The 72,089-nt window shown below is 35.0% G+C and overlaps 1 protein-coding gene across 1 annotated transcript; it reads left to right on the top strand.

The window, feature by feature from the left end:
• Nucleotides 1-28,627: 28,627 nt before the first annotated feature.
• Nucleotides 28,628-66,737, top strand: Cfap300 (cilia and flagella associated protein 300). Its single transcript, XM_046466796.2, has 7 exons — nt 28,628-28,786; nt 29,029-29,110; nt 38,518-38,593; nt 46,813-46,979; nt 51,711-51,883; nt 58,176-58,242; nt 59,083-66,737. The coding sequence occupies exons 1-7, from the start codon at nt 28,677-28,679 to the stop codon at nt 59,209-59,211; spliced, it is 804 nt and encodes a 267-aa protein (XP_046322752.1). The 5' UTR covers nt 28,628-28,676; the 3' UTR covers nt 59,212-66,737.
• The last annotated feature ends 5,352 nt before the right edge of the window (nt 66,738-72,089 follow it).

Raw genomic sequence — 72,089 nt, 5'->3', positions numbered from 1 at the left:
AATGACATCCTAAAAAAAAATGGAAACATTCCAAAAGAACACAAGAGCCAATCAGAACAATTTGGAACAATCTGATCAACAAAATAAATAATGATAATATTAGATTATAACCCAAAGAATAAAACAAACATGAGTTTATACTGACACAAATAGTGATTGAACAAATAGAGAAGAAACAACTAGAAGAATTTCTAGAAGAATTCCAATTAATGAATGTGAAAGAAGGGAAATATGTTAAAATTACCATTAGAAAACCACAGAACTGTTGCAAGCAAGATCCATGATTATAAAGGAGAAAGTAATTTTATAGTACAGAAACCAGGCAGCTATCACCTAAACCAAGTGACAAAGTTTAAAATGATCAATAAGAAGATACATCATATCATTTTGTACACCCTAATACAATGCACTGAGATGACATCATTTCTGCGACATTCTCAAAACTCTATAACCTCAACTTAATGAAGACAAAAGCATCACACATGAATTGAAGGATATTCTAAAAGCATCAGGGTTATGAAAATAAAGACCAACACAGATTAGAAGACACTAAAGTACATGAAAATAAAACACAGCCTTTTGAATTGAACCTCAAAACAGAATAAGAATAGCATGGATGGTGAAAGGAGACCCTCATCATTATACAAAATACATGTATGAAGATGTGAATTTGGTGTCAACATACCTTATATATAATCAGAGACATGATAAATTATGGTATAATGGTGTATTAAGAATTGACAGAAGAATAAAATAGACACTATTATTGCTGTATGTATATACGTGACTGTATGACCAATGTGATTCTGCAACCTATACACTCAAAAAAATGAGAAATTATACCCTATCTGATTCAAATGTATGATATGTCAAGATCATTGTACTGTCATGTGTAACTAATTAAAACAAATAAAAATAAAAAATAAAAAAAGAATTGTAATGCAAAAATAAATAAATAATTTAAAAATAAATAAATGAACAGAATAAGAATATTGGTAGGGGAGGGGTGAGCCATGTGCGGTGGCACATACCTGTAGGCTCAAAAACTTGAAAGACTAATGCAAGGGGATCACTTGATCCCAGCAGTTTTAGATCAGTCTGGGCAATATGGCAAGACCCTGTCTCTTTAAAAAGAAAACTGGTGAAATCCTAATAAAGTCCATAGTTTTTAATATTATACAAATGTTTCTTAGTTTTGTTAAGTGTACCATGGTTTATAAGATATTAACATTAGGGAAAGATGGGTAATGGATGTACAGAACTCTGTATCATATGGCAACACCTCTGTGGGTCTGTGTTAGCTTTTTATTACTGTGACCAAAATACCTGATAGAAACAACTTGGAGGAGAAAAGGTTTATTTGGGCTCATGGGTCCAGAGGTTTCAGTCCATAGTCAGCCTATTTCATTGCTCTGGGTTTGAGGTGAAGCAGAACATCATGGCAGAAAATAAAAGAGGAGAATTGCTCCACTAATGGCAGCCAGGAAGCAGAGAGAGAGAGAGAGAGAGAGAGAGAGAGAGAGAGAGAGAGAGAGAGAGAGAGAGGAAACAGTCAGGAACAAGATAGAGTCCCTAAGGACAAGCCCTCAGTGACTTAATTTCCTCCAACCATGCCCCACCTACCTAGAGTTTCCACCTCCTCCCAGTAGTCCATTCAAATTATTAAACCATCAAATGGATTTGAATCCACTGATGAGGGAGATCAAAGCTCTCATGACCCAATTCCTTTCCCAAAGCCCTCCCTTTAGACAATGCTGCACTGGGGACCAAGTCTTTAACATATAACTTTTGGGGGACATTCCAGATTCAAACCATACCAGGGTCTAAAATTATTTTCAAGTAAAAAGTTACAATTTTTTAAAATTATCAAAATGTTTGAAATCTTTCCTTATATCATATGTCCCAATTTTGGGTTCAGAACAAATGTCCCTACAATCATATAAAATATAAAATCATAACATTTAATAGTTTGTTTAAAGTGTATTAAGCACTTATGCATATCTTGCATTTGATATAGATTGAACAAAGTAATGTTCTTGCCCACAGAAGTTATCATTTAGATAACCTCGTTTAAAACCTCATTCCAAGCTAAATATCACAGACACCAAAGTCTCTCACCAAAATAGTGAAAGAGTGTCAAGGTGCTTCATAACACAGCAGCGTTTCCTACTGCATGTGCAGCAGCATCAAAAGTAAGAACATGCAGACAGGAAAACCACACTTTGAGAGTCTTCTGGGGGTACCCAGAGTCCTCCCTGGACTACAGCATCCCACAAGAAAGGCCTACTGCCAAGGTTTTCATGGTTGCAAGCCTTTATTTGCTTAGGACTTGTTTTATGAAATGATTTTTTTAAAAAAAGACTCTACTGTCAGAGAGAATAAAATACATTAAGTCCTGGATATTTGAAAGAAAAAAAATAGCCTACATGCTAAGAAAAAAGAAATGCTTTTATCTTTCAGTAAAGACGTTTATCTTATAATAATAGCTAACATTTTTTGAAAGCTTATAGTATACCACATCTTGTGCAAAGCTCCTTATATGTAGAATGTGGTCTAATCCCCCATAGCAACCCAATGAGCTACATATTATTGTTGTATCCATATTTAAAAAGAAGGAACTAGATTAAGTAATGTCTCCAAGATCACTAAGGTAGGAAAAGACATATCCAAGAATCAAACCTGGATAGAGCTGAATAAACCCCTACATGTAAAACCAAATTCTCTCTACAGAGCAGAATTTTGTAGATGATTGTGAGTATTGGTATATGTATAAGTTTACAATTAGATAAAAAATATTTTTTAACTTAGGTGAACATATAACAAAAAATATAAACAAATGCAAATGCCACTTGGCTGGAGAATTGTTTAATTAGCCTTATGAGTACTTAGAACATGTTGAAACTTGACTCTAAATCCTTTAAGCTTTTATGATCACAGGTGGAATGTACTAGACATCCTGTCTTCTTAATATCAAAGGTATCAGGGTCATTACCTGCTGGTCAAATGGCAAACAAAATCTCTTCACCTAAGTAAATATTGTTAGTGTGAGGAAGGGATACAACAAATGTCATTTAGTCTGAGCTGCTATATTTAAAAAATGAATGGCATCCTCCAAGGTATCATGGGGAAAATATTAGGGAAACCTAAATTATCATCCCAGATTGCCTCTCCCTTTCACATTTAGTAAAGCCTGACTCTTCCTTACCATCATCAAACCAGTCTGTCTTGGTTTGCTTGGAAGATTGAATGGTACTTTTAAGTGATATATACAAAATGAGAGGACAGAAAGATCAGTGACGAGACCACATAGGAAATGCCCTCATTACAGCATCTCTGTAACATTTTCATTTGCTTGTCTACTAAATATATATATTTTAAGCTGTGTGCCAGGCACCAATCCACAGCTAGAGAAATAGAAAAGAAGAACATATCCCTGCCCTCCAGTAGTTCAGTTTCCTAGGGAAAAGACATAAGTAACCAACTGTAGTAGGGTTGAGTTTTACCCCAAAGGAGTGCAGCAGAGAAAGCCGATTCTTGCACTTTACTCTGTCAGGATATAGGGGCTTGAGATTTAAGTTGGGGTTCACCAGGCAGAGGGAGACAATATTCCAGAAGAGAGAACATTGCATGCAAATTAACTAAAAGTAGCTCAGCAGGACTTCAGTTCAGGTTGCAAGCTGGGGAGGGGCAGGATGCCAGGTTGGAAAGGCAAACAAGCTGAAGGGAAAAAAGTGACTGCCCTAGTCCCTTCTAAACTATAGAACACATCTCATTCACCAATGAATCCCTAACTCCATGTGCATTATGTAGCAAGTACTCAAGTAACAATAAGTTATGGAAACCACAACAACAAGTTGTGATGTTATGTCTATCATAAACAGCTATAAAACTAAGTCGACTTGCATTGAGATTTTTTTTAACTCATAATTTACTGCCCTCTAGTGGTTCTAACACAATAAACTCTTCTATGGGCCAACTGGTAGCTTCCAAACTTTTTAATAACAAAATTTATCCAAGGAAAAGGGAGACTATTAGAAAAGAGAAAAGGAATCAGGTGAGAAAAGATAAATCCCCTTCTTCTTCTCTAATAATGAGGTGTGTATGATCAAAATATGTAGTATATATGTTACAAACATGCCACAATAAAGCTCATTATTCTGTATAATTAATATACACTAATAAAAAACTTACCTAATTACCAAATATAGTATCTTTCCTAAATTCACATATATTATTGCAAATGAGTCTCTACAAAAACTTGTTTGTGTTTTTCTTCAAAGTTAAAGACCCAGTTTCCTCAAGCATAACAAAAAAGATATAGATATGTAATAAAGCTTATCATTATAATAGGAAAATATTTAATAAAATACTACATGACAAAAGAGAAATTGCTAAATTACAGAACCACTATGCAACCATTAAAATCATGTTTTTGAAAAATATTTAATGAAAGAGAAGCAATGATTCATATTAAGTGGAAAAGAGGCAACTATAGCCTCTCAACTGTTGGAAAAAACAAATGTCAAAAAAAGGAAGGAAATTAATTTAAAAGACTATTAGCAATGGTGGTTCCTCAATAGTAGGATTTCAGGTGATTTAAATTTTTTCTTAATGAATTTTTCTATACTTTCCACATTGTATATGTACAATATTTTTAAATAGAGAAGTCCAAAATACATTATTAAGAGCAAATAAGGCCACATACAGAGGCACATGCCTGTAATCCCAGTGTCTCTGGAGGCTCAGGTAGGAGGATCACAAATTCAAAGCCAGCCTCAGCAAAAGCAAGGTGCTAAGCAACTCAGTGAGACCCTGTCTCTAAATAAAATACAAAAAATAGGGTTGGGGATGTGGCTCAGTGGTAGAGTGCTCTAAGTTCTATCCCCAGTACCCCAAAAAAAGAGCAAATGAGATTATCTCTTTTGATAAAAGTGTGTATATGAGAAAAGGAAGAATATCCCTCTAAGTTTGCCTTCCAAGATGTCCTATGAACCTGAATTTCAGATGCTATAACAGATTTTCCACATTGGAGGACAAGTTTGCTTGTCACAACAGCATCTCCCAGGGTATTTCTGATCCACAGTTATTCCTGAAAGGGCCTCCTTGACCACCAGAATCAGAATATGAGTAACTGAGCATAAATTTGCTTTATTTTTTCTTACACACGACTGTCAGTATAAACCAACTCTTCAAGAGCTCTCCCATAGTGCATTGGTCAGACTTTCCTTCCACTGGCTAGTACTTTTGAAAACAAGGTTATGAAAGCACTGTTAGAGTAGTGTTCTAATAGATACTACATATATATATATATATATATATATATATATATATATATATATATAAATTACAATACTAAATAGCTAAGTTGATTATTATTGTTGCTTATAGTTTCAAAATTTGGATCATGGCCTACATGATATCTGTAAAACACCTAAAAAATTCTTAAAACATCTTCCATTTTTAATATTTTATTGTTCACATAGTAACTATAGTAATGCCTTTCTTCTAGAGATTTTTATAATGCCTAAATATTTTTAAAAGTTTAAATAATAAACTTTTTAAGAGTTTTTTTGTTGTTTTTTGTTTGTTTGTTTTTTGTACTGGGGATTGAACCTAGTATTGCTTAACTACTGAGCCATATCCTCAGCTATTTATTTATATATATATATAATATATATATTCATTCCAAAGATGGAAAAGGAAGGGGTAATTTCTGGCATTAAAGAAAGCCTATGTCGGGGCTGGGGATGTGGCTCAAGCGGTAGTGCACTTGCCTGGCATGCGTGCGGCCCGGGTTCAATCCTCAGCACCACACACAAACAAAGATGTTGTATCCGCCGAAAAACTAATAAATAAATAAATAAATTCTCTATAAAAAAATCATAAAAAAAAAGAAAGCCTATGTCAAACTCAGCTTGCTTTACCCTTCATAAATCTCTGAAGAGTACTGAGGATAGCTTCTAGGCAAACAGAACAATTGAAAATACGCTTTACCTCTGCTACTTCCTAAAGCCCCTTAAGTGATAATTAAGGATTAAAAATGAAACAGTGCAAAGCCAAAAGAAGGGGAGGGAAGATGGCACCAAAACTTTGAAAGTTAGAAAGCAGATGGTCAAGAGGCAACTAATTTAGATAACCAAAGAAAGCTAACACTTAGGCTGGCAGTGGGAGAAGCCTAAGGCAAGCCAGTCTGTGATGCAGAACCACAAACAGAGTCACTGAAACCTGGGGATAAAGATAAGGCTGGAACAGAATTAGTTAAAAGTCTGGTTTAAGAAACAGACCTCAGATCCAAACCCCATACATTATAATGCTGGATAGGTAGAAGCTGTCAGGCAACATCCTCTTTGGTGCAGGTTATCTCTTTAAAAAAAAAAATTTTTTTTTTTTTTTGGTTTTTAATTAGTACATGCCCATAGTTGCCACATCTATTGTTTGCCCTCCAACTATAAAAACAAATGGACTAAAGTCTCAGCTGATGTGCTCTGAAATCCTGTCATCCCAGAGAATAGCTTCTTTGAAGACCCAGAACCAACAGGAAAAGACAACAACAAACAAAAGTCAGTGTGATGATAAAGGAAAACTTCAATTGTGCAGAAAACCTAGAACATAACCAGTCAAGACACAGAGGATATGGCCCCAAAAGATAAATTGATAGAAAATGTACTGTTTGACTGTTCTTAAAAGGATCTTTGCACTCTGGAAGAGAAATAATGATAAACCACATAGAAAAACTAAACAGAGACAGGCACGGTGGTACAGGCCTGTAATCCCTGTGGCTCTGGAGCCTGAGGCAGAAGGATCACAAGTCCAAAAACCAGCCTCAGCAATTTAACAAGGCCCTAAGCAACTTAGCAAGACCCTGTCTCAAAAATTTAAAAAAAAAAAAGAAGACCGGGGATGTGACTCAGTGATTAAGTGCCCCTGGATCAATCCCTGGTACCCAAAATAAACAAATATTCATGGTACACTAGATAACAACAGCAAAAATCACTATTTACATAGTCATAATAATACAACTTCTAATATCTAACAAAAATTATAACACTGGTAAGTATTTTAGTGTTCTAGGAGAAAAGGAAGGATGGAGAATGGTATAAGAAATATTTCATAGTAGAAGGCTATAGGACATTTACAAAATTCAAAAATCAAGACTGATAATATAGTCATGCTGTTTAAAAAATATGAAAGTAATCAAAAGACTAGGAATGGATCCACCATATGACCCAGTGATCCCACTCCTTGTTATTTATCCCAGAACTAAAATCAGCACACCATAGTGATACATGTATACCAATGCTTATAGCAACACAGTTCATAATAGCCAAGTTATGGAACCAGCCCAAGTATCCCTTAACAAATAAATGAATGAATGAAATGTGAAATACGTACACAATGAAGTTTTACTCAGTCATAAAAAAGAATGAAATTGTCATTTGCTGGTAAATGGATGGAACTGAAGAATATCATGCTAAGTGAAATAAGCCTGTTAAGAGTCAAATATTTTCTCTCCTCTGTGGAAACTAGAGAGAATAAATAATTTTATTTATTTATTTATTTACTTAACTTACTTACTTATTAGTTCTAATCAGTTATACATGACAGTAGAAAGCTCTTCAATTCATTGTATACAAATGGAGAAGAATTTTTCACCTGTCTGGTTGTGCATGAAGTGAAGTTATACCATTCCTGCAATCATACGTGTACCTAGGGTAATAATGTCCATCTCATTCCACTCTCTTTCCTACCACTTTGCCCCCTCCCACTCCTCTTTGCTCCATTCAAAGTTTCTCCACTTATCCTATGCCAATAATTTTTTAAAGAGAGAAATCCCATGAAAATAGAAGGAAAAACAGTGGGATAGAAAAAAGAAATTGAAGAGGGTGGAGAAGAGATGGAAAATAACAGGAACTATAGGATGAAATTGACCAAATTATGCTCTATGCATGTGTAAATGTATCATAATGGATTTCATTTTCATGCATATTATTAATATGCATAAAGGTGAATTAAAAATTCACCAATTAAAAAATAAATACAGAGCTGGGTTTTAGCTCAGTGGCAGAGCACTTGCCTTGAACGTGGGAGGCACTGGATTCCATCCTCAGTACAACATAAAAATAAACAAATAAAATAAAGGAATGCTGTCCATCTACAAATACATAATAATAATAATAATAATTAATTAATTAAGTGGAGTAGGATGGAAAAGTGCTGGGGAGGTATATTGGCCAAATTATACTGTTTCTTGTGTGCATGCATGAATATGCAACAACAAATCCCATCATTATGTACAATGCACCAATAAAATATATAAAAGGTATAATGTGCCATTAAAAAACATTTAAAAACTGGACTAAATAAATAAATACTTTAGGAAACAAATTTTTAAAAATTAATTAATTAATAAAAGGAAGACCAAGAGAGTAGAGGAAGGGAATGAGGGATAGAACTAGGAAAGGAGGGAAGGGGTCAGTACTAGGGAATGAAATGGAACAAATTACATTATATACATTTACAAATATTTTAAAATGAACACCACAACTATGTATAACTATAATTTACTAATAAAAAATATGAAGGTAAATATCAAAAGTACAAGGTAAAAGAATTAAAAATTGTCTCTGGACAGAAAAAATAAGGAGAAAACTAATTATTTTATAATAAAACTTATAGATGTATTTTGTTTTTAAAATATGTATAACTTTGGTAAAGTTTAAATTTAAAATAAAATTATAGAGATCCTCCTTTGTGGGGTCTCATGTTAAAGTTCATGTCTCAAACTTGAACACAGCAAGCATAAGGGTTATTTTTCTTCTTTTTTTTTAAATGCTTTTTTTAGTTGTGGACAGACCTTTATTTATTTATATGCAGTGCTGAGAATTGAACCCAGTGCCTCACACATGCTAGGCAAGCGTTCAACCACTGAGCTACAACTCCATCCCCATCATTTTTCTTTTGATGAGTCATTTCTGTATATAAAATATGCTATTTTGCATACCAATATCACCAAAAAATGTTCAAATAATCAAGATAGGGTTTTCGAAATATATATGTTTTTTAAATGATTAGTGATTTGTATAAAAGCTATCACAGGGCTAAGGCTGTGGCTCAGTGGTAGAGTTCTTGCCTAGCATGCGTGAGGCACTGGGTTCGATCCTCAGCACCACATAAAAATAAAATATTGTGTCCACCTAAAACTAAAATAAATAAATAAATATTTTAAAAATAAAAAGCTATCACAAAATCTGATCAGCAGAAAAGTAGGACTATTTTCTTCCTGGCTTGAGATAAAACAAAGAATAAATGGGATATGAAAAGAAAAAGAAAAACAAAAAAGAAAAGACCTGCTAAATACCCAGGCTTAGAAAGCAGATACCATATTTCAAGGAGAATCTACTTGATCTATCCTAATGCAAAATATTCCATTGCTATTTGCTTAGACTGCTTTCCAAAACATGCATAATACCTGAAGTAAGTCTTTTAAATAGCTTTTTGCCAAACGAATTCAGAAAGCAAAAACATCATCAAAGACCCACAGATGCTATCAGAGCATTACAAGAAAAGTCTTGAAAGGTGTTCATGGATAGGAAGCCAAGAGAACCTTTAATCCAAATAAATCACAAGCCAAAAGTTTCATTTTAAATGGGAGAGAATAAAATCAGCCTCTTCCAACTCATTGCTTTCCAGTTTATTTCCATGGCAAACCAGATAGAAATTATAAGATTTAATTGATGATGTTAGTTTTTTTTTTTAATATTTGAGTCAGTTTTATAAGTCAGATACAAACAAAAGCTACACCACTTCCTCTCTCTTTCACATCCCAGCCATGGATGGTTTTGCTGTGCTTCACTCCAGCTGTGATGTGCTTCTTCTCTTCCCTGCCAGAGACCTAAAAGCAATGCTTCTGTCCAATTGTAGATAAAACCATCTAAAACTGTGAACAAAAATAAACCTTTTCTTTTCATAAGCTGATTATCTCAGTTTGTTATAGTAATGGAAAGCTGACTAACACAGAGTTTAAAATCATCACCAAACATTATCAAAGAAAGAACAAAGTGCAAGAAGTTCAGGAATGTACTTCTTTAAATGCTGAATAGTTTTCACAGTAGTCCTTTCTGGCGAGATTTTTATAGGACTAAACAAACCCTTGACGGACTTGAGGGCATTCAAGACGTCATCTTAACTTTGGAAACTCACAAGTTAACTCATATGCAACTAACTTTCCAGGTATTAAGTCTCCATCTATTCACCCACCACCATCAGACTGCAGTAATAGATTGTTCACAAGACCACAGGGAATGACAAATTGAAAAAACAGAAACTGGTTGGGCATGGTGGCACACACCTGTAATCCCAGCAACTCAGGAGGCTGAGGGGAGAGGATCTCAAATTCAAGACCAGCCCCACAAATTTAGCAACACTAACAGAGATTTAGAGAGCCCCTGGGTTCAATCCCAAGTACCACAAAAATAAAGAGGAAAAGAAAGGACTGAAATTAAGAAGCCAAAGTGAACTCCATATTAAATGATGTAGAAACAGATATTGAAATCAGTGTAAGGAAGCAAGACTAATGCAAAAACCAGAGCGACAAGGAATAACCAAGCCATTAATTGCAAGGAGTCATCCAAGTTGGATCTTATTCTTTTGTTTTGTTCATATAAACTGGGTGTGGTGTGGAACATTGGACTGACCAGGCAACTTTGAAAGTTCAGAGTTAAATAGATACAATTCTTTCCAAGACAGACGGTATAATCAGTACTTTCCTGGTTAACCTAGTGGGAAGTTGTAACAAGTTCCAGGCTATTCTTGAAGTCACTGCATACTCACATGACTTCTCTTTCAACATCCAGCTCTCTTCCAAAGACATTAAGTACTCAAATTGAGGACAGTGTCAGAAAGAGTCTAATGCTTTTTCCACTCTGTATCCAGATCTTTATCTCACATTAACAAAGCCAGATATGAATATGGGATACAGGGCATAGTTTTAGGTAGGCAGGTGAAGCAAGCGAGTGGTGTAAGATGAGGGCAATAACCATGAGAGAGAGAGAGAGTAATTACAATGGTAATATCACGGGATTAGTGAATTATGCAACCATGAAAATCCCAATATCTAATTGTTGCTGTCTTTATTGTTGTTGGAATTGTTGTTTTATTGGAAGGCACAACGTATTTGTTGGGGGAAAAATGAATAGCATCCCCTTCATTGCCCAGTAATAATAGCTCTGTGCTTTGTTTATACTCTCCCCCAACCCAGTCCCCCAGTACTAGGCTTCTACCCAGGGCCTCATACATGCTAAGCAGCCTTTTCTAGTTTCTTTTTTTTTTTTTTGAGACTGGGTCTCTCTAAGCTGTGAAGGCTGGCCTCAAACTTTCCATCCTCCTGCCTCAGCGTCCTGAGACTCTGGGATTATAGGCATGTACCACCATACCAGGCTCATGCTTTGTACTATTAATAATACCTTTATGAAATAGTATTTTTTAGAGAATTAATTGAAAAATCCAAGGAAAATTTTAAACAATGCTTAAAACAGTATATGCTTGAAAATATTAGCTACTATTATCACCATCATCATCATCATCCTGGCACCCATCAATCCTCTTGAGCTGCCTCTCTTCCAGGTCAGCTCCAGGTCAGCTACTGGGGTAGTTGTATAGAGAAATCATGATATATGAAATAGGAATGTTTTAGCCCAGATCCATGAAAAGACAAAGCTAGTCTGGAGCATACATAAACATCATCTTAAAAACTGGTTTAGCCAAATAACCTAATCAATAAATGAGTTAAGGAACTGAACAGACACTTCACAGAAGATATACAATCGATCAACAAATACAGGAAAAGTGTTCAATGTCTCTCGAAATTAGAGAAATGCAAATCAAAACCACTCTAAGATTTCATTTCATGCCAGTCAGAATGGCAAATACCAAGAATACAAGCAATAATAAGTGTTGGTGAGAATGTGGGGGAAAGGTACACTCATACATTGCTGTTGGGACTTCAAATTTGTGCAACCATTCTGGAAAAAGTTATGGATATTCCTTAGAAAACTTGGAATGGAACCACCATTTGACCCAGCTACCCCACTTCTGTGTCTATACCCAAAGGACCTAAAATCAGCATATTACAATGATACAGCCATGTCAGTATCTCTCAATAAGGTCCCCAAACTTTAAGTCAACAATTTGATTACTTTTAATATATGTACACTGCTACATAATCAACACCACAAACATGATGTAAAATATTTTCAGTACCCCAAAAGGTTTCTTCCTGCCCCATGGCAGTCGTCTCTCTCCCATCACAACCTCTGATTTGCTGTCACTAGAATTTTTACTTTTCTAGAATATCATATCCACTGAATCGTGTACTACATAATTTTCAGGCCTGGTACAAACTATGAAACCCATTGTTCAAAAAGTATTGAAAACTTTTTTTTTTTTTAGAGAGAGAGAGAGAATTTTTTTTAATATTTATTTTTTAGTTCTCCGCAGACACAACATCTTTGTTTGTATGTGGTGCTGAGGATCGAACCCGGGCCGCACGCATGCCAGGCGAGCGCGCTACCGCTTGAGCCACATCCCCAGCCCACAATGTGGAGCTGTTATAAATAAAATTCCTAATGAACATTCCAATACAAATCTTTGTATAATGTCTTTTGAGAAGACTTTCTAGTTTTGATTAAGTCCAATTTATCAACTTTTTTCTTTTATGGTTCACACTTTTTGTGTCTTTTCTAAGAAATGTTTACTAACCCAAAGTAACAAAGATTTCGTCTCATATTGTCTTTCAAAAATTTACAATTTTAGCTTTTCCTTTTAAGCCTATGGTCCATTTTGTGTTAGTTTGGTATATAATACAAAGTATGATTCAAACTTATTTACTCATTTACATATGGATATTTAATTGCTCCATTTGTTGAACAGGCCATTCTTTCTCCATTGAGTTGCCTATCACATTTAGGTCTATGATTCATTAAAGAACTTTAAGCAGAGGAGTGACAAGATCCTTTAACGAGATCATGCAGCTGCTACGAAGAGAGCCGGACTATAATGAAGCAAAAGCAGAAAAGATATCAATTAGAAGACTATTTATAGTTCAGGTGAAATGATTGAAGCTTAAACTAGTGTTAAGCAGAAGCATGATGAAATCTCATCCTAGTTTTAATTGGCATTTCTCTAATGACTAATTATGTTTAGTATTTTTATGTGCTTTGTTTGCCATCCATTTATCATCTCCAGTGAAGTGTCTATTCAAACCATTCGTCCCCACCTTTTTTTTTTTTACATTTAGATCTAATGTCCAATGGAGAATTTTAAGCAATAGGAATGACAAGATCTCATTGTGGTTTTGTGGTTTTAATTGGCATTTCTCAAATGTCTAATGATGTTGATCTCTTTAAAGTGCTCATTTTCCATCCATTTTACATCTCTGGTGAAGTGTCTGTTCAAATCAGGTGTCTTTAAAACACACACACACATACATTTACTTCTATGATCCATTTGGAGAGTTTTAAGCAGAGGAATGACAAGGTCATTCAATAAGATTATATAGCCGCTCTGAGGAAAATGGATTATAATGAGGCAAAAGTAGAATAAGATTAATTAGGAGATTATTTATACTCCAAGTGAGAAATAATAATGGAGACTTGTACTGGAGTGGGATTGCGAGAGAAAAGAAAATGGCAGGTTTGGATTAGGTTCTAGAAGTACAGTAGATAGAAGCTGCAGGGAGATTAGAAGAGAAAACAGTAACTAGAGTTCAAACTATATTTGAGCTCAAACCATAAAGAAGATGGAGGGCTAAAATGGAAAAGATGGGAAAGTAGTGGAAGCAGTAAGACTACGAGGTAGCTAGATTTGTCCATGTTAAAATGGTTGCTGTCTAGACACCCAGGCAAAACGTTAGGGAGGCATTGGAAGATAAAAGTCTTGGGTTTGAGACAAGGTCAAAGCCAGAGATTTTAAAAATTGGTCTAAGGATGTTATTTATATTTTTCTACTAATTTATGGCTCTATAATTTATATGTATGTCTTTAAACCACCTGGAAATTGTTATACAAGGTATGGTAAAATTTGATTTTTCCCATCTGGGTAGCCATTTGCTTCTGTGCAGTTCTGGTCATGTTATTACCTTAATTAAACACTAGCATTCTCTCCCTACCTTCTTGCCCCTCGGCTCCAGAATAATGTGCAGATATTCTGTCTTGGCATTCAAAGCACTCAATGGCTTGTTCCATTTTCTTCTCTGTCCTATTTCATTGACTATGGTTTTCTTCCTGATTTTTAAACTGTATTCTGATAAACCGTAGTGGATTTACAAAAGCCCTCTCAGAGCCATCTTGACATGAGATACAGGAGCATACAAAGACTGTAGCACTCACCCCCATTTCAATCTCTAGAAATTCTCATTTCATCTGATTTACATTTGGATGCTTCCAAACAAAAATTTTACTGAAGAGTTTCAATTGTTTTTATTTGTTTATTTTTGAATCACACTTCTCTAGACCAATTGCTCCTTTTATACAAATTTCATAATGTCTGCTTCTCATGGATTGGATTCCTCAGGAAACAGACTTGGAAACAGAGATCCGTACACAAGACATTTATCAAGGCACACTCCCCATAAGAAATGAAGAAATAGGATTAAGTAGAGAAAAATGTTGGAATCTGAAGCAGTTTCAACAGGGATTCCAGTCAATCCTAAATGTCCCAAATTGAGATGAGGGCATCGTTGTCCAGTCATTGTATTCTGGCTGTCATGGGACTGTTCCTGGAGATGGACTCAGCCATAAGCCATCCACAGACTATAATTCTGCCTCAGTTCTGACAGGCGTTACTGGTGGCACACTATAACACCTACACCACTTCTTTGTAGTTGCTCAGGCTCTTATATTGTTAAAAAAAAAAAAAATTCTCACCACCTCCCAATCCTACCTATCCTTTAAGCCGAGCTCAAATGATATAGTCTCCATTTATTTATTTATTTTTGTGCCAGGGATTACATTCAGGGGCACTCAACCACTGAGCCACATCCCCAGCTTTATTTTGTATTTTATTTAGAGACAGGGTCTCACTGAGTTTCTTAGCGCCTCGCTGTTGCTGAGGCTGACTTTGAACTCGAGATCCTCCTGCCTAGCCTCCCAAACTGCTGGGATTACAGGCATGTAACACGGAGCCCAGCTATGGTCTCCATTTAACATTCCAATTCTTGTCATTGTAAAAATAGTTTTCTCCTCTAAGTTTCAAGCAGTTTGTCTCTATTTCTCCTGTGACACTATGGTATTTATCTTTTTCCACCTTCTACTACAGCTAGTTTTCACATCAATGATTCACACACTAAACTAGAACCTGAAGTTATATAGCGAACAAAACAGATATGATCCTCTCCATGCTTTAAACAAATAATAGAAAGTTAAAGGTTTCTAATGGTAAAAGAGCATAAAAGAGTGCAATTTCATTCAAACAAGGTGTTCAGGGAATAGTTCTCTAACAAAGTGATAAATTCAGACCAAAAGATTAAGTAGGGAGTAGCTGAGTAAAGGGAAACTGTGAGGATAAAGAGGTCTATTCAAGTAAGGGAGAACAGGAAATATTGAAGTTGACATTTATTCAACAAGTATACATACTGATTCCTTCTTGTATGTCAGACATCATCTTAAGTGCTAGAATCCATCACTAAAAAAATACAGAAGAAGAGTCCTTTCTCCATGGAGCTTTAATTCTAAGAAATTAAAAAATTCAATAGAATGAGAGAGTACAAAAAGGAGAGTGGTGCAAGATGGGGTTGAAGAGGTAGAGGCCTAATTACTAATTAGCTGGTAAGGATTCGAGGATTTTCATACCATAGGACATGATCAGATTGTATTTCTGTTGTTGCTTATTTGTTGGTTGGTTTTGAATTTTTGTGTACGTATAAGTGTGGTGCCAAGATTGAACCCAGGGTCTTGAGCATGCTAAGCACACATTCCACCACTGAACTACACCCCTAACCCCCAGATTATGTTTTTAAACATTCATTCTGTCTATAGTGTACATTTCCTGTCTATTTTGTAAATTTTTAGAAGTCTGCTTTGTAACTAATTTACTTTCCAATACATAAGTCCCCTTTGCAAATAATGTGTACCCAATAAATAATGATACGGGTAACATTTGAAGGCTTTTGTGTTCTATGTATCAATTCATGAATCCTCAAAACTCATCTCAATTGGCTGGCTGAATGAGAGGAGTTATGGTTTTTTGGAGCATAGGAACCTGGACACACCTAAGAGAGATAGACATTTATGTGTACAGTAGAGAAAGGGAGGGAACTGTGGATAAGAAAAAATTAAAATACAAATGACACAAGTAGAACTTCATATGCTTTGCATTTTATTCAAACCAAATTATTTTAAAACATTTCACAGTGAGCTGCATGAAACATGGACATGGACATGAAAACTGTGTAATCCTATAAGTCAAAAAAGATATAAACATTTGCACATTTCTAGGACCATCATTCTGTCCTCCAAGTGTATGTCTACAGAACATGAAGAGTTGGTTAGTAAAATCATTGCACTTTCTGAGGAGCTGTTTGTTACAAATCATAACAATCTCTTTAAAAATCAGCAAAAGCCCATCATTCCTCTCTGGAAAAAAAAATCTCAAGAATTTGTTATCTGGGATCTTCAAAGACATCTGTCTGATGGAGAGAGCTGCCCCCACCCTCCTCCCTGCAGCTCTCTGATGTTGCAACACCCAAAGGAAAAAGACTCACCTATGGCCTGAATGTGGCTGTGCCTCCTCAACTGAGAAGCTAGATAAATATTACACCCAGAAGAGGCACCAGGGGACAGTCATGGCCACACACACCTGTAATCCCAGCCACTTGGAAGGTAATGGCAAGTTTGAAACCAGCCTGAGAAACTTAGCAAGACTCTGTCTCAAAATAAAATTTAAAAGGGGCTGGGCATGTTAGAAACTATGCAACTTCTAGAAGAAAATGTAGGGTCAGCCCTCCAATATATAGGAACAGGCAATGACTTTCTCAATAGGACCCCAAAAGCTCAGGAAATAATGACTAGAGTTAATAAATGGGATGGCATCAAATTTAAAAACTTCTGTACAGCAAAGGAAACAAGAATGTGAAGAGAGAACCCACAGAATTTATCCTAAAGAATTAAAAGTCAGCATACTATCATGATAGAAGCATACTCATGTTAAGTGCAGCACAATTCCTAACAGTCAAACTATGGAACCAGACTAGGTGTCCATCAACAGAAGAATGGATAAAGAAAATATGTTATATATACACATGGATTTTTATTCAGGCATAAAGAAAAATGAAATTATGTCATTTATGGGAAAATGGATGGAACTTGAGATCCTTATGTTAAGTAAAATATGCCACACTCAGAAAATCAAGGGGCATATGTTTTCTCTCATATGTTGAAGCTAGAGTGGAAAAGGAAGGTGGGGCGGGGGGCAGGGATCTCATAAAAAGCAAATGCAAATCAGTAGAGGAAAGGGACTGAGAGGTAGAAGAAGGAGAGTGAGGGGGGAAGTGCCAGGGAGTGATATTGGCCAAATTATATTGTTATATTTTTTGCATATATAAACATGTAACAACAAATGCCATCATTACATAAAACTATAATGCATCAATAAAAAAAATGTGGAAAGAGCAAAAAAGGAGGAGTTAGGCATGTAACTCAAGTGGAAGTGCTTGCCTAGCATGCATGAGGTTCAATCTTAGTTCCACAAAAAAATAAAAGGCACTAAGAAACATTCCCCAGCTGATCATTACAAGTATGGTCATGGTTCCAAATGAGAAAGAAAATATGGCTTCTTAGAAGATGAGGAAATGCAGACAAAGATGTGAGAACACAGCTGTGTGGCAAAGTGCTAGTCGCTGTTAACTTGACGGGTCTTTAACCAAATTCAATTTTAATACACAACAGTATGAAACAGCTCAACCATCCTTGATGTAGTTTGGATAAATATCCCTCCAAGGTTCATTTGTTAAAGTCTGGGTCTCAGGGTGGCACTAATGGGAGATGGTAGAACCTTTAGGAGGCCAGGCCTAGGGGGAAGTCCATAGGTCATTGGAGAACTGTCCTTTCAAAGGGTATTATGGGATGCCAGTCTTTTTCTCTTCCTGATTCTTCTCTTTGCCTTCTGGCTGATGAGATGAGTGGTTTTGCTCCCCGACATGCTCCCATTATAATGTGTTTCCTCATCAGAGGCCCACAGCAGTGGGGCTACTTGAATGGAACCTCCAAAACCTAAGCCAAAATAAACCTTTTCTCTATTAGTTAATTATCTCAGTTCTTTCTTTATAGTAAGGAAGAGCTGACTAATACAGTTCTTTTCTTCAAGCACTCCCAATCAATTAATTCTTGGATTAAGTACAGATTTACCCATAATGAAAAACATAAAAATAATATTCAAGAGCTATCTTCTCCCCCATTAGAGGCTTAGTTCTGCATACTAATTTCCCTAACACTAGGGCCTCTGCTTTGTTTCCTTAGCATTTCCCTCTATCTTAGGTGATAGTTCCTTGCTGTGCCTTAGCCACAAACCCCACCCCACCCCTACTCTGAAGTGTTTGGAGGCATGGCAGATTGAGTTGAGTAGGAAATTGGGGTACCTTGCTTTATAACATTCCATAAACTTTGTTTAAACAAATGTAAACCAAAAACAGAATTCTGCAATAAAAAGTATTCTTAGAGAAACTAAACAAAGACTAACATGAATTGTACTCAGCCATTAGGTAGGCAAAGAAACCGCTTTTCCTGACAGCCCTAAAAAGCTTTAAATTAACGTCAAAGACAAGATTCCTGTCACAGAACAGAGAGACAGGTTCCAGCCCCTACTTGTTTACATCTTCCTGGGGCCATAACTCCACCCACACCCATTCCCCCTTGCCTCACTCCCATACTATTTGTCTTCCAGAAACAAAACTGGTTAGGTTTAACCCTTTCCTTTATCAACAGACATATTCCACCATGAACCAGAGGCTGCTGCTATACTAAACAGAATCAAAGTTCATAAGCAAAGACTAATGATGCTCATTTAGCAGCACATACCAGGCACTGTAATAAGCACATACGTATGTTTCCACTATTAATTTTTACAACAATCCAGATGAGGAAACAGAATCAAAGAAGGTAACTGATAAGTTACCTTCACACAATTAGTAAATGGTACAGTAAAAGGCAGATCTGGCTGACCATAAGATCTACACTTTCACTATAGTTAAAGCCTACAAAGTAAATTCATACATAATAAATTACCTATAAATTTAATTTATTAAAATTAATTTATAAATTTATTTGCTAATAGATTACCTATAGGTTATATTTATAAAATGTTTTCTATTTAAAAATAACCTCCTGGGCTGCGGATGTGGCTCAAGCAGTAGCGCGCTCGCCTGGCATGCGAGAGGCCAGGGTTTGATCCTCAGTACCACATACAAACAAAGATGTTGTGTCCACTGAAAACTAAAAAATAAATATTAAAAATTCTCTCTCTCTCTCTCTCTCTCTCTCAAAAATAAATAAATAAATACATTAAAAAAATAAAAAATAAAAATAACCCCTAAGAGTTCAATTTGTTTTATTTTTTTTTCAATTTGTTTTAAATTAAATATATCCAGGGAGCAAGCGTGCTATGGCTAACTTCAATGCTTACAACAAAAATATAACTGTCAAATTCATCAAATCATTTCTATTTTTCACACATATAGTGTAATATAGGTCAGCAATATTGGAATTTTGATTCATTTACTAAAGAAATTTTTAGAATCCCCTTCCAGGTGTTAGCCACAAAGAATGGTAAGCGAATGTTCAGTCTTTGACCTTTTATATTCCTGGCTAGTAAGGGAGAGACATTAAATATAGAAGCAACAAATATTTAAATAATTGGGTTTTGTTGTTGTTGTTGTTTTTGGTGTGTGTGTGTGTGTGTGTGTGTGTGTGTTGGTTTTGATACTGGGGATTAAACCCAGGGACATTGTACCACTGAACTACCTCCCCAGACCTTTTTATTACTAGGGTGCTAAAGCTGGCTTCAAACTTGTGATCCTCCTGCCTCAACCTATGTAGTTACAGGGATTACAGGCATGTGCCACCATGCCCAGCTTGCAATTTGTTATAAGCACTATAAAGTACAATACATGTTATGAGAGAAAAAATAGAAAAGCTAATGCTGATTGCTAGTCAGAAAAGACCTCCAGAGAGTAAGTTGTAACCTGAAACTTGAAGGATGCACACATAGACACTAGACGAACAGTGGAGAGGAAGGAAGGTATCTTGGGCAGAGAAAATACCCTTTGCCAGGGCCCTGAGCAAGAAGGACTCATTCTTTGCAGACTAGTGATCCTTGAGAAGCAAACCTGGGAAGGAGACAGGAAATGAAGTTGGGAAGGATAACAGTACAGGCCATAAGCATTTTGTCTTTCATGTGTAATGGAAACCAATTGAGTAATTTACAATAGTCTAATTTTATAGTCAAATTTATCATATTATAAAAGAGTCTGGGTCTTGTGTTCACAATAGATGATGAAAGAACAAGAACACAACAAAGAGACCAGATTCACTTACAGTCAGCCAAGCAAAAAGATGTCGTTGGCTTGGACTGTCATAGCAACATGGAACCGAGAGAGACTTGAACAGATTGTATTTACTTTTAGGAGATTATAAAATATAATGATGGCTTTGGTTTTTATATAGTTTAGGTGTCTTCCAAAGTTTCACATGTTGGAAGCTGGGTATCAGTGCAGCAATAGGAGATAGTACAGAATCTTCAAGAGGTGAGTTCTAGTGGTAGGTTCTTGGATCATTGTGGGTGCTTCCCTTGTCTCCTAGGGTGAGTTCTAGTGAGATTAAGTTGTTACAAAAGTCTGAATCTGACTCCCAAATGTCTCTCTGGCTACCTGTTTGAGAAATGATCTCCTGCAAGCACTCTGCATCAGTCATGGAGCCTTTGCCAGAGTCTGCACCAGGTGTTTGGACTTTCAGTCTCCAAAACTGTGAGCTAAATCAATCTCTTTTTCTTCATAAGTAGCCTGCCAGTAGTGAAGAAGAGCTAACTAATGCAGTGATGGGTTTAATATGGAAACGGAGAGAGAGGAAAAATGTGACAAGGTATAGTCAAAGAAAAGCTCCAGCTTTCTAAATTGAGCATCTAGGTAGATGGAGAGGTAGAACAGCTTGAAATAAGAGTAAAAGGGGCTGATATGTTTAGTGGATGTATATTGTCAAGTGCTTCTCATTTAAAGAGTCTTGATAAACTCTTAATTCTGATTTATGAGGTCAGTGGGGTATGTTCCAACCTGATTTCCATCTTAGTTACTTGAAAATCTGAGGCAGAAGGAGAGGATAGCTTGAGTCCAGAAGTTCAAGACCAGCCTGAACAATAAAACAAAACCATGTCTTTAAAAAAAAAAAATCATGATTCATAAGGACTAAGACTAGAGATTCTTCAGTTTTACAAGTTCCCAAATAATGTCATTGTTGCTGTTCCTCATTCTTCAGTTTTACAAGTTCCCAAATAATGTCAATGTTGCTGTTCCTCATTCTGAAGTTTTACACGTTCCCAAATGATGTCAATGTTGCTGGCCTAAAAATGACCACATTTTTAGTAGCAAGTTTCTACTATAGCAACCCTACACGGTGTGACAAAACTTTTTGCCAAATAAGAATAATGTTTTAAATGTTTTAATTTAATTATGATTTCATAAAAGAATGCTATTTTAATTAGAGAGAGAGAGAGAGAGAGAGAGAGAGAGAGAGAGAGCGCACAGGGCTGGGTACAGCTCAGTGGTAGAGAACCTGCCTAGGATGTGTCAGTCCCTGGTTCAATCACTACCACTGCAAAAAAGAAAAGAAAAAAAAATTATGCCACTAAATATCCCACAAGCCATAAAAAGTTTTTTAAAAAGTAGAAAATGCTTAGGAATACTTTTATGCTAATGAGATTAAAACTAGGTGAGGTGTCCAATTTCTTTAAAAAATATAGTGTATCAAATATGATACAAGAACAAAACTTCCCTGTGTTAATCAATTTTCCATTACAATAACAAAACATCTGAGATCATCAACTTATAAAGAGAAAACGTTTATTTTAGATCCCAGTTTGGAGCTTCCTATCCATAATTGGTTGGCCCCATTGCTTTGGACCTGTGGTGAGGCAGCACATCATGGTGGGGATGCATGGGAAATCAAAATCACTAAAAAGAGGAGGAAAGGACCATGGTCTCATTATTCCCATAATGACATAACCCCAAAGACCTAATGTCCTCCCATTAGGCCATTACCTCCCAAGAGGGCCATTCTTGAAAACAATCACTTACCACATGGACTTTTGGGAAACATTCAAAATTCAAACCCTCTATCTATGAGGGGAAACTGACTCTATTTTAAATTGTCCCATAAAGAAAGCTCCAGCTACACTGGAACTTTCTTTCAAACATTTAGGAAATACATTGTTATGGTTTAGACATAAGGTGTCCCTCAAAAGCTTATGTGTGAGAAAAATGCAAGATTTTTCACAGGTATAGTGATTAGATTTTGAGAGGTATAACCTAACCAGTGGATTAACAACTGATATGGATTAATTGGGCAGTCATTATAAGGCAGGTAAGATGTGGCTGGAGGAGGTAGGTCTCTGGAGACTTGTCTTTGATGTTTGTATTTTGTCCCTGGTGAGTGGAAATCTCTCTCTGCTTCCTGTCCGCTGGGTTCTGAGCTGCTTTCATGCCCTTTCTGTCGTGATGTTCTACTTCACCTTGGGCCCAGAGCAATGGAGTTGGTAATCTATGGACTGAGATCTCAGAAACTGAGCTAAAAGAAACTCTTCCTCTTCCACATTGTTCTTGTCAGGTCTTTTGGTCACAGAGACAAAAAAAGGTGACCAAAACATACATATTATTAATATCATACAGAATCTAGCAATAGAAAAACATAAAAACTTTCCAACTCATTTAGAAGGCCAACAAAATAGTAATATCAAAATCTAACAAGGATATAATAGCAAGAAAAATCACAAACCAAACTCTCATGAACATAGTTGCAAACTTTTTTTTTCCCACCATACTGGTGATTGAACTCAGGGCCTTGTATATTCCAGGCAGGTGCTCTACCATTGAGTTAAATCCTCAGCCTTTTTTCTTATTTTATTTTGAGACATGGTTTTCCTAAGTTGTCCAGGAGGGCCTCAAACTTACCATTCTCCTGCCCCAGACTCCCAAGTAGCTTGGATTACAGGTATATGCCACCATACCCAACAGATTTGAACATCTTAAATTTGATAATACTATGCTTTATAAGAAGGAGAGTATAGGGTCTGGATTGTAGCTCAGTGGTAGAGCACTTGCTTGCACATCTGAGTCACTGGGTTCAATCCTTAGCATCCATACATACACATCCATACATACACACATAAATAAATAAATGTATTGTGTCCATCTACAACTAAATTTTTTAAAAAAGGAGACTATATCATATCAAAGTGGAGCATATCCCACAATTGTAAAATTGGTTTAATAGTCAAAAAACCAATCAAAGTAATTTCCCACCTCAAGAGAATAATGAAGAAAAATCATATAACCAATTTGGTAGATGCAGAAATAAACTTCAATGCCTATTCATAATTTCTTAAATCTCAAAAAAAATGAAGGCAATTTTCTCAATATTGGTATCAATTAAAATACCTACAGTTTATGCCCTATTTGATGGCTAAAATATGCACACACACATAGAAAGACAATTGTTGTTGTTGTTGTTGTTATGAAGTTATAAATAAGGCAAGAAAGTCCCCTACTACCACTTCTATTTAACACCCTGGAAGTCATAGCCTGTACTCAAAAACAAAGGAGGTGGGGGTAGAGGAGGCACAAATATTGAAAAGAAAGAAGTAAAACGTGTTCTTTTGATCAGATACCATAATTATGTATATAGAAATTCTAAAAGTATCTATCAATAACCCATAAGAAATAAGATGACTTAGTAAGCTCTATAGATAAAGATCAGCATATAAAATAAATTTTATAAATTTCTAAATTTTATATATAAATATGTACATATATAAATATGTATATATATATATATTAGAATGAAGAAGTAGAAAATAAAAAGTGTAAAAGTATCATTTACAATAGCACCCCCAAAACTCAACAAATACATAGGAATATATCTTTACCTTGTTACTATTAACATTCTAAACCAGATTTATTTTCTTTTCTATTTTGAAATAAGTCCTTGTTATGTTGCCCAGGCTGCCTCAAACTGCTGAGGGTCACCCTCCAAAATAGCTGGGACTATAGACATAACCCAAGATGTGGGCCAAATCTTGTCATGGAAGCCTGTCCCATGCATTGTAGAATGTTTATTTAACAGGATCTCTGGTCTCTACCCCCTAGATGCCCATAGCACTTCCCCACACCATTTTGGAGAGTTAAACATATTGCCAGACATTGCTTCACGTCCTCTAGGAAAGCAAACTCAAACATGGTTGAGAACCATTGATCTAATGGAAGTTGTTGTAATGGTTTGCATATGGTTTGTCCCCCAGTGATTCATGTGCTGAAAGCTAGATCCACAGTGTGGTGGTGCTGAAGTGGTAGGACCTTTAAGACACAGTGTCTAGTGAAAAGTAATTATATAATAGGGGCTCCACCTACATGAATGAATTGATGCTGGGAGAGTAGCTTGGGTCTCATATGAGTTAATTATTTCTCACAAGAGTGGGCTTTATAAAACAAGTTCACCCCGCATGGTCTTCTGCATTTGGTCACTTCCCATTCTGCTTCTCCACTATGTTATGATGCAGTCAAAGGAGGTAGCCATCTGATGTCATATAGGACTCCGGTGTCATATGGTTTGAATCTTCCAGCACCAGAATCATGAGCCAAATAGGCCTCTTTACTTATAACATACCCAGTTTCAGCTATTTTGTTAAAGTAACACAAAATAAAATCAGAAAGATGCCGAGACTCTTCTACTGAATACTCCTAAGTTATGGTTGAGAGAAATTAAAGAGCTGAATGAAGATATATCTTATTTATAATAGATTGGAAGATTCAATATTGTTACAATGTTGAGTACTCCCCAAAATTTACTTATATAATATGTCAATGCAATTCCTATCAAAATTCTGTCCAATTTCTTTCATGGAAAATGATAAAATCTGTTTAAGACTTATATGAAAATGCAAAGGTAATAACATATGGTTGTGAGTGTGCTATGTCATTAACATACACTAAACATGTTTCTGTCTCTCCACAATATCAGAATTTATTGAATAACAATAAAGTCACAGGCTATCCTCTTTTTATCAGTGGTAGTCCACTGAATACTTGTTGGTCACTTGGTAGTCATAAGCAAAGCAATCATGGCAATCATATTCCAATCTTTTTTTTAAAAAAAAATATTTATTTAGTTGTAAATTAACACAAAGTATCTTTATTTGTTTTTATGTAGTGCTGAAGATTGAACCCAGTGCCTCATACACGTGAGGCAAGCACTTACCACTGAGCTACAGCCTCAGCCCCTCCAATCTTAATTTCTAATATCTGTAACACTCAAATCACACATCCACAAATCACACTTTATACACAATTATATATAGGTTTCAGAAAGACTAAGAAAGGGTTAAGGTGGCCAGGTCACAGGAGTTCAGGAGATTGAACTAAGAGCAAAGGCAGAGAGCAGATATGAATGCAAAGAATCACTGTAGGTGGTCAGATAAGATTATGAACCAGTAAAACAACTTTTTCAGGGCACAGAGATGTCAAAGCACAAGAACTCATTCTAGACCAAGATCCAAACAGATGGCAGTTTCACAGTCAGCTTGAAATGTCAGCTTGGATTGGGATTTGAATGGTCATCATGAGCAGAAGAAACTGCACTCTGCTAAAACCCAAGGACAGAGATTTGAAGGTTCATTGCTATGGTGATTTTCCTGGGCAAGGCTCATGACAAGTGACCAGGTGACAGGGTCAAGGTACTGCCATGTCCATCTCAGGGTGCCCCTCCTTTTATGGGTCTCAAGTGAGAGGGTTCCATCATTTGATGGTCTGGTATGTTCAATAAGCTTGTGGGCCTGGTTTTTACAATTTGACTTTGATACACCCACTCATCCATGTCCTTCTGATTAATTTGATAAATTCACAGAAGGGCATTCTTATTAGCACAGTTCATTTATCAGTTTGTGCCTGCTCTCCACAATATGCAATTTTTAAAATTTTTTTTTAGTTGTTGATTAACCTTTATTTTATTTATTTATATGTGGTGCTGAGAATCAAACCCAGTGCCTCACACGTGCTAGGCAAGTGTTCTACCACTGAGCTACAATCCCAGCCCCTCCAAAATATGCAATTTTGAAGAAAAAATAACAAAGCTAAATGCTTCACATCCTCAGATATTAGGTCTTTTTATAAAGCTACAGTACTTAAAACAATGCAATATTGATGCAAGGACAGTCCAATGGACAAACTGTCCAGAAAAAGTCACTTGATTTATTTAAAAATAATAAATCTGGGCCTAGTGTCTTATACCTAAAATCCTAGCTACTTGGGAGGCTAAGGCAAAAAGATCACAAGTTTGAGGCCAGCCTCAGCAATTTAATGATACCCTATTTCAAAATAAAAATAAAAAGGGCTGGGTATGTAGCTCAGAGGTAGAGTGCCCCTGGGTTCAACCTCCAGTACCAGAAAAAATAAACTAAAATATAAATGGAAAACCCATGCAATTCATTGGGTTATAAATGGTTTTATCAATATATAGGGTGGGCCAACTGGAAACCAATATGGAAAATAACCTTGAGTTTAAAGAAAATTATTTTTAGATGGATTGTGGACATAAATATGAAACTATACTCATGACTTTGTTTAAGCAGAAATTAAACTTGACACATAAAAGAAAAAGGTAATAAATTATACTTCATTAAAATTAAGAATTTCTGAGCACCAAAGCTATACACAAATTACAGGCAGAGAAAATATCTGCAATATATATATATCTGGCAATGAACTCACACCCAGACTATTAAAAACTTCATAAAAATTAATAAGAGAAAGACTGACAGCCTGGACAAAACACTTGAAGAAGTACTTCACCAGAGAAGATATCCAAACAGCCAATAAGTCTATAAAAAGTTGCTCAAAACATTAGCTATCAAGGAAAAGCAAATTACAAATCACAATGGGAAATTAATACAACCTCTCCAGAATAGATTAAATTTTAAGACTGACTTTGGCAAGAATGTTGAACCACTGGAAATCTCATGTACTGCTATTTGGAGTGTAAACTGATTATTTGGCCGGGGGGGGGGGGGGGGGGGGGGAATTGTCAGTGTCTAGTAAAACATGTTTTTATTGTATAACTGAGCAATTCCAATCCTGGATATATTTGTAAAAGAAGTAAGTATGCAAGTCATTAAAGGACATACTGAGGAGTGGGGAGGGGACACACAAAAAAAGAGAGATATACATACGAAAGTTCATAGCAGCTTTCCTAATAATCTCGAATTGGAAATAAACCAAAAGGCTAAACTGTGGTATGGAAATGGGTTGGAATGCTAAAGAACAAAACAGAATGATTCTCTGTGTTTCTTTACCCTCCCCCAACCCCTGTCTCCTGTTGCTGCTGCTGCTGCTGCTGCTAAGAAATAATCAAGATAAGGTTGTTTTCCTCTAGGTGCTTGGGATCAAATCCAGGGCCTTGTGCATGCTAGTTCTAACACTGAGCTATGGCTCCAGCCCCTCAAGATCAGTTCTAAATGAACAGGGAGGAAAGGAGAGGAAGTAAAGAGGTAAAAAAAAAGAGCTCCCCAATGAACCACTACTAGACCAAAACAAACAAGCAAAAAAAAAAAAAAAAAAAAAAAACCTCACAAAACTATACAAAAGGCAATTTTCAGTAGAAAACAAATACTGTGACTCTTATTAATCAGGATGTTGTAGTGCAGCGTATATACGGAAACATATTTTAGCCTTTCAGATATAACAAAAAGAGAGAGAGGCAGATAGTATCAGTAGTACTAGACACAGTAGTCACATAGACATTTATCTTACAAAATAGTAAATCTAATGAATACGGAATTTTTTCATTAACTTTTGAGTCATCAAACTTAGATAATTGTAAATCTGAGTTTGTAGTGTTTGAGAGTAGGACATTAACCTGTGCTGAGTAATTATTAAGAGGTAATGTCATCCAGGCCGGGTAGCACATGCCTGTAATCCCAGCAGTTTGGGAAGCTAAGACAGAAGGATCGCAAGTTCAAAGCCAGCCTCAGCAAAAGCGAGGCGCTAAGCAACTCAGTGAGACCCTATTTCTAAATAAAATACACAATAGGGCTGGAGATGTGGCTCAGGGTCTAGCGACCCTCTTGAGTTTGATCCCCATTATAAAAAAAAAAAAATGAAGTAATGTCAACAAGCATCTATCGAGAGTGTTGCTCTATCCTCGACCCCCAGTTCCCATAACCGATAAGCCTGGGGTTCAAGAAGGGTGCGGGTCGTAATCCTGGAGCAAACTCCTTGGAAAACCAAACTGCTTTTCCTCCTCTTTTGGCCCCGCCCGGCGGACCTGCCTGCGCTCTCGGTAGACGCGTAGCCCCGCCCCTGCGCCGTGGCCCCGCCCCGACGGCCGCCGCGTCTCTATGGAAACGGCTCCTTTCATGCAGTCATTAGCACGATGGCGGCTGGGGAACCCGGGGACTTGGGCGGCTACTACTTCAGGTTTCTGCCTCAGAAGACCTTCCCATCTCTGAGCGCCTCAGACACCACCAGCCGGCTCCGCCAGTGGTGAGGGACCGAGGAACGGGGAGACAAGAGCTCCTCGGCCTTCGCTGCTGTGGAGGAAGCGCGGGACAGACGCTGGCCTGGCGTCGAGGGCGTCTAAGCCGAGTCGGCCTCATACTGAGTGAAAGAAACTCTGAAGCAGCTGTAACACTAGGGCAGGGTGGATACTGTGGGTAGGACCCGTGTATTTTGCGCCTTGAGAGTTTGCCAGTCCCAAGCTGACTCTTTTATCCTCTCTGCTCCAGGTCCATGCTGGGCAGAATCAAGGCCCAGGCGTTCGGGTTTGACCAGACCTTTCAAGCCTATCGGAAGGATGATTTCGTTATGGTTGGTATGGGGTTCGGAGAGTTCTTGGGTCACTGCTGATTTTTAACTTTCCGACACGTCAGCATGGATTCTTACGAACACCGCCATTCCTTAGTGACGTCATTTTCTTGGAGATGGGGAGTAATAAAAGGTGTCAATGACATTTTTTAGAGGAATTTTTACATTTCCCACTACCATAAATTTATTCTTACTTTAACTTATTCTTTTTCTGCCTTCATGATCCTGCCTTAAAGAACCTTTCCAATTTGGGGAATTTTGTTTTTTTAGTAGGTACACCTCGTTTCTTAATGTTACTACTCAGCTTTATCATTGACTTTATTTACTAGGCTTAGCTCCTAATTATTTTTGCTCGTTTCTCAAAATCGTAGCCACCCTGAGAACTGGGTTTCAGGCCCTAACACCAGTTCCAAATAAGGAATTTACCAAAAAAGTTTTGAGCAGTGACACGGTGACTCGAATAAGACTTTACCTAGGGGTGACTACTTTGATTATACATCTGTTTTTACCTTATTTTTCATTTTTTGTGATGCTGCAGATCCAACCCAGGGCATGACATGCCAGGCAAATGCTGTACCACAGAGCCATATCCCCAGCCCTTTAACATAATAGGTGGGGTTGGCTATGAAGCCTAGGCTGGCCTCCCACCTCAGCCTCTCAATTAGCTGGGATTACAGACACAAGCCACAATAAGGGCTGGGAATGGGGTTTAATAGTAAAGCACTCCTGGGGTCAATCCTCAGTATCAAACAAAAAGAACAAACAATAAGTTTTGATGTGCTTATTAAAATTAGTCCCATTATTTTCCATCTTTTTTTCCACTCCTCAATCAATTGGAAAATATTGGTAGGGTTTGTGAAATTACCCTTATTCTTTGCTGTTCATGTCCTTTGAACAGCTATAAACTAAAGTCTTTTATAGTTGGCATAATTCATTTACTTGCTCTTACACTTTCTGAGGACCTGGAGTGTACTAGGAATTTCCTCAAGTGCAAGGGATACAAGGAGGACCAAGGCAAGAGCCCAGCTTTTGAGGATCTTATGAACCCTTGGAAAGACTGCCAATAAACAAAATTAGATCATTTCCTACAGTGATAAGTACAGTGAACAAGAGGAAACACTAGGTCAGATGGTCTCAGAGTTCTGGAGGCTAGAAGTCGGAGATCAAGGTAGAATTATGGTTCTTCTGAAACCTATACAGGAGTACTTCCTTGCCTCTTTCTACTTTCTGATAGTTACCAGTAATCCTTGGCATTCTCTGGTTTACAACATGGCACTTTAAACTCCACTTCTATCAAAGTCACATGTCTCTCTCCCCTCTTGTGTCTGTGTCTCCTCTCTTCTAAGGACACCATTCATACTGAGTTAAGAACCCACCTACTCTAATATAATCTTATCTTCACTAATAACATCTACAGCAACCCTATTTTCAACTAAGGTCACTTTCTGAAGTTTCAAGAAGGACAAAAATTTTGAGGGGATATTGTTGAACCCCTAACAGGGTAAACTGGTTGTCTATTTCCCTTTCTCTAAAATAGTGTTATAATGATGTTATAATACAATGCTACTATTAATGACATTTATGAATAGTTATGATTAGGTTTTTATAACTTTTTATAGTTTTTAATTAAACCACTATTGTCATTCAACTTTTTTTTAGAAAAAAGTAAAAAATTTTAATCTGCTGAATTTTAGAGTGCTATAAAAAATTTTATTTAACTCATTTATTCAAGGAATATTTGTTGAAATTCCACCACTATATACAGCTACAGTGCACCAATAAAAAATATGGAAAAAAATATTTGTTGAGCCTGGGGTAGCGGTACCCATCTGTGATTTGGTAGGCTGAGGCAGGAAGATCACAGGTTTAAGGCTGGGCTCAACAATTTAGCAAGACCTTATCTCAAAAATAACAAAAATTTTAAAAGTTTGGGGATGTAACTCAGTGGTAAAGCTACCCTGGAGTTAATCCCGAGTACAAATATATATATACACATACACACACACACATACATACATATTTGTTTAATACTTACTGTGTGATAAAAAGGTAAAGAGACCTGACCCCAGATTAGAAGGTATATACAGTTTGGGAAACTAGAAATTAACAACAACACAAAAAATCTCTATACAATCAAATAATTATATTGATGGAGGACATAGAAGATGTCCTAGACACAGAGAAAAAGATCACCCCAACAAAAGGGCTTTGACTTGGGGGAAGATTTTATTGAGGAGGTTATAGAATTTTTTTTTTTTTTTGGTTGTTTAATAGATTGAGATTTTCAACAGATTATCCATAAAATACAACATATTTCCATAATTCCAAACAATTTTTTTCTAATTTTGAAATTCTTCATGTTTGTTTATCCTTATTTTTATTCCCATGAGGCAGAACAGTGTTATGCCTAGATTTTAGTTCAAACAAATATACACTCATTTGTATTCAAATAACTAATTTGGATGTAAATAAAACATGTGGCTAAGAGATGACCCAGAGGGGATTTACCCCTAAGCTAATACATCTTCCCCCCCACCCCCCAGACAGGGTCTTAGTATTTTCCCCAGGCTAGTCTCAAATTCCAGGGCTCTCTTGCTTCTCCTGTCTCAGCTTCTCTTGTACCTAGGACTGTAGGCTTGCACAATCTTGTGTGGCTTGAAACAAATGAGTACTTCTCATTGACCAACTTCTTCACTTGCAAAATACTGAGAGACTCAAGCAGTATGCTGATGGTCATATGTTTTTTAAAATATTTCAAAAATAAGATGTTTTTGTATTCTTAGAGCTCATAAAACTGTTTAAAGCCCCAAGCTCTATAAAACTTGGATTCTCCCTTGATTTGGTCTTTTAATTAGCTGTGGGTTCAAATTCCAACTCTGCCACTCATAAGCTATGTGACATTGGGCAAGTTACTTAATAACCTTCCTTGAAAAACCTCCATTTACCTTTCTGCAAAATAATCACAGTGCTTCATGTATAATACGTGTTTAATAAGTATTTTGAATATAGAAATTATATTGACTGTTCTGAAGATTAAATGAGGCAGCATATGACATGTTTAGCAAAAACGCTTGGCATATAGTGTTATTATTGTTACTAACATTTGTCCATCATACATTATAAGGAATTCTTCTAGAGCAGTAGTGATTCCTGTGTGCTAGATTTAGCTTCCAGCATTTTTAACGCATTTATCACTAATCTTTACAACAATGTGGTAAGATTGGTGGGTTTTTTAATAATTTTTTCTATATCTTTATTTTACTTTATGTGGAGCTGAGAGTTGAACCCAGTGCCTCACATGTGTGAGGCAACCACTCTGCCACTGAGCCACCACCCAGCCCTGGTTTTTTTTTCCTTTAATGTGATGCTGAGGTTTGAACCCGGGGCCTCCCATATGCTAGGCAAGCACTCTACCATTGAGCTACAACTTCAACCCCAAGATTGCTGTTTTGACCCCCGTTTTATAGCTGAGAAAACTACCAATTCAGAAAAGTTAAGTAATTTGTCTGAGAATGCCCAGCAAAGAGATTTTTATTTTAAATGCCATACTCTTTGTACTGCACAGACTTGTTAAATGAACAAAAGTTATTGCTTAAACAAGAATTCCAGATTTTGAATGTCCCCTTTCAACTTAAAAACAAGTTATGTTTTAAAAGTTCATTTGTAAGGTAGTAAATGAATTCAAGGAAGGAAATATATATCTAGCAAACTTCTTTAGTTCCTACATCTGTACAAAAGAATAGACAAAGAGGGAAACAAAATGAACCATTGTCCTCTAAACAATATATGGTAATGTCCTGAATTAAGACTAACATTTGAATGGTGAGGAGAGCTGTTCAGGAGAAATGTTGAAGGACTAATAAATTCTTGAGAATAAGGGAAAGAGGGACATACAGGATGAATTAATCCCATGTTTCTGTCTTGGTTGGCTGGAGAAGCTGATTGATGCTATTAAATCATAGGAAATATAGATTAAATAAGGAAACTTAAGTTTAGTGTTAGGCATGCTTAACAAGAGGTGCACCCAAGTGGCAGTATTCTAGGTAGTTGAGTACAATGTCTAATTTGGCGTTAAGCGAGCTATAGCCTCAATATATAGTATTGGCATCCTCACTATTGTACTAGATATTATGAGGGGAATTTTGCACAGCAACTGGCAAAGAAGGCTTTTAATTTGCAGAGCTTTCCAAAATGGCTGCACAACCCTTGTGCTTTCATCTCATGACCAGAACTTAAGTATATTACCAAATCCCAGGGAGGCAAAGAAATAGATTTAACTGAATACATAGCTATCCCCAATAAAATCAGAATTATTTAAGGAAGAGAGGATTGATATTGAATTAGAAACCAGCCAGGTAGGTAATATAGTCAATATCTTACATTACATTATGAAACAAATTTATTTAAAATGCACATTTGACATTGATAGCTTTGTTATTAATTTCTTTATTCCTTTATTAAATATCTTTATTTTTACTCATTTATGAATCATCTAATATTTTTCCAGATCTCATCAGTTCTCTGAAAGCTGTGACACAGAAAATCCTTTCTAATGCCTCACTGGAAATTCTGTAACAAATCAAAAATTTACACATATAAGAACAATATTTTTTAAAAACCATTTTAGATGTATAATTATAATTTCAGTAATACAACTTACACTGCTTTATTTAAGGGGACTTTATAAAAATTTATTTACATTAGCTGTAGGTTAACTTGTTGCAGAGCAGTTGGTCTAATTCAATTTATGACATCTAAAATGTGATCTGAAGTTAATAACTCCCAGGAATAATGACTGAATCTGAATTAGATTTCTCTCTTTTAAAATAGTTCTTTCAGAAGGCCTATAAGGTATTCAAAAACCAATGTTAAGGGCCGGGGATATAGCTCAGTAGTAGAGTTCTTGCCTAGCATGTGTGAGGCCCTGAGTTCAAATCCCAGAACTATAAAAAAAATTTTTTTTAAATGCTCCTCCAAAACCAGTGTTAATTGAAGTTAATTTCAGCCATGTGTCCTCTAAAATGTACTATTATGTAAATGTATTATTATGTAAATTAAAATAGTTGCACAAATACTTTCAATTTGAAAGTCTTCAAAAAGCAATAAGGATAGAATTTTTTTTTTTTTTTTAATATTTATTTACTTTTTAGTTCTCGGTGGACACAACATCTTTGTTGGTATGTGGTGCTGAGGATCGAACCCGGGCCGCATGCATGCCAGGCGAGCGTGCTACCGCTTGAGCCACGTCCCCAGCCCAAGGATAGAATTTTTAAGGAATAATTTTAAGGATTTTTAAAATAATAAATCAGGCAAATATAATACCTTCTTTTTTTTTAATTAAAAAAAAAGGTACTGAGGATTGAACCCAGGGGTGCTTTACCACTGAGCTATATCCCCAGACCTTTTTATTTTTATTTTTTTTATTTTGAGTAGGATCTTACTAAGTTGCTGGCCTTGAACTTGCGGTCCTCCTGCCTCAACCTCTTGGGTTGCTGGGATTATAGGTGTGCAGGCCTCTTTTTTTTTTTTTTTTTAAATGTGTTTACTCTTTACTTCCCACCAATAGAATGTAAATTCCATGAGAATAGAAACTTCCTCTTGCTTAGCTTCATGTAGACATAAATAATTCACACCTCTCACACCTGATTCTCTTTATTTTCTCCTTTTCCCTTTCCCTTTCCCTCTCCCCCCTCTCCTTCTCTATCCTCCAACCCCTGCCCCCACTTTCTCCCTAATGGTACTGGAGATTAAACCCAGGTCCCCACACATGCTACACCAGCACTCTACCCCTGAACTATACCCACACCCTTTTTATTATTTTTAGATGGGTTCTCCCTAAATTCCCCAGGCTGGCCTCAAACTTGTGATCTTTCTGCCTCAGCCTCCCAAGTAAGAAATTACAGGTCTGCAACACAGTGCCTGGCTTCTCATCATTGTCTTTCTGATGGCATAACATTCATTCTAATTATTTCACAAAATAATCTCAAGAATCACCTTTGATTTCTCTCCCCCCAACTCCTTCCCCCTAAATAACAAATCCATCCATTTCCCACTAGCTAGCACCTTGACTGCTGTGAACATCAATGCTTCTGCCAACAGAATCTCACTCCTGAATAGTCTCTTTATAGCCCTTCAATTCACTGTCCAAACTGAAACTAGAATGAACTTTTAAAAATATGATTTAATCACTCTGTCCTCTGATAACAAATTTTTTTGTGTCTTCCCACTGCCTTTAGATCAAAATTCTGACCAAGATTTAGATAGTTTTTAGGTCAAGATTAAGATTCTTCACTTGACTACAAGGTCCAGTTTAACTCCTACCCTCATCTGACCATTGCAGCTCCTATTATGGTTACGCTAAACCTCTTTGTTTTCCTCCATTGGAATGTCCCATCCTTTCTTATTTTAGAGCCTTTAAACTTGACGTTTTCCCCACCTAGTCTTTCTAGTAGCATGCTGGAACCAGTTCAGGAGAGCTAGATTGCTAAATTTTCAGTAATCTTTGTTTGCTGATTGTTAAACTGCTGGCAGCTTGAAATACACAATGAAAACTGGTAAATGTTACAAATCAGGGCTTTAGGGAGAGGAAGGGAGGTCAGTTGTTAAACATTTACCAGAATACCTCTTGCCCAGCTAACTCCTACTCACCTTTTAGTTCTAAACCTAATTAATTTTTTCACCAACCTTTCTTTCCAACACCATTAGATTAGGACTACCTATTATGTACATCGATAGCACTCCTTTGCAAGCATGGATAGCTTGCATTCCTTTGTAATAATACAGCATATTACTATCTTCCTTTTTTGTCTATAAACTCCATGAGGGCAGGCATATTATGTCTATTGAATTTTAGAATTAGGAAGTAAAGAATATTTTAGTTAAATAAAGGAAATGAGGAGCAAGATAAGAGGAATGAGTGGTTGATAAAGAAGTAAGACAGATTGCTTCTTCAATAAGCTATTTAGGAAAAATGGTTGCTTGAAGGGGATATTAAAAACAGGAAAATAAAAAAAGTAAAAAAAAAAACAAAAAAAAACAGGAAAATATTTATTGTAACAGTTTTTATTGTAACAATTTAAACAATAAAGAACAATTCATAGGAAAAAATGATATTTCTCTATCCCAATCTAAAATTACCTTCCATCCCCTTAACCATCTTCTTCCACAAATCTATAACCACCTCATCTAAAAGGTTTGTATATATTCTTCCATATTTTTCTTTATGTGCATATAGATGTTAGAGTATCATACACATTACTCTTAACTACCTTTTATTATCGGGGAGATTTTAAATATTTATGATTTTTTCCCTCAAAGTCATAATACCCATTTAGGAAAAATTTATTGAGTAACTACTTTATGTCAGGCCATTCTAAGCACTACAGATATAGCAATGAGTAAGAAAAGCAAGTTCCACTACTTAGGAAGCTTACAATTTGTTTTCGTGCTTTTTTCTAGTAGCTGAATTCTGTCTGGTATATTTTATTCAACCATGCTTCTATTGATGGACATTGAAGTGGTTTCCAGATTTTGACCCCACAAACAATTCTACAAAAAAGAAGATTTATACATAAATATGCCTGCTAGTGGTTTCAAAACCCAAAAGTAGAGTTTGCAGGATCATAATTAACTCACGTTTTTATTATTCAAGATAATAACATTACTTTCCCAAAAGGTTGTAAAGATTTACACTTACAGCAGCTTGTAAGAATGCATATTTTCTACTACTCTTGCCAAAAGTTACCAGTCTCAGGATTTAGGGATATGACTCAGAGGGTGAGAACTTGCCTAGCATGCACAAGGCCCAGGGTTCAATGCCCAGAACTGAAAAAACAAAACAAAGGAAAAAAAAAAAAAAAAAAACCTTACCACTCTTTTTTTTTGGGGGGGGGGGGGGCGCAATGTAGTGGGGTTAACATGTTATCATGTGATTTCTGATTTCATTTCTTTCACTGCTCTTGAAGTTGAGCATCTTTTCATAATTATTGGCTATTTGCATTTTTTACACACCTGTTTTTATTCTTTGAACAGCTTTAAATCAGGTTGTCAGTTTTTCTTACAAATTTTGAGCTTTTTAAAAAAAATATTGAGAATTAGCTCCCCCTCTTTGTTATCATATTTGTTGGAAATATTTTCTCTCAGTCTATTGTTTTTCTTTGATTAAATTGCTCATCACTGATATATTTTCTGGCTGCCCAGCACTTTTGAACACCCTTGTGATTTGGGGGTAATTTCGACCCTTTGCTTTTTGGAAGTCCAAGTGGAACTCTCCCCTCCCCTCCTCTCCCCCAAAATTGCAAGGATCTTCTCCCTTACATTTAGAACACAAGACCTAGGGCTAGTTACATAAGCGATAGAATGAGTAATTGGCATGTGTGAAACCTTGCGTTCAATCTCCAACACAGGGAAGGAGGGTAGGGGAGATGAACATTAAGCAAGTTACCTAGGTTACCAACCAGAGTGATAATTTCAAGACTGTGATTTTGAAATGAACAACTTAAGATGCACACAGAATCCATTTCACTGACAAAAGTGGTGGCAGAAGCATCACAGTAGTGGCTTGGTTAGAAACAAGTAGTAATAGTGTCTATGGCTGATATAAATACACTTGATTTATAAACACACCAAGCAGACTTAGGAAATAGAAGTGGTAATAGCTTTATCTAGTGCTTTATGGGGCTGCTGCAACAAAGGTGACAGTTTCCTCATCAGAGCAATTCTTCATGTGATTTTATATCATTCCAAATGTGTAAACTGAAGCCTGAAGTTTTGTAGATTGCCTGAGATGCTTTTCATTTGTCTTCTACCTTTCAGCCAGAGTCAGCTGCTAGTACTTGATAATAAAATTCTTGATTGACTACTATGTTACCTTTTACATTTTATTTATTTATTTATTTATTTATTTATTTATGTGGTTCTGGGGATTGAACTCAGGGCCTTACACATGCTAGGCATGTGCTCTACTACTGAGCTAAATCTCCAGCCCATTACGTTGCCTTTTGTCAGATAGAAAATTTGTTTATAGCAAGTCAAACCTGTCACTTTGCTATGTGCTCCCTTGGATAGACTTAGATTGGTGGGTGGTTAGTTTTAGATTTAGATCCAGTGTATTAATGGTTATTAAGGAGATTAATTCAGAAAATAAGATAGGAGGAAAATAAAGTTTTCAGATAATATATACTCTCCTAATTTTTACTATAAACCATTTTCCATTTATTAATTCCCCAAATTTATCTGTACTTAGAGACACATTGCTGTTTACGCTGTTCCAATTTGAATGTAATAAAACTTCTTTACCAATATGAAAGGGTCCTTCCTAGTTTAGATTTTACTAAAGTAATTTTAGAAGTTGATTTTATTATTATTTATAATAAAATATCTAACATGTTCTTCTCCAACTTGTATTTTAGGCTTTTTTCAAAGACCCAAATGTTATTCCAAATTTGCAGTTACTTTCAGATTCTTCTGGACAGTGGATTACATTAGGTAAATAAAATTTCATCTTTCCAGGTGACTATTTTGCTATTATAACAAAATTTTGCCCCCAAAATTTTCATTATTAAAATACAAATTTTGAGCCAGGTGTGGTGATGCACCCCTGTAATCCTAGCTACTTGGGAGGCTGAGACAGGAGGATTAAAAGTAGTGGATTCAGTCGTGCATTTCTGTAATCCCAGCAATTTGTGAGACTGAGGCAGGAGGATCTCAGGTTCAAAGCCAGCCTCAGCAACTTAGTGAGGTTCTAAGCAACTTAGCAAGACCTTGTCGCAAAGTAAAAAATAAATAGTGTTGGGATATAGCTCAGTAGTAAAGCACCCGTGGTGGGTTCAATCCCTGGTACAGGAAAAAAAAAAAAAATTAAGTTTGACCAGTCGTACCAGGCCTGCTCTGCATCTCTCCCAGTAGTCTACTGATATTGTCCTGGTTCAGAACCTAAGAGTAATTTTCCTTTTTATTGATTTTAAAAAGTATGTATTTTTAAAAAGTATTTATTGTGCACCTCCTATGTACTCTGCTAGATTCAGGGAGCATAAAGTGGATAAAAGAAAACCTGTATTCAAGGAACTTGTTGAAGTGTGTGTGTGTGTGTGTGTGTGTGTGTGTGTGTGTGAGAGAGAGAGAGAGAGAGAGAGAGAGAGAGTGTGTGGTGTGTGTAATAATGTATTATATGTTCTACCATAAAAATGGGAGCATGAGGTGAGGAGTGGTCAGTTCTACCCAGAGGGAAAGGATCAGGAAAGATAGACTAATATGAGGATGCTTAGGCAAAAATTTCCATTCTGATGGGGGCATGGATTTCTGAAGAGGAATCAGCTACCATAGAATGTTTTTTTAAAATAATATATTAAGTTGTGGAGAAGTGTCTTAAAATCTCAAAATAAATTTATATAAATAATATTGTCATAATACATTGAAATACAGTTAGGTATTTTTTAAAATATATGTATATATTTTATATATATATATATATATATATATTTAGTTATATATATATATATATATATATATTTAGTTTACCTTTATTTTTATGTGGTGCTGAGAATTGAACCCAGTGCCTCACGCATGCTAGGCAAGCACTCTACCTCTAAGCCACATCCCAGCCCCCAGGTAGGAATTTTTAAAGAAAGTTACCTAAATGTTTAATTACTTAACAACACTCATTTAAATCTCTTAAATAGGTCAAGAAAGAAATCAGTGTTAATAAGACTGTTTTGGAAGCAAAACATGAACACTATATTTTCTTGATTTTTATGTTTTTAGAAGACTTTTATTTTTTTTATTTTTAAATACTGTTTTTAGTTGTAAGTAGACACAATACCTTTATTTTATTTATATGTGGTGCTGAGGAGTGAACCTAGTGCCTCATGTGTGATAACCATTGTTCTACTACTGAGCTGCAAACCCAGCACACGTTTTTTTATTTTTAATTGACACAATTATACATATTTATAGGATAAATCATGATGTTTCAATATATGTGTACATTATATGATGATCAAATCAAGGTAATTAGCATATCCATCACCTCAAATACTTATCATTTCTTTGTGACAAAGACATTTAAAATCTGTTCTATTTCGTTTTTTTAATCATTTAAATTTATTTTTTTCATATTTTATTGGTGCATTATAATTGCACATAATGGTAGGATTTATTATTACATATTTGTACATGCACACAATATAAGAGTATAATTTTGCCAGTGTTATTCCCCAATATTTCCCTTTTCCCTTCCCTCCTCTCTTGCCCCGTTCCCTTTCTTCTACTCCATCAATCTCCCTTCAGTTTTCATGAGATCCCCATCCCCACCTTTCTTTCCCCTTTTCCTCTCTAGCATCCAATATGAGAGAAAACATCCAATCCTTGACTTTCTAAATTTGGCTTACTTTGAATACTATATTTTAAATTTAAGTTTGAGGTTTCAACACTAGAACAAGTAAAAGCATCATTACATTTAGGAGAATCTGGCAATGTGATTGTACTCAATATGCAAACTGATTTTAAATTAGTTATTTTGTTTGGGCATGGGGGACTTTTGATAAACTATCCTACAACTGTATTTTCATGGAATTCTAGTAGTGGTCACACAAAAGTAATTTTTCTTAAAGTATTATTTTAAGAAGAAGATTACAAATTGTTCATGATATTAGACTAAGCAGGTCAAACTTTATTGCTTTGGCTAAAGACTACTGCAAAATTTATAGAGCAGAAAACTGGTACGAATGATCTTTAGACTACTTACAAAATTGAACTGAATATCTGAGCAAATATATGTAATGCTTCAAATTTTTCAAAAAGGAATAATCAGAGCCATGTATTACAGTAGTTTCAGTCAATCCATTTGAAAAAAATAAGGTTTACTGAAGTTAAGTGTTCAACCTTCCCTATATTGGTACACACTTCACAAAACGGCACCAACTTTTTCTGATTTTTTAATAAGGCATTGCAAAAAGATAAGTTCTAAAATTCCACATATGCCTAACAGGATCAATTAGAAGTACTCTGGAAAATAGGACACAAAAGTAGTATTCCATTTTAGAAGCAATTCTGGTAGATTGCTAGTCCTCTTCCATCAGCTTTTTTTTTTTTTTCTTTAACTTTTCTTGTTCTTTTCCTTGTGTATTGGACATCTTCCCTTGAATGTTCCTCTGGAGGCCTTTATATGCAAAAAAAATTTTTTGTTTTGAAATAAGAGGTATTATTCTAGCAGGTGAACCAATTCCAGAGAAAATGATGATGGACCCTCCTTTACTACCAGCTGTACTGCCCACGTTGCCTATTATTTGTGCTCCATCATCTCAGCAGCATAGTCCCATGGTTTAGACATTCTTTGCTTTTTTTAGATAACATATAATGGATGCTAAAGGCATACACATTACTTCTTTTAACACAGAGATCATTATACATCTGTAATTTATGAATGAGTGAGAGCCAAAGCTAAATTATCTGTGCAGTTTTATATGCTGGCTGGATATAGTTGAGATTCAAATCCAGGCTCCTGAATTTAAGACCTTGACTCCCTACACTCTTTCACATCTGTCACTTCCATGTTTATATGGCTGCCATAAAAGTATTAACTTAAGACATCAAATAAAAAGGAAGCATCTAGGGCCAGGGATGTGGCTCAAGGGGTAGCACGCTCGCCTGGCATGCGTGCGGCCCGGGTTCGATCCTCAGCACCACATACAAACAAAGATGTTGTGTCATCTGCTGAAAACTAAAAAATAAATATATATATATATATATATATATAAAGGAAGCATCTAGCATCTTATAATGCTACTATTAGTGGGAAAAATGCATTTTAATTTTATGCGGTCATAGTGATACATATCTTATAAATGTTGAAGATAAAATTTTATAAAATTACTACATAACAAGTTAGCATGTGCTATAGACTGAGTTATGCCCCCACTCCAAATTCATATGTGTAAACTCTAAACCCTCATTTTGATGGTATTTAGAAATGGGACCTTTAGGAGGAATTTAGGTTTAGATGAAGGCATGAGTATGGGACCTTTTTTATGGAATTAGTTCCCTTATAATAAGAAAAAACACTAGAATGCTCTCTATGCTGTGTGAAATCAACCATCTGCAAGTCAGGAACCAAATCATTTGCACCTTGATCTTGGATTTCCCAGATTCTAGAATAGATTAATATATTAATCTATAATATAATTAATATATCATTAAGAAATATGGCGCTACCATAACAAATAGCTAAAAGTATAGAGTGGCTTGGGAAGCCTCTTGGTAGAGGCTCGAAGAATTTTTAAGTACATGCTAGAAATGTGAATGTTAAAGTCAATTCTAGTGACAGCTCTGAAGGAAATGAGGAACATTATATTGGAAACTGGAAGAAAGGTTCTCTTTGTTATAATGTGACAAATAGTTTGGCTGAACTGTGTTCAAGTGCTTTATGGACGGTAGAACTTGCAAGTGATAAAATCAGAAATTTACCTGAGGAGATTTCAGAAACCAGGAATAGAGATGGAATTGTACCAGTGAAGACACTGCTAGTTTGAGCTAAAGGGGTCAAAAAAAAGCAAGCTGAAATGAATGAAGGGTGTTGGACCTCTTAGATCCTATAGGACTCCACTATTTGACTGCAAATATGAACTAGTCTTCAAGAAAAGGGAAGACTCCAAAGGCAATTCAGAGATCATTAGGGCCACCACCTCCATTTCAACAGACCAGACAGCCTCCAACCAAAGCCTCAAATTCAGTGCCACCCTGCAGAGCCAAGCTGACCCAGTAAAACCTTAGGGATTGGGCCACCTGGTGCCTGAGGGCTTTGCCTCCACCCAGGCAGAGTTGAGACCATCACATCTGTGGGTTCAGAAGGCAGAGTATAGAGCAAAAAAAGGATTATTTTTGAGCCTTAAGATCTAAAGGAATTTGCCTTGCTAAATTATGGGCTTGCTTGGCACCTATCACCCATTCTTTAATTTCCCATTTCTCTCTCTCCCACTGCCAAAATAAAGTGACTATCCCGTGTCCATCCAATCATTGTATTTTAGAAGCATATAATGTGTTTGATTTCACAAGTTTATAGCTAGAGAGAAATTTTGCCTCAGGGTGAATGATACCTCAATCTCACCCATATCCAATTTAGATGACACTTTGAACTTTAGACTTCAGAATTGATGATTGAGTAAATTAAATTCTGGGGAGCTGTTGGAATGGAATGAATATACTTTGCATGTGAGAAGAGTAATTAATGGCTTTGGGTAACTAAGAGTGAAATGCTATTGACTGAATTGTGTTGCATAAATTCATATTTAGAAGCCCCTTGACCTCCCATGGCATCATCTGTCCTTAATTACTTCCCAAATGCCCCAACTCCAAATGTTATCACATTGGGAATTAGGGTTTCAACATGCAAATTCATTATTTTTATTTTTTAATGTCTTCTTTTTATTGGTTCTTGTTATACATAACATTTGAAGTCATTTTGACAGAATTATAAAAGCATAGAATATAATTGATTCTAATTTAGTACCCCTTACTTCACTTTCTCCCCTCCTCTCACTCCCTGTTCCCTTCCCTCTACTGATCTTTTTGCTCTTTAGTTATATATATATATATATATTAAATTAGTGTCTTGTGGATATACACAATAGTGAGATTCACTGTGGTATATTCATATATGTACATAGGAAAATTGGGTCAGATTAATTCCACTGTTTTTTCCTTATCCTTCTTCCTCCCTCCCCTTCAATCCCCTTCATCTACTCCATTGATCTTTTTTCTGTTTCTTTATCCCCCCTTCCCCTTATTTTGGATTAGTATCCACATATCAGAGTAAACATTCAACCTTTGACTTTTGAGGGCTGGCTTATTTCACTTAGCATAATCTCTAGTTCTGTCTATTTACCAGCAAATGCCATAATGTCATCCTTCTTTATGGCTGAGTAATACTCCATTGTGTGTAGGGAGTGTAGGGAGTCCATATGTATGCATATGTATGTATATATATATGTGTGTGTGTGTGTATAGAATATATATCTTTATTATATATATATATATATATATATCCATTTTATGTGTGTGTGTGTGTTTTCACATTTCCTATGTCTGTTCAAAGGGCACTTAAGTTTGTCCCATAATTTGACTATTGTGAATTGTGCTGCTATAAACATTGATTTGGCTGTGTCACCATATAATGCTGATTTTAGATCTTTTGGTTATATACTGAGAAGTGGGATATGGGGGTTCCATTCTTAGTTTTTTAAGGAATCATCATACTGCTTTCCAGAGTACTTGCAACTAATTTGCAGTCCTACTGACATTGTATGAGTGCACCTTTTTCCTCACACAGCCTCACCAACATTTATTATCATTTGTCATTCTGACTAGAGATGAAATCTCAATGTCATTTTAATTTGCATTTCCCTAATTGCTAGAGATGTTAAACATTTTTTCATATATTTTTTGACCATTATATTTCTTCTTTTGAGAAGTGTCTTTTTTAGTTTTTTTGCCCATTTATTGTTTAGGTTATTTGATTTTGGTGTTAAATTTTTTGAGTTCTTTGTATGTTCTGAATAACAATGTATCTGAGGAGCAACATGTAAATTTTTAAGGCATATAATCCAGTCAATAGCAAATTCTATTTTCATGCCTCAGTTTAAGTGATTTGAATTTAATTACCATTTCTTACTAACCAAACCTTCCTGCCACTCCCCAAATCAGAGCTGAGGTAGATTTATTAAAATGGCATGTGTCCCAGTGTCATAGGTCCCTCATCCTGTGGCCACCAACCACTGACCTGCTATATACTGCTCTTGTCTTTAATCTTTCAACAATACTCAGAACTAATTTATCATTCTCTATGTTCTTTTAAATTTATCTATCCCCAAGAGGATTTTGCCTCTGAAACAAAAGGAGCTTCTCTTGGCATCATAGCTTTTGCAATTACTGAGGCATACATATTTCCTGGCTCCAGGCATCCTTCTTGTCTCCACACTAGCCTAGTTAAGGTTCATAACCTACAGCAACAGGTCCTAGCATGACTTTAGGTGGACAGCCAAAATAGGAAGTGCAAACAATTGCCAGTTTTAATTACTCTTCTTAAGCACAAGCTACTTTTCAGGTCAGAGGTTTAGCAAAAGTATCCAGGAAGAGGATACGCCAAGGGCCACCACACCTAGGTCTATAAGCTCCTTAAAACTTTGAACAAATGAATACCATCCTCTTATATCTGAGTAAATGTGTGTGTATGTGTGTACATAAAAGAGAGGGGGAATAATTATTTGATATAATCAACAAATGAATACCATCCTCTTATATCTGAGTAAATGTGTGTGTATGTGTGTACATAAAAGAGAGGGGGAATAATTATTTGATATAATCATAAAAACATTCATTTTAATCTGTGCCTTTCTGTAGCTTAATGGAAACTTTAGTAATTGAAAATCCATTCCTGAAAGTACCTTCAGGAAATACGTGTGGGATTGGGGAAGAGGTAGAAAGGAGAAAAACTAAAGCTATATAAAAGAAAAATAGACAAAATGCCATTTTTTCAAATTTCTATAATTCTGAACTTGTGATAATTTAACTAAGCCTGCTTTGAAATTTACTTTGGCTTGGAAACTTTTTTGTAATAAACACTATAAATGAGATCACAAAGGAGAAAATTTTAAATGAGAAAATGTTTTCAAGATCCATTAACTAAAATTTTGTGGTACAGATTATAAAACATTGAGCATGATGCAAATCCAAAGATCACATAAAGAAGTTTCTTTGTTTTTTGTTTTGTTTTTTTTGTGAGACTAGCCTTGAACTTGTGATCCTCCTGTCTCAGAATCCCAAGCCTCTAGGATTACAGGTGTGCGCCACCATGCTCAGCAGTTCCTCCTCTTTTATAGGCAATTCTGATATTAAAAGTAATGTAAGAACCCTGTGTCACATAAAAAAAGTGTGCTTACTTTTCAAGTATTCTCCAATTTAGCTCCTCTAGTCCTGAAATGGTAAGATTTTGTTATAATGTTTGAATTATTAATTAAAAACAAATAAGCTGCAAAATAAGAATTTAATAAAATCCCCAAACTAATATGTCTTTTAAGTACAGCTATATGTTGTTAGACAATGGAATATACTCTGAGAAATTCATCTTTAGTAATATGAACATTATAAAAGTGTATTTACACAAATCTAGATGGTATGGGTCAATTTTTTCAATGTGACCTCTTGCTATAATCAAGAGATGCAATAAACATGAGATGTATAAAGCTACTTCTAGCTTAAAACAGCACATTTTATGTTCACCTTTTTTTAATAAATAGAAGGCATACACTCTAAAATAATGATAGAAAGTATAATACAGTAAATATGTAAACCAGAACGTAGTCATGTATTGACATTATCAAGTATTATGTATTGTACATAATTGTATGTTATTCTATTATATGACTGGCAGTGTAGTAGGTTTGCTTGAACCAGCATCACCACAAATGTGAGTTATGCGTTGCACTATGATGTTAAAGACATCTACAACATCAAAATGCAGTAGGAATTTTTTAGCTCCATTAAATCTTATGAACCACCATATTGTATATAGCCATCATTGACCAAAACATTTTCATGCAACGTATATCAAAATGTCATATTTGGTTATTTCTTAGGTCTCTGCATTGTGATTTATTTTAGAACTGAAAATATTAAATTAACTTATCTATCTCTTTTTAAAATATTTTTTCCAGGAACTGAAGTGAAAAAAATTGAAGCTATAAATGTTCCTTGCACACAGCTTTCAATGTCATTTTTTAATCGGTTATATGATGAAGATATTGTAAGAGACAATGGTCATATTGTTAAGTGTTTAGATTCTTTTTGTGATCCATTTCTCATTTCTGATGAGTTACGAAAAGTAAGTATAGAATTTTTAAATTTCACATTGAAATCTTATTTCAAGAAATGCAAAATGTCAAAAACTATTGCCTGCTTAAAGCCCATAAAGTACTTCTTGTTAATAAAAATGATCAGTAATAATCATTAGATTGATACATTTATTCTTGGATAGCACTTTTACTGTCAATGTACTTATTTTTATATTTTTCAGTAGCTCTCTACAGGATGCTACTGATATCTGATGAGTAGGGATGCTGCTAAATATAACTCACAGCACAGTTCCTCAAAATTCCACACAAAAAAAAGTTATCTGGCCCAACATGTCAACAATGAAGAGATAGAGAAAGTTGCCTATTTAATTAATAGCTATTTTTCTGATATTAAAGTAATGTAAGAACCCTGTGTCACATAAAAAAAGTGTGCTTAGTTTGAGGCTCTTGGCCTATCAAACAAATATCAAATATGTGCCTGTAGTGCTGGATGCAGTGGTACACACCTGTAATCCCAGAGACTCAGAAGGCTAGGGCAGGAGAATTGTAGGTTTGAAGCCAACACTGACAATTTATCAAGACCCTGTCTCAAAAAAAAAAAAAAAAAAAAAAAATAGAAAAGGGTAGGGCTATAGCTAAGAGAAAGAATTCCCCCTGAGTTCTACCCTCAATACTGCCAAAAAATAAAATAAAAAATAAAAATAAATCCTTGAGTAAAAACTTCTCTCTCTCTTATTGCTAAGATCAACTCAATGTGGTTGGGTTGAGTATCAAAATGAGTATCAAATTCATTTGATAAACTAAATTAAATTTTGTTTTAGTGAGAGGTACACTGAACTTGGAATCAAATAAATGTATTATTTATCTAATTCCTGATTTATTATTTACAATATAATAACCTCAGGCAAATCATTCAATCTATAACACAGAGATACTTTCTTCTTAAAAGCATTGAAAAATGAATTGAGGAAATACTTAAATGTACTTTTTTAGAAAGTATGAAATGCTGTTAAAGTGAAATGTATTAACATTATAAAATATATATAATATGTGTAATTATTGAACCTAGACATCAGTGCATACCAGGCTCTGCCACTTAATTATCATGATATTTAGTCTAAGATTTCTTTTCCTCTGTAAAATAAGCATAATGTCAGAATTATGTGAGATAATACACATAAAGTGCTTAGCACTATGCCTGGCACTTAGTAAACTTGTTATATTAACAACAACTACTGCTATTCTCCATTAAGAGGAAAGGGAGGGGGCTGCGGTTGTAGCTCAGTGGTAGAACACTTGCCTAGCATGTGTGAGGCTGGGTTCAATTCTCAGCACTACATATAAATAAACAAAAAATAAAGTTCCATTGACAACTAAAAAAAAAATTTAAAAAACAGAGAAAAGGGAGATTATACAAATCTAATATATTACAAATCCAAATTGGAATGAACTAGGGCAGCTGCTAATTTACAATTCTGAACACAGAAATCTTCGCTGTTGGGGAAAGAGAGGTATCCAGCCCAGCTATACATTAATCTACACTAGAATGCACCTAAAAGAACCTTTTAACTTAGCTTAAGAAGGAAATGAAATTAACTTATTGAAATGAAGTATGCTTATATCTAATATGAAATAAATACAATGGGGATTGACATTAATTTCTACTTTCCTAAGAACTGGAAATTACCATTTAGGAAATGTTTGGTTTGGGTTTCCCTCCTTTTGAATACTGATAATCTCAGCTCTCTTTCTCCCTTCTTCCCTCTTCCATTATTCCATTCTGGCATAAAATCCTTACCTCTAATTTCAGAGAATTTACCATCACTTCTATAGAAAGGACCTCATCAATGAATGAACTTTTAAAGGAGGATTTGTTTTTCCAATGTAATACTCTGCAAAACTGCCTGCTGTCATATTTATTGCCAGGAATGTTAAGCACCCTTATTCTTAAAGTGCTAGAACTCAGTATTTTCTTGCTAATTGCCTATGTATTTTGCTCTTATGTTCTTTGCCACTCCATGGCAATAGAGAAGTTTTTTGTTTTTTGTTTTTTTTTTTGGTAGTGCTGGGGCCTTGTGCATGTGAGGCAAGCAATCTACCAACTGAGCTATATCCCCAGCTCAAGGGAAGGTCTTTTAATTGGTTACTTTCTGGATGAAAATAATGATAATTATAATAATAATGTATTAATAATTATTAGTAATAATATAATAATTATTATTTCCAGTTTTAGCTTGAATTAAAAAGTTCCTCCACACACATTGTGTGACTGATACATATTCTATTGGCACACTGTAATGTAAGCACTAATAATAGCCTCTTTCCTGACTATGACTCAGATATGCAATGTTAACCATTGCGTATCTGCCATCTCAGGGCTGTACAGCCAGAGAACTGTATATAAATGGAAGAGAGAATAGTCATATAATGTTTTTAATATTCATTCCAAAATTTTTTAGTTGTCATATTTTAAAATTATGCAGTCTAATCAGTACAGTGTATGACAGTGCTCATTATAAACATTTATTAATTACTAAGTACAGTGGCACATATTTGTAATGTCAACAACTTAGAAGGTCAAAACAGGAGGATTGCAAGTTCCAAGCCAATCTGGACAACTTAGTGGGAACTTGTCTCAAAATGAAATAAAAAGGGGTTGGAATATAGCTCAGTGGCAGAGTACTCCTAGATTCAATCACCAGAATGTAGTGGAGGGGGAATATGTTAACTCCTAATTGCTTTGTTCACCCTAGTACTCAGATTTTTAAGTAACTATAAACAAAAGCTTTAATATTACATCATTTATTTATAGGGAAGGAAGACAGGAGTAAGTTAGGAAGTGGAAAAGTATAAGTGTTACATGTAGCATGCCCAGAGACAATAAACCATGAATTACTTCCCCTTCCCTTTTATTATACATAACCTTGGCTTTCATCAGTCATTATAAATAAACTGTATATGGACAACACCATAGAGTTTATTTTTCTTTAAATAGCTCTTATATGATGACCTTGTGTTTTCCTTAGAGGTTGTAAATAAGCTTAATTAATTATCTTAATTAAATGTAATTCTTGCTACTAGACAGTTATTCTTATATAACTCATCATATTTTCTTATAGTGTTAAGTATTATACATGATTTTTAAAGCTTTATCCACTAGAGTTCTTTATATATAAAAGAGTTTTTGTCCCACTTTTTTGAGGTTTTTTAAAATAAATTTTTGTCTTTCATTACTTTGGTCTTATTGTATTTATATTTAAATTTTTTTTGTTTTGTTTATTTTGATGCAATACTGGGGATTGAGCCTAGGGCCCCTTGCATGCTAGGAAAGTAATCTACCTCTGAGCATTATCTCCAGCCTCTTTCTTTTATTTTATTTTAAAACAGGGTCTTGCTAAGTTGCCCAGGTTAACCTCAAACTTGTGATCCTCTGGCTTCAGTCTCCTAAGTAGCTGGGATTACAGACATGTGCCACCACACCCAGCTGTATCTATGTTTTATTGTTAGCTATTTCACATTCTTCTTAAAAGTAGGTTGAATATAAACAGTTCTTTAAAATGTGTTATTTACTTATAATTTTCACCTTTTATAGCTTACATTCATCACCTATAGTCAGTAAATGCATGTTTTCTGTAATGCTCAATGATATAAAAAAAAATCCTTGATATCAGACCTAGTCAAATTGTTTTCTGAAAGTGGTAGCAAGGTCTCAGGAGATTAAGAGTCAATATACAGATATGATGTGTAAAAAGTAATCTTATTAGAGGGACCAGGAAAAGGAAAGGTGGATATGAAGCTCCAACACCTGACAGGCTCAAAATTGGAGTACCTGCTGGGGATATAAAGAAAGTAGTGATAAAGTAGTGATCCAGACACTAATCCCAGCTACTCAAGAGGCTAAGGCCAAAGAATCACATGAACCCTTGAGTTAAAAATCAGCCTGGGTACCATAGCAAGAACCCATCTCTAAAAGCAAACAAATAATGTGAGAATGCTTAGAAAATGACCATTAATATTTATCCTCTGGATAGAAACAAAGGTGAAACACTTTATGGAATGGAGCAGTTTTCTCATTTATACTTTAGTTTATTTCCTAATAAGATTTGAAGTGACTTAACACCAAAAATACTATAGCACTAAAATAATTACTAAAAATAAAAATTAGAATAAAGGAAGACTTGGCTGCTATATTTTAAAATTTCATTTATTCCTTTAATCCAATATTAGGACCTAATGAAAAAATGGAGGCAAAATAAGTGCAGATCACAAATATATTCTCTCCAATTGCCTCAGGATTGGTTCTTAAAGTAAGTTTAATATTGGACCAGAGTTGTGTAGCTCAGTAGTCAGAGAGTGCTTGCCTAGCATGAGTGAAGCCCTGGGTTTGAGCCCCAGCACCAAAAAATAAATAAGGGGGCTGGGGATGTGGCTCAAGCGGTAGCGCACTCGCCTGGCAGGCATGCGGCCTGGGTTCAATCCTCAGCACCACATACAAACGAAGATGTTGTGTCTGCTGAAAACTAAAAAATAAACATTAAAGTTTTTTTTTTCTCTCTCTCTCTCTCTCTCTCTCTCTTTAAAAAAAATAAATAAATAAGATTATTTTTAAATATGTAAATTGATATGTTTAAAAACTTAAAAATTAAAATCCTTGTCAAGAAATTTGTAATGTTTTGAACAACCCACAATAAAAAATTAAAAAAAAAAAAAAAAATTAAAATCCTGGGTTATATTACATTAGTATTAATTTATCATCTTAGGTTTTGCTAGTGGAAGACTCTGAAAAATATGAAGTATTCAGGCAACCAGACAGAGAAGAGTTCCTGTTTTGTCTTTTTAAACATCTTTGCCTTGGTGGATCCCTTTGTCAGTATGAAGATGTGCTTAATCCATACCTGGAAACAACAAAACTTATCTATAAGGATCTGGTGAGGTAAAGTTGCTAGATCACAATACATAAATCTCTAGTTAATACATCAAATGGTTTGTTTACCATGGTAGGAGCCAGACTTGGTGGTTTATTACTATAGTCCCAGCTACTTAGGAGGCTGAGGTGGGAGGATCACTTGAATCCAGGAATTGAGGACAGTCTGAACAACAAAGTAAGACCCCTGTCTCGAAAAAAGAAAGAAAAGTAATCATGATGGGATTACCTCCTTGTCATAATATTAATCACCAGAGTGTGTAGAAGTAGTACTACCTCACCCACTCTTGTAACCACCTCCCCTTTTTCCAAGTTAGAAAGATTTCTAGAATTCTCTCTATTTTAATTCTAAGTCCTCTCATTATTCATCTATCTCTTTTGTTTGTTTCCTCAGTTAGACCAATCACCCATTCTATCCCTTATTATGGACTGCCATCTTCCAGGTTTCCCCCACTGACTCACCTCTTTTTAAATCACAAAGGCACACAAAGGAAAGATCCCTCAGGATTTTGAGTTTACTTGACTAATAGGTAATAATTATTTTCTTTGTTCTAAAGAAATAGAAGAATTTTCATTTAGGTGTCATCTTTACCTTTTCAAATTCATCCCAAAGCTATATAGTTGGTTTTAGGAATTCTAATAGACTTTCTTTGTTTCCCTCTCTTTTACTGCAGATCAAATGAGGATTAAAACTTTATAAATTTCTTATTCTTATTTTAACTAAGTAAATGTTCTTTGTTGGGGTTTTCTCAATTATGAAGGTATTAGATCATCTTTATAGACAAGTTGGATACAAATGAGAAGCAGAGCGTTCCAGAGTTTAGGTACATAATTTTACTTCACTAGGAAAATAACAGAATTAACTTTTATCAGATTCTTAATTGTTCCTTTACTCAACAAGTTAATTCCTATATTTAGTCCCTGTGTCATATATCTAACTACATGATTTATTTTACTTTTTTATTTCTAATATGGTGTTAAAAACAAAAATATTTCTATAATCTGTATCTGATTTTAATGAAAAGGTGTCATTACATAGATTTTTGAAACAGATTCATTAGAAATACAATTTCAGAAAAAGTATATACATGCCTACATCAAACATTTTCTGTCCCAATAATTTACAGTTTGTATAAAACTTGTAGACCACTTCTGGTACTATTAAAGACCAGAAGTCTTTACCTAGTGTACCCACAACATGCTCACACAAAAAGTACCCCATTACCATTGCAGTGCCTTGGTGGATCCCTTTGTCAGTATGAAGTTTGTAGAATTCCTCACTACCTGTGCTGTGGAGACCAAAGGTCTGTTGGAGATATTTGAAACAGATATAATTTTAGGTCCTCAACACTGCAGAAACTGCTTTTTTCCCAACATTCCCATTCCTGAATTCTTACTTGTGATTCTCGTCTACATTTTGGGGGTGCTAAGAAAAAGTATGACTAGAAAAGAGTAATGACCACTCATAAAGTGAGAAGTCAAAATTCATGACATCTTACAAGAAAAGTAAGTGTAGAATCATTTAATCAGGTAATCAGCAAGTATCAGTATTATTCACAGAACTCTACTAGGCTCTAAACAGGCTACAAGAGGAACAACAAAATAGTCCTTGACCTTAAGAAATTGCAATAAACTACATATAATAGTAAAGGAATTGTTTAAAATCTTTAAAGTAAAATTATTTATGTAATCAAGTATTCAGTTATTTATTTATTTTTATTATTTTTTTAAAGAGAGAGAGAGAATTTTTTGATATTTTTTAGTTTTCGGAGGACACAACATTTTTGTTTGTGTATTATACTGAGGATCGAACCTGGGCCGCATGCATGCCAGGCAAGCGTGCTACCGTTTGAGCCACATCCCCAGCCCCAAGTGTTCAGTTATTTATAGGCAAATGTTTGCTACTTTTTATACTGTAAGTAATACCCCAGAAGTTCAAAAGAGGATATTGTATGGGTATGAGCCATCAGGGAAGTCTTGATGGAATGAAGTCTATGAGGACCATTCTGTTGCCAGTTTAAAGGTGATACATAACAAGTCTGCCATTCTAGAGGAGATTAGGAAAGAGACTGGCCCAAGTGGAGCAGTGCTTTTGAGAACCATTAAATATTTTTCCTAATGGTGCAAGTTTAAACATACTTATGAATTTCTTTGCTGAACAAGGAGAAATGAAATGGTCTTCTCAAAGCACTTCAGTAGAAAATTATGTTTAAATATTTACTTATTTAAGATGATTTAGGGGCTGGGTTTGTAGCTCATTGGTAGAACACTTGCCTACCACATGTGAGGCACTGGGTTCAATTCTCAGCACCACACAAAAATAAATAAAGGTATTGCATCCATCTACATATAAAAATATTTTTAAAAAAGATGATTTAGGTGCCAGTACAAAGCAGTTGACTAGATAATTGATCTGAGTCCCTTAAAAGTTTGTTTTTCACATGCACTATATGTACTATAAAATACTATATGTACTATAAAATACATCTTTCCTCATATTGGTCATGCTGATTTTGGTCAAATGCTGTGTTATTTTATTAAGGCCTGTCATCTATTGGTAGTGATAAAGTGGGTGGATATAGTAGTTATCAAGGAATATGTAAGGTGGGTCTTGAAGTATCTTTAGTACTTTTTCAGAATTCTGAGCCACATATCCAACCAAGTCATCTGACCAAGCTAATTTAACAAAGAAGTATTTTTTCCCCATTTATTTACTTGAATTTTGGGTGTTTTGCATATATTAGAAAGACCTCTGCTAGCTTTCTAATGAAACATGCAGCAGCTGCTTTACAGGATCTAATCTGCCCTTGCAGATAAACATCATAAACAACGTATTCCAGCAAAATCCATTCTTTGTTTATGGAAGTCAAGGGCACACTATGAAGCGTGATTTTTAGGAATTGTGAATCAAACAAAAGAAAAAAATCTTTGTTTTAGTTGTATATGGACACAATCCTCGTATTTATTTATTTATTTTTTTAATGTGGTGCTGAGGATCAGTCCCAGTGCTTCATATGCAAGGCAAGCGCTCTGCCACTGAGCCACAGTCCCAGCCTGAATAAAATATTTTTTAAATACTTTTTTCCTCATCTATTATCACAGATCCTATAAAATACGTCTTTTAAGTGTTTTGAAAAATGCTTTCTTTTTGAAGGTTATTGTTTCTTTAAATCAAGTAGGTAATACTTAAGAACCATTTTATTTAATAAACAAGTAATTCTTTCAAATATAAACATGTTTGTTGTTGTCGTTATTGCTTTAGTTTTTTAGATGGACACAATGCCTTTATTTTACTTATTATTTTTTATGTGAACCTGAGGATTGAACCCAGTGCCTCATGAATGCTAGGCAAGTACTCTACCACTGAGCCACAATTCCAGCCCCTAAATACATGTTTTTACCAAAGTTTTGAGAGAGTTCTCCCAAGTCAATTATTCTTCCCAGATAAAATTTTATTATTTGAACTGAGATTATGGCTTTCAGATGCTAGTTAAGCAGTGGGCTTCCTGTTTTTTAAAATGAGCAGTGTTGCTTACAATATAGTCTTTTAACCCTAAAGTTTAGAGTCAGTATGAGACAAATTCTCAGAAATTATCACAAATGATGTTCCTAACCATTAATATGATCAATATATCTATATCTACATATACATATATAGATATAGCTATAGATGTTGAATATAATTTTAAGCTTGGCTAGTATGCACAAGGCCCTGGGTTTGATTGTTAGCATCACAAAAAAAAAAAAAAGGAACTTATGATTATCTAACGAGGGAGTTAGTGAAGCCCAAAGATGTGATATAATGTTAATTATTAGTAAAACAGTTTAAGACACTAATGATTATTATTTTACATTTCCTTTTTTTTCCCTTAGAGATATAGAACAGGTAATACTGAATTTACTTTTTTAAAATTAATTTAGAAATTCTTAGATATTATTAGCATAAGAAATAAAATAGAATAATGATTTATTTCTGTTAGGAATCAACTTCTAGTAATATACAAGTGGTAGTTTATTTTTTAAATAATATATTTATGGAGACAATTTACATATAGTAATAATATGTATAATAATAATATGTATAAAAATAAATCATAAGTATACATATAACTCAATAAATTTTACACATGATTATACCATATACCACCCCCATATTGTTTTGATTTAGACATAACTATGCATATGTTCTTTATTTTGAGCTAGCCACCTAGCTATGGGTATATATGAATATTTATATATGGTGGTTATGGTCATCCTTGGATAAGCACAGATTTTTAAATGCCATCTTCATCTTGTAGTATAGCTTAGGCATTAGAAAAATAAAATTACCTTGACCCAATTCATAGAAATATCTGGAAATCAGTTTAATCATATGACTCCTGGGTTTAACTATGAAAGAGATGAAAACCACCTAGGAATCAGGAACCCTAAAATGGCTGGGGCTGGTCATCTATAGGCCTATGCAGATTCACACATACACACACCCCTTCCACACAGTCTACATTCTTCCTGCTCGTCCCCTCTCTGTTCCCATTATTTTTACATATGTAGTAGACAGTTAGCAATATTTTCACCTGGTAAAGTAGGCAAAGGGGGGGATCTTCCTTTAAATTTTACCTACTCATATTACATATGAATAATACCTTTGATTCATATGTATTTAGAGGGTATATAGGTATGGGATAAACAGCAGATGTATAGAAGAGAGGGAATGGATCTCCCAGTCATCTGGATTTTGTTCCCAGAAATGTCGCTTATAGTGGATTTTCTTAAACATTTCATTTAACTTTTCTACTTCTGCTGTCTGTAAAATTGGCAAAATAATGCCTAAGTTATGTGACCTTTAAATAATATTTTGCAAACTTTAAGGCATTTTAAATATGTATGAATACTGTATGTAGACAACATAAAATGTATGTCTGTTGTTTATTTCCTCAATCCCTAGTTTGTTTACTCTCTTCATATTGCCACAGGTAATCTTCAGGGAGAGTAACTGAGAGCTACCAAGAGAAAATTATTTTTATATGATATAATTTAGCAATAGATTTAACAAAGTTTTTATAATATAGTTTTCATATATATTATTTTATACATATTATATTCATATATTTCATGAAGATAAAAATTTCATATAAAGTTTTCATATATATTATTTTATATTCATTATCTTCATGTATATCATTTAATTTTTTTATCCTAAAAGAAACCATAATATGTCCAGCTTACATCTGAGAAAATTGAGTTTCAGAGAGGTTAATCTTGTCCAAAGTAAAAAATAACAGCTCAGTGGTACCACTGGCATTTGTATTAGGTTGTTTAATTCTTTCTCATATTTTTATCTATCCCTTACAGGTATCTATACTTCAATCCGACTTTTCCAAATCCCTTTTTATCCAATAATTGTTTATGTGACCTGGTATACTCATTTCACCATCTGAATCTCAGACTGACCGCGCACCTAATTGTAAAATTTGGTTTTCTATTATTTCAATTTAATTGACCTTGTCCATTCTTGGATAAAGCCTTGGATGCCAACCTTTTCGAACCACTTTAGTTGGATGTTTTATATTTTCGTGTTCTATTTGAAAACAAAATAATACCTAAATAACAAAAGGGATCATTAAAGTGCAATATAAAAATCCTTACTTTATACATAATACATATAATTTTAATGGCTTTAAGATGTCTTTATTAACTCTATTGTCAAATAGTCAAAGCCAAGTTTTCTTTTTGGTCTATATACCTGCATAATCAGAACACCTTATCTATTTCCTAAGTGTCAAGTTTCTGTGTAAACTCATAGTTGCAGTCTGGAATCCAAGACAATTGATTCTGTTAGGTCCTTTCAATTGGAGATAATGCCATATAATCTGATTTTAAAAATCACTCTTTTAACATGAAATCAAGATGCATCTAGTATATATCCAAATATGTATTTGCATGAAGTTTTTGTTCTTTCTTCATTTACCTAGAAGAGATTTAAATTAGTGGTTTGACTTCAATCACCGGATGTCTCAAATTCAAAGTTCAAGGCTATTTCTTGATCTGAGTATGCTTCCCAAAACTTTATACTGCCTACTTGGCATCCAGAGCCCTGCAAGTCCATTCACAATTTCCTGTACTCCTACCAGCCATTATATCCCACCTACCCCAGGATTTGGCCTTTTACTTTGGCCCACATCCTTATGATGCTCTTTGTCACTGTAGGCTATCTATGTGGGTTTTTTTTTTTAATCTTAATTAAATTTTATTTTTAAGTAAGCTTGTTATATATTTTAAATGTATCTTTCTTCTTTTCTAGTGTTCGAAAGCATCCTCAAACCAAGAAAATACAAATTACTTCTTCTATCTTTAAAGTCACAGCCTATGTAAGTATTGAGCAAAAATTTACAACCAAATAATTTAGTTACTTCTTGTTAATAGACTTGCTACAAATGGTGTGTTAGTTAGGACATTTATGACTAGGTGAAAAAAGGGTGATATTTAGTGTTTTGTCAAAAGTTGATATAAGGTATGATTTTGTTTGGAGAATACTTTAGTATTCTTAATACTTTAGTCATATTTGACATATTTCTATGCTTCCTATTGTCTGTATCTAATTTTCTCTACTAATTATAGAGCTAAATCTGTGACTTCATGGAGAAGAATACAGATAAATAAGAGTACCGCAAATAAATGAGTACCATAAATGTCTTTATATTACAGAATCTGATACTTGAATTTTAGTATCATACAAAAGATATTACACATAAAGCAGTTTCTAAGTATCTTCATTCAAAAATCACTTAGCTAATATTTATTAAATATTTACTGTATTTACTGTATATTGTATGCTGGGCTAGGGCACAATATAAAAGACATATGTGGCACATAGAGATCATGTTTGAAAAATATATATATAGATAGGAGAAAACTGCTAAATTTTGTACATTAGCATATTAAAAGCACTTTTAAAAAAATGATGGAATTCCCCTTTGAACTATAGATTCCTTAACAACAAGAATTAGTCATGTATGTTTAATACAGACATACATCTAGCATAATAGATTATGTGGTCAACATTTTAAAATATGAGTTAACTGCCAATTTATTGCCAAGGATGTATGTATGTTTCATGTTGCTTTAACAAAAAATATATAATATTCAAATATGTTGATTATCATTTAAATGTAATTGTATACTAAATAATTTAGGTTTATCTTTTTTAGGATTCTACTGGTGTGTGCTACCCTTCAACAAAGAACCATGAACAGACATTTTCTTATTTTATTGTGGATCCTATCAAGCGTCATGTTAATGTTTTATACCATTGTTATGGTGTAGGGGAAATGTCTTAAATAGGTTTTCAGATTGCCTTTCTACTATTTTTAACTTAATATTTTTCTATTTCAATACTAATTTATAGATATTTACTTTGCATAATAATTCAAGTAAAATGTTGAATTTGCTTAGAACAGAAGAAAGCAAACACCAAGATGCCTTTCTCTGAATTTGTCTGGCACACTCACACAGGAATCCCTAATATAATCTATGCAAAACAGTTGTGGAACTTTTATAGAAAGTTACAAGGAACTAAATATCTAGTTCATATTTGTTGCATTTAGATTCAAGTGAGAAGATTTTCCATGCATTTTATTTTAGAAACTAATTCTGGATTGGAATTGTAGCAGGAAACTAAACATCTCTACCACCAATTATTTATATGAAGCGTTCTCCTTTCCAACTTGCATTTAATTTGGTTACATTTTTTCATTGCATTTATGTATCTAGAATTAGGAAAAGCATAGTAATATTTTTATTTCATTTGTTCTACTTTAAAATCCTCAATTCAAAGAATAATGTTCTGAAAATTATTGTAAGCTCTTTTTATCACACAATAAATTAAAACTGCAGCGACCCATAGCTAATAAAAAAAGCTACATGTAAACATAGAAAATTGCCCTGATGGTATTATTAAGCTGGCAAAAGAAATGAGAAGCAAATTTTCTTGGTACTCTCTCTGATTACATTCATCAGGTGAATGTAAAACTTAGATTTCTATTTTTAAACATATGATTAACATATGTTCCATTGATGATGGGAAGCTTTCAAGAAATGTTGAAGCCAGATGCAGTAGCACATGCCTGTAATCCCCGCAGCTGAGGAGGCTGAGGCAGAAGGATTTCTAAGCCAGCCTCAGCAAAAGAGAGGCACTAAGCATCTCAGTGAGAGCCTGTCTCTAAATAAAATACAAAATAGGTCTGGGAGGGGCTGGGGCTGTAGCTCAGTGGTAGATCACTTGCCTTGATATTCATGAGGCCTTGGATTCAATCCTCAGCACCATATAAAATAAAGGTATTGTGTCTAAAATAGGGCTGGGCATATGGCTAAGTGGCTGAGTGCCCCTGAGTTCAATCCCCAGTATCAAAAAGAAAAAAGAAAGAAATGTTGAGACTTTGAAGAGGAGCAAGTTTAGAATATGTGTTTCTGTGTTTTAGGAACAAGGATGATAATCTTGGATTTGAATCTAGAAGGAAGCATGGCAACTTGGGTATAGAGTTAAGGATAGAAAGTTTGTTCTTTCTTAATACCTAGAAGAATGAGAAAAATGACTTGGCACATTTAATGTTTATTGAATGATATTTTGATATAGATTGTATATGCCTAATCTGATATGGCACTGAAACTATTTCAGATTTCAGAGTTTTTTGTGTTTTGGAATATTTGCTAGTTGCACATTTAATCCAAAAATCCAAAATCCTAAATGTTCCAAAATGTAAAACTTTTTTGAGTGCTGACTTTGCACAGAATTTCAAATTTCATAGCATTTCAGATTTCAGATTTGTACACTAGGGATATTTAACCTCTAATATCCACAGATTTTTTCCCCTGAATTTCTTTTTTTAAATAAGTTTCTTAAATTTTTTAATCAATATATAGTAATTGTACATAATTGTACTGTTCAGGGAACAGTATGACATTTCAATGCATGTTTACACTTCCTAATGTTAAATTATATAAAAACAAAACCAAGAACTAAATTTGTCTTTGCTACCAATCTTGCTGCAAAATACATAATCTCCTAGGACCTGAGAACCCTCTCAATCAATTGAACAATTAGTAATTCTTTTTTAATACCAAGTCTATGCAAGACATTGTGCGATTTACTTTAGGGATCCATGCATGTGCATTCCTTATAAATCAAGTAGGGAAGGTAATGACTAAGAGTGTTACTATAGACAGTTATTGTTACATGAATACAGAGAGGGCAGAAATCAATGGGAGTGGAACTTTAGGGCTCAGTCTGGCTTCTGTGAAAGGACTGGTAGGTTTTCTACAACTGAAAAAGAGAAGTTCAGGGTAGCGTGAGATGAGGCAGGATGTGCTAAGCCTGACTATGGGATGAAATTCCAGAGGTAAAAGATGGGAAACTGAGAAATTGTCAAATTGTCCTCTCAGCTCCAAAGCAGGAAGTAGAATGCATCTTTGAGGAAACATTGCTCCATTGTTTGGGGGAAATCAGTTTAATGAACCTTCTATGATTATGCAAATTATCTAAATGGAGAGGAATAATAGGAGGGTGATAAAAAAGTTTGGGATAGGCTATCAGATTGCCTGAATTCTTACTTAATTCTGCTATTACTGTGTGACCTTGAGCTGATTACTTAAGCTTTCTGTGCTTTATTTGCCTTTACTATAAAATGGAGAAAATAGTAAAGCTCCCTCTGAGTTAATTTTGAAAATTACATAAATTAGTGCATATATATTGGGCTTATAGTGGTGCTAAGCAGTTTAAGTTTTCATGAATTTTGGCTGTATTCATTCTCTACTGAGGAAATATGAAAAAATAAGAAACCAAACTGTATAATAATGTAAAAAGTTGTCATTCTTGGGGTCAAAATGCTTTTCTACAGATTGCAATCACCTTGACTAGATAGAGGGGAAATTTGGTTTATCCTCCATGTTTGGATCCCAGAAAATATGAAGACCCTGAGTGTGGACACCAGAATGGGGGGGACATTGTTTTCATTTGTTTGTTGTTTTATTTTCTTACCTGAGAAATGTTTTACTAATTTGTTTAATATTTATTTCTCATGAAAACAGGGCTTTTGTCTGTTTTCTTATCCCTTGTATCCCCAAGGCCTAGCATAGTAACTGGCACTTGAAAGATACTCAGTAAATATCCATTTTCCAGCTGACAAGAGTTCATTGGAGGAAGAGAAGCTGGCCCTTGAAGTATGACTGTTGCTAGATGGGGAGTGAGGAAAGGGGAAAGACTGGCAATGGAAATCAGGGAACATCAGTATGGAACCCTCTTTGCAGGTGGCTGGCCAGTGAACTCTAGCAACCCTTATATCTAGATTCTCAACTTAAGTTTTCTGTACAGTAGCCCCCTAGTTATTCTAAACTTGTTAAATTTTGTGAACTATTATAGCCTAGATTTAGCTGTACAGCGTGGGATTAGATGTGCAGCCTGGGACTATGCCTGGGTCAACATTGTCCCTAGAGAACAGCAGCAGCAGCCTGTAGAAGCTGGCTTTGTAAAAGCAAGCTCTCAACAACTGAGGGTAAAAGTTTTTCTGGAATGAGACAACTGACTATGTGACAATTGACATCACAAGTGTCATGTAAGTGGTTTTCTGGGACTTGAGAACATTCTTCAGAAATTCCAAATATTACTTAATGAGAAATGTCTCCCAGAACTCTAATTTGGATAGTAAAAAGATTTAGGCTGAAGGCTAGAAAATCTGGACACATAGGTCCCATAAGCAAAAACAAAAACACACATTGTGGTTTGGGGACATAAGCACATGTCAGTAGGTGATTAAACTGAGTAATCCTCTTCAGGAGTTCTGGATACCGCCAGGAAAAGAGACGAACCTGTTTACTGAAGCACAAAACTAAGAAATTTAAATCCTTTTAAATATATAATATTTACCAGTAATCAGAGCTTTTTGAGCAGGGGTAGTAATCATGTGATATTCTGGAAAAATTAGACTGGCAGTGATGACTTGGGGTTAAGAAAGTCCAGTGACCAAATAGAAGATTATAGTAGTAGTTAAAACACCAAATAACTTATCTGAGTTAATGACAATGGAATGTTCTCTGGGTATCATGAATTATGAGACAATGAAATGCTCATTAGAAAAAGAAAAAAAACGGGCTGGAGGTGTGGCTCAAGCGGTAGCGTGCTCTCCTGACATGCGCAAGGCGCTGGGTTGGATCCTCAGCACCACATACAAATAAAATAAAGATGTTGTGTCCACCGAAAACTAAAAAATAAATAAATATTTTAAAAAAGAAAAAAACAACGCAAGAAAGGGTTCATTAGAAAAAAAATACAACTCAACAAAGGTTTCACCAGCAGGGTGGATTATGAAATGAAAGGTATCTGAAGTACTAAGGATGGGGAAGTGGGAACTATAGTAGGAAATTGTGGTGAGATAGGGGAAATCCCTCCTCCTGAGTCTTCCCCAACTGTTCTGATTCACAGACCTGTCATTCTTGTTTCAAATTATTCTCAACAAGTTTTGTGCCTTAGAACTTTGAAAATAGGTCTGAAAGTTCTAAAACCTGAATGGTACCTTGTTAAACCAGCCTCAGAGGAGCATACCTGTAATCCCAGCTGCTCAGGAGGCTGAGGCAAGAGGATCGCAAGTTTGAGGCCAGCCTGAACAACTTAGCAAGACCCTCAGTAATTTAGTGAGAGTCCATCTCAGAAAATAAAAAAGATTGAGGATTTTTCTCAGTGGTAAAAATGCCCCTGAGTTCAATCCTCAGTGCCATAGTATGAAAAGAGAGAGAGACAAACAGAAACACAGAGAAAGAAATACCAAATTATGTCCAAAAAACTTGAAGTCTTGTTGGAGAGATATGCTACTCATAGTCGGGCCTGTAATCCCAGCAACTCTGAGGGCTGAGGCAGGAGAAATGCAATATAAACTCCAGCCTGGGCAAGATGTGGTGGCCTATATTCCGGAAGCCGGCAGAAGGATCCCAAGTTTAAGACCAGCCTCATCAACTTAGCAACACCCTGTCTCAAAAATTTAAAAGGCATATGGATATAACTTAGTGGTAAAGCACCCTGGGGTTCAATCCCCAGTACCAAAATAAATAAAAGAGAGCTGAGAATGTAGCTCAGCAGTAGAGTGCCATTGGATTCAATTTCCAGTACTTGGGGAGAAAAAAGACACAAATGTTAATATTACTAGTAGTACAAGATAGCTGATAAGTATCAGAGATGATAATTGCTAAAGAGTTGAGCAGAAAAAATCATATCTATACAGGGTAGTCAGGAAATTCTTCCAAGAGAATCTGGGGGTCTTATAAGAGAAATTGGTAAAGGAACAAAAGAATGGAATATCACTTGAAGAAAAACAAAAACCAAGAAAGATTAAAATGTTTCACATGCATGAGTACATTACAAAGAAATCTACTTAAGTTTTGTAGGGGTTACTACATCTTTCTCCTTTACATTAACTGTATGGTTAAAATATTTAGCAAGAAATCAGTCTATTTTTATACTAGCAGCATTATTTAACATTAATTACATGAACAAACTAGTATCCCTCACCAAAAAGTGTTTTATAGTTCCAGAAGCAGAATGAAAATATTATTTTTATTTCCTTTATTTCAGTCACTGATGTTATTGCATGACATATTTTATGTAATCCTCTCATCAAACCCTTTTGAGATTAACTAAATCAGTAGAATCTTGGGTTTATAAGTGACAGAAAACTCGATACAAATTATTTTTAAGCAAAAAATAGATTTATAAGCTCATGTTACTGAGAAGTTCAATAGTATTTTGACCTGACTTTTCTCCTGATTTAATACAGGACATATTTTTTTCTCTCAGTGCATTTTCTCTCTGTTGACTTTTTCTTTTTTTTTTTAATATTTATTTTAGTTTTAGGTGGACACAATAGCTTCATTTTATTTTTATGTGGTGCTGAGCATCAAACCTAGTGCCTCACACATGCTAGGCGAGCGTTCTACCACTGAACCACAACCACAGTACCCCCCGCCTTTTTTTTTTTTTTTTGGTAGTAGAGATTTAAACCAGGGCCATTGTACTACTGAGCTATATCCCCAGCCCTTTTTATTTTTTATTTTGAGACAGGTTCTTGCTAAGTTGCTTAGGGCCTTGTAAGTTGCTGAGAATAGCCTTGAATTTGGAATCCTCCTGCCTCAGCCTCCCAAATCTCTGGGATTACAGGCATACACTGCCTATTGACTCCATTCTTAAGCCACATACATCTTCTCATGTAATGCAAAATTGTCAGAATACCCAGCATATATCCTATGGAGTTCAAAAACAGTAACAAACTAGAAAATAATATCTCTCTCTCTCCCAAGAGTCTATTTTTATATTAGCAGCATTATTACTAGCATACTAGCAGGAGAAGTTCCATTGGCTCTCATGGGGTGCTGTGCCTATTCCTTAACCAATCCTTGTAGCCTGAAATGCTAGCATTGGATTGACCAAACCTGAGATACATACCACTCAGACATATACTACTCAGAGATGGAGTGTAATGAGAGCCCTAAATTCAAAATGAGGAGCAGTTACAGAAAAACAGCTTTCTGACATTAAAAACAAAAATAAACTAGCTCCCCTCGTTAGTCAGAGGATGTACTTATAGTTACAGAAGCAGAAAATAAGCTAGTTGTCAAAGATTACTATCATATCTCCACTTTACATGAATAAGCTAAAAAGAGGTTAAATAATTTGCTGTATGTCACAGGGCAATAAGTGCTGAGTTAGGATTTGAACCCCCAACTGGTCTCAATCCCACAAATAAAAAATGGTTTTCAATCCTGGTTTGCTTGAGAATGAGCGAGGCTTTTTACAAACACAGATGACTAATGTCCACCTACCTTGATCCCTGGTGATTGATCATCTCTGCAGTGGATCCAGCCATTGCTTTTTTTCTCTTAATATGTAAAAAAACCCCAGCCTTACCTCAGATTTTCTTAAGGAAAGCTTCTACTCTTAAAATATTTCTCTCCTTTCTAGAAGTAACCAATATCTTGAAATCTGTGTTCATCCTTCTCCTACATATATTTTTGCTTTTTATATGTTTCCTTTAACAATATATTATGCTATTTAATGAATTTTTAAAAGTTCCATAAATGCAAACACTATCCAAAGGGTTTTGGTTTTTTGTTGTTGTTGTTGTTGTTGTTTGTGGTACTAGAGATTAAACCTAGGGCCTTATGCATGCTAGGCCTGTGCTGTACCACTAAGGTATTCTCCCATCCCTTTTTATTTTTTTATTTTGAGACATGGTCTCCTAAGTTGCGGAGGCTGGCCTCAAACTTGTTTTCCTTCTGTCTTAGCCTCTGGAGTAAGTGGGATTACAGGCATGAGCCAATATACCCTGCTCAACCTTTTTTTCCTTAATATTTTTGCTGGCCTCAAACTTGTTTTCCTTCTGTCTTAGCCTCTGGAGTAAGTGGGATTACAGGCATGAGCCAATATGCCCTGCTCAACCTTTTTTTCCTTAATATTTTTTTCAAATTTATCTATGTTGATTCTTGTAGCTTTTATTCATCCATCTTAATTTAATGGCTTTACCTTATTTATCCACCCCCTTATCATTAGATATTTTGATTATATGAACAATGCTGAAATTAATATAATTGTACTTGTCTTCTACAGAGTGTTCTCTAGGCTTATATTTTGTAAAATTCTTGAGTTGTATGATATATTTAGCCTCACTTGATCTTCACAAATTGCTCTCTGAAGTAATTGCAGCAACTTATGCTTCTACCACAGATATAAGAATTCCTATTGCACCATTGTCTAGCCAACATTTAGTATATGTCAAATCTGTAATTTTTTAAATTTAATAAATATAAAATGGTTTTATTATTTTAATTGCTCTGACTTTTTGTAATGAGGTGTAGAGAGTTATTTTGTTTATTTCTTTGAACATGTGTATTGATTCTGGTGAGCAACTTGAGAGCCACTGCTCTATCTCTGCTTCTTGAATTTAAGAGACAGAAAGAAAATAGAAAAAGAAAGAAAAAAAAGAAGACACAATAAAAGGGAAATATGCTGGGGCTGGGGATGTGGCTCAAGCGGTAGCGCGCTCGCCTGGCATGCGTGCGGCCTGGGTTCGATCCTCAGCACCACATACAAAGATGTTGTGTCTGCCGAAAACTAAAAAATAAATATAAAAAAAAAAATTCTAAAAAAAAAAAAGGGAAATATGCTGTCTCTCAGTAAAAACTATTATCACTGAAAGCTGCATTTAGTGTTACATTTATCAAGATCTCAACTGGTAAACTCTATACCAGCTGGTATTCCTGATCTCCTCCAATGTTGTCTTTAATCTCCTGACTTGGGTCATACATTAAATATTATTGGGATAGGCATGCTAAGCAAGGGTTAAACTTATAAATAAGGTTGAAACTTACCTTTCTGTTTATATTTTTTTCTCTCTATCATAAAGAAGAAGAAAAAAATAACCTCACTGGGCTTTAACAAACACTTAAGAGTCTGCTAATTTTCTTTTGTTTATTTGGTTCCTAACAGAAATAGTAAAGTAGAAATTACCTATGACCACATAAATTAACTTTTATTCAACCAAATTTTATCAACAGCTATCCTTTATATATTGAAAATAAAATGCATGTTTAAAAATACCTAATAAATATTTTTTAAAGTTAAAATATACCACTGAGGGTCTAGGGGATCAAGAGAGCCATATCAGAGTCAAGGATGATTCTTAATGAAAGGTGTCTTTAAGAAAGGAATTGAGGTTCATTTAAAAAGTAATAACATTCATGGATTGGTTTATAGAAGGAAAGATTCTAGGTAGAATGTTCCATGCAGGTGCAGAGGTAGGAAATATGTTTGGGTTTACAAACTTTCTTGAATAGTAACAGATCTGCTTAAACACAGTGGTTAACAAAATACTTAATAACTACTTTCAAGAAATTTATAATTTAGTGACCAAAAAACATGGTAAAATACATAATGTAATTATAAATTGTGATTTTGTAGGAAATAATAGTGGTAAAGCTGAGAAAACTCTTCTAAGGAGGTAATAATTAAGGCTTAAGCATACAAATATTCCCAGAAAAATTTCAGCATATGCAAAAAGTGTGGTACCAATCAGAATCCTAAGAGACACAAACCCAAATGCTATAATCCCAAATGTTGAAATATGGAAAGATCAAAATCCCTAAAATTTTAAATCCCTAAATTATGATCATGAAAGATTAAAATCCTGAATATTGAAATCCTAAAAGTCAAAATCCCAAAAACTGAAATTCCTATTGAGAAAAAACAGGCTACTTATCTAGGCATGATAGTACCTGCCTGAAATTACAACTGCTAAAAAGACTGAGGCAGGAGAGACACAAGACCAACCTAGAAGAACTCAAAAAACTTAACACTAAAAAAACAAATAACCCAATCACTAAATGAGCAAAGGAACTGAACAGACACTTCACAGAGGAAGCAATACAAATCTCAACAAATATACGAAAAAATGTTCAACATCTCTAGCAATTAGAGAAATACAAATTAAAACTACACTGAGATTCCACCTCTAGTCAGGATGGCATTTAGCAAGAATACAAGTAATAATAAATGTTGGCAAGGATTTAGGGAAAAGGTACACTCCTCCTACACTGGTGGTGGAACTGCAAATTGGTACAACCACTCTGGAAAGCAGTATGGAGATTCCTCAGAAAACTTAAATGGAGCCACCATTTGATCCAGTTATCCCAATCCTCAGTTTATACCCAAAGGACTTAAAATCAGCATAGTACAGTGATGCAGCCATAGCAATGTTTATAGCAACTCAATTCACAATAGCTAAGCTATGGAACCAATCTAGGTGTCCTTCAACAAATGAATGAATAAAAAAAAAAGTGGTATATAATCACAATGGGATTTTACTCAGCCATAAAGAAGAATGAAATTATGGCATTTTCTGGTCCGTGGATAGAACTGGAGAATATCATGCTAAGTGAAACAAGCCAGCCCCCAAACCCAAAGGCTGAATAATTCTCTGTGATATGTGGATACTAACCATAATAGAGAGTAGGGAGAAAAAGAATAGAAGTCCATTGGTTTAGACAAATGGGAATGAAGGAAAAGGGTATAGGGTAATAGGAAAGACAGTAGAATTAATCAAACATAACTTTCCTCTCGTATATGACTATATGACCAGGGTAACTCCACATAATGCGCAACCACAAGAATGGGATCCTAATTAGAATTAGCTGTACTCTATGTATGTATGGTATGCCAAAATATACTCTACTTTCATGTATATTGAAAAAGAACAACAACAACAACAAACCATATTAAAAACTAAAAAGACCAACTTGGACAATTTATTAAGACCCATCTCAAAATAAAATTTAAAAGGGTTGGGGGTGTAGTTCAGTGATATGGTGCCCCAGGGGTCAATTCCCAGTACCACTGCCCTCCAAAAAAAAAAAAACTAAGAGGGATAAAAGCCAGTTGTTAGAAAAGGGATTAAAATATGTTTTCTAGTTATATGCAGCATAGTTAGATTATATTGGGTGGAATCACGTGTGTCAAAATTTCAAAACTTCTTTAATAAATGAAGACTTATTCTTTTTGTATACCTGCAATTCTTAAAAAAAAACATTTTTAAAAATTTGTTCTAATTAGTTACAGATGACAGTAGAAAGCATTTTGACACATCGTACACAAATGGAGCACAACTTCTCATTCCTCTGACTGTACATAGTGCTGAGTCACACCAGTAGTGTAATCATACATGTATATTGGGTAATAATGTCTGTCTTCTTCTATTGAAAATAACATTTTTTAAAATTGCAGTTCTTTGACAGCTGCAAATATGGTGATGACCCATAGCAGTTTTCAATCAATCTTGTCAAAAGTTTTAAGTTAGGGGTTGAGGTTGTAACTCAGTGGTAGAGCGCTTGCCTAGCATGTGTGAAGCACAGGGTTTGATCCTCAGCATCATGTAAAAAAATAAATAAAATAAATGTATTGTATCCATTTAAAACCAAAAAATTTAAAACAAACAAAAAAAAGATTTAGGTTATCCATCAGGGTATTCTAGACAACTGCAGTTATAAAGATGGGTGTACACAATTACCAACCATAGAGATATGCATTTATACTTTTTTGTTTTTACTATTTCTTTTTTTAGTTGAGGATCGAACCCAAGGCCTCACACATGCTAGGCAAGCACTCTACCCCTGAGCCACAACCCTAGCCTACTTTTTGACCTATTTCTTTATGGAAATGATTTATCTGGTCATAACTCTTACATTTGTGCTACTATGGTTAGTAAATCTAAGCATTTATTCTTGCAAAAATGTGTATGCTTATTTTATTATAGCCTGTTTTACTGTGTAAAATTATGTAAGTATTTATGAAGTAAAATTATGTAATAAATACTTATGAAGTATTCCATCGTGTTTTATGTTTCTCAAATAATTTCCTTTAAAATTTTAAGTAAATGTCTTTTAACAAATTAAAAAAAAATTTTCCAGAATATGTTTTCAGGATTTTGATTGTTTGGGATTTAGAATTTATGAGTTTTAGATTTTAGGGATTTCACCATTCAGGATTATGGCATTCAGGATTGTCTTTCAGGATTATGACCCAAACCCCAAAGTGCAGCATAATTGAAGCAGAAAAAATAGAAAGATCACATACCTCTTGTAGGCCAATGAAAGGAGTTTGAAATTTAATATAAATGCAATGGGAAACCTCCATATAGTTCTAAGTAAGGGAGAACTGGACATTTTCAAATGATCACTGTGGCTATTATGTGATAAGTGTATTCAAGAGGACGTGGAAGTGGGGAAACTGTATGGGCAGGAGGTTTCAGTGAAGATGGAGTGTCATGGGATGAATGAACTATGTCCCTCTCCCCTAATTTTTATGTTGAAATTTTAACCTCTAGTACTTTAGAAGGTGACTATATTTGGAGATGGGCTTTAAAGAGGTAATTAAGGTGAAATGATGTCATATGGATAGATCCCATTTGACTGATATTCTTTTTAAAGCAAGGGATTAAGACAGGAGACACACACGGGGAAGGTCACACAAAGAAACTGGAAGAAGACAGTGGTGTACAAGCCTTGATCTTGAACTTTCAAACCTCCAGGACTATGAGAACAATTTCTGGTGTTCAAGCCACCCAGTCTGTTATGATAGACTTAGCAAACTAATACATGAAGGGAAGAATATATATTCCAGATGTATTTTTGGACATGAAATCTACATTATTTGCTGATGGATAGAATTAGGGAAGTCAAGGAGGTTTATTGGCTTCCTAGTTTTAGAAATTTTAGAACAGATCTACTTAAAATACTTAACAAGAAACAATCTTATGAAATAGAAAGGTGACAGTTAATTGAGAGCTTCGAAATCCAGATAGAAGGTTGGGAATTAAGTAAAACAGGATAGTAATTGTAGAAGTTTTGAGAACAACATAAATGTCATTGTTGTTAACTTCACTATAGTTGATGTTAGTGTATAATATACCATGGGGTTCCACTATAGTTTTCAGTGAATGAGCAAGGGTGAAAATGGCACTCAAGGGAAGTTGGTATAGAATCAAAAAAGATTGATAGGAGCAGGAAAGGCTGGATGGAACCTGGGAGACCAGCCAGAAATGGAAGTGTGAGCTGAGAAGAGTCTGATGTCCCTGAGAAAGCCAAGACTGGAAATATCTAAGTAAAACACATACTTACATATATAAATACATTAAATAGCTGGGGGCCAAAAGGGAAAATGTGATCGCACCACCTATCATTTTCTATCCAGGCAGCAATCCTACCTAAATTTATAGACTTCTTAAAAATCTATGTGGGGTCAGGATTCATTCCTTGCCCAAGTGCTTTGTACATAAGATATGATTGTATATTAGTGAAACCGTCTTATACTTTGCCTTCATGCCCCGCCTTTGATTTGCTTTGTTCTTTGATACAGGGTCTTGGCTAAAAATGCTAGCTCTATTCTAGAAATCATGATTCTCCTGTTTCAGCCTCCTGAATTGCTAGAATTATAGGTGTCTACCATGGCTCCCAGGGAAGGTCTTTTAAACTAGCACTGCCCAATAGAAATTTCAGTGATGAGAAGACTGTTTGTTCTATAGTGGATCATCTAATATCATAGCTACTAATCACATGTGTGGCTTTGAGCCCTTGACACATAGCTAGTGTACCTAAGAACCTGAATTTTTAATTTAAATGTGGCTAGTGC

This window comes from Marmota monax, unplaced genomic scaffold (assembly GCF_021218885.2).
Source record: "Marmota monax isolate L192 unplaced genomic scaffold, Marmota_monax_Labrador192_F-V1.1 WCK01_AAM20220418_F8-fsc00045, whole genome shotgun sequence".
In the NCBI taxonomy this organism is placed as follows: Eukaryota; Metazoa; Chordata; class Mammalia; order Rodentia; family Sciuridae; genus Marmota; species Marmota monax.
This window is presented reverse-complemented; position numbering and strand designations above follow the sequence as displayed.

What these genes read in the sequence shown, in the direction of transcription:
- Cfap300 (XM_046466796.2), top strand. Translation starts at nt 28,677, where the DNA reads ATGGCGGCTGGGGAACCCGGGGACTTGGGCGGCTACTACTTCAGGTTT. An exon ending in TGGACAGTGGATTACATTAG is followed by an intron (nt 38,594 to 46,812) that starts GTAAATAAAATT and finishes TATTTTTTCCAG; the next exon opens with GAACTGAAGTGAAAAAAATT. An exon ending in TTTCTGATGAGTTACGAAAA is followed by an intron (nt 46,980 to 51,710) that starts GTAAGTATAGAA and finishes TTATCATCTTAG; the next exon opens with GTTTTGCTAGTGGAAGACTC.